The sequence below is a fragment of the Leptodactylus fuscus genome, chromosome 11 (assembly GCF_031893055.1).
Source record: "Leptodactylus fuscus isolate aLepFus1 chromosome 11, aLepFus1.hap2, whole genome shotgun sequence".
Classification (NCBI taxonomy): domain Eukaryota; kingdom Metazoa; phylum Chordata; class Amphibia; order Anura; family Leptodactylidae; genus Leptodactylus; species Leptodactylus fuscus.
The window spans coordinates 46,889,234-46,961,322 of record NC_134275.1 but is presented as its reverse complement, the minus strand read 5'-3'; the positions used below and the strand labels follow the sequence as shown (position 1 = coordinate 46,961,322).

Sequence of the window (72,089 nt, the reverse complement as noted above, 5' to 3'; positions counted from 1 at the left end):
TGCATGTGCCCAAAAGTGGTGAAAGGTCCTCTTTAACTACCTGTATAATACCTGGTACTATTACTTTAAGTTGTTACCGTGGAGACCAAAGTCACTAAATATATCAATATCTACATTCCACCTGGTGGTTACGTGTGAGTAGTGATGTATACAATGTTTTGGATCCACATAAAGTAGTTATGGCAACATAAAAACATAAATCAGAAGGGACATGTCAGCAGAGTCTTTAAGTCGTGCAGCCTCAGTCTTCCAGGCCATGTAATAATCTCTAAGCGTAGTCTAAAGGAGGAAGTAGCTAACTTCTGCTCCTACTTGGGATTCAATAAAAATCTCTATGACTACAGGCAGTGCCAGAAGTAGAACAGGTATCAGGACAACAATCCAAAGGGCAAGGCAGGAGTGTTATCCAGAAACACGGCCAAGGGTAGGATCAGGGTCAGAACCAGGGTCAAGGGTATAAGGAGAACCAGTAGATCCAAATCTATCTAAATCCCTATAGTTGCAGCCTGGGACATAACTGTATGAGAATAAGACAAGATTGTAGCATTCTACTATTCAGCCTGAAGTATTTTTGTAACATCTTTGGAAATGCATATGTATATCAAGCTAGAGTAATAAGGAAGGTAGTTAGGAGGCATGGCCCTCTACATGTAACCTGCCTCCATACAGCCTTCAGCTTCGCTCATCTGCTGAAGAAGCTGGAATGGTTAATATTGAGTCTTGAGAGGTGGAGATGTATATTGGGTTTCTGGAGCTTTTGTCAGGCCGAGCCCTCTGTAAGGCAGAATTTCTCTGTAGAGTCCATGGTGTGATACACTAGCTGACTGACACCCGTAACCTGAGCCTGACATAATTACACGAGTGATACAGACAGCAGAAGCCCGGCCGCCACCTTACATAACATGGACCTTATGGGAAGCACAGCGTCTTCATACTCTTGGAACCCATCAGGACCTTCCACAGTTCACAGATAAATACGTAGACAAATAGTGGCCGTGACCAGATGAAGTTCTCGTGGTTTCTTTACTTGCAGACTCCTTCGTGTCAAGTTTCTCTCCTCTGTCACTTTTTTGATGTTCATCCTGCTTAGTGGGACCAACTAGACCCATCCAGTCCACTTCTCGGGGGTCATGTGCTTCTTAAGACAGTTTCTGCAGTCCAAGGTAAGAGGACAATGCCATTGTCTGATGTGTATCTATAGAATAGTGGTGGTCTCTGCAGTACTTAACTGTATGATATATTGGTATAACAGGACAGTAATGACATCACCAGCTATATTCACCATACTCAAGGGCCAGGTTCACGACCACAGTAGAGGATAGAAGTTATTTTCATAAGGGCACTTTATTACAACATACAATGACTCCCTCTGGTAGAGTAAATTTTACAAGCACCTCCTTCCCCCATGTCTAGGACCACTAGAACCAGAAGCCCCCAGTTGGTAATTACTGTATGGGATATCAGCAAGGTTTTCCAGAGGCGTAACTTGAAGCTCCTGGGCCCCAGTGCCAATGGGCCTCCTACTTACCATGTGCGATCTATAATACAGTTATCATCTTATGTTGTGGAGATGCCTTTGGGTCCCCTCAGGCTCCAGGGCGCAGTAGTGATCGGTTCCTCTGCACCTGCCTATAGTTATGTCCCTGTTTGGAGCTCATCTGGTGACGGCCATATTATTCTACTCTTCCTATATAATTATCTCCCAGTCCTGCCATTACTGTAGAAGTGGCCTAATCTACGGGGGTTGTATAGTGGGCACTCACAGTACTCATTGATTTAAAGAGGTTCTTAACTTTTGTAGATGATATAGACCTCACATCAGTGAGTTGTGTGTGTGTGTAATACAGGACAGGTCATCCAGTATGAGAGACGCCCAGGGGTACTGAATAGGAGACCCCTCTAGTAACCCACAAATCACTAATAAATTGTATGAAAATGAAAGGGGTATTCCCACAACAACAATATAAAAGTAAGTTACGGAGTATCACTATCACCTACTGAAAGCAGTTAGCAATATGTACAAGCCACTAGAGAAAGCCCAGTGAGCTCCCCCCATCTCTGCCACTGTTTGAGCACTGTTGTCAATGGATACGACCTGTAGTCCATCCTGGGATGAGCGTGTCCAGTTTGTTCCTATAGCAGCTTATTAACTCTACAGGTGCCATCCTAACAGACAGAGCATGTGCAGTGCAGGAATGATTTTTAGTAAGTGCACAGAGCAAGGTATACCTGGGAAATGTAGTTTTTAATAGCAAGTCGGCAGTCACATGCTCCAAAGTAAGGACTCTGCCCATTGCAAGCTGAAATTGTTAGGGAGCTTTTGGGGTGCAGATGTTGAAATAGAGGGCACTTAGGGGGTAGGTGAGGTCACAGGTATAGGGCAGGTGGGCTATCTGTATGGTGGTTCAGGATTAAACATTGTATGTTGGGAAACCCCTTTAACTGTTTCAGGTACCATGTAAATATGTACAGCGATGGCAAAAAGTGTTCACAGACACAAATTTTAGTTTTCATACAGTATAATGCTTTAGTGATTTTGGATCTGTTAGTCAGATGTTTCTATGGTTACTGATGTACAATTTTCTGCATTTCATACGTTTTTACACTTTTAGTGATAAATCCATGAAGTTTCTGCTTAGACTCAATATTTCCAGTGTTGAGTCTTATTTTCTAGACTTCTTCCATTCCCCTTCCATGCTGGATATCGGCCTCTGGGCCAAATCCTGACAACCCATTCTTTTCTATCCAGTGTTTGGAGTTTATCACAATTTCTGGTTGGTCTACACACTTATTGAGGATTGACCACAGGTTCTCCTGTCTGTGCACCTAAAAAGTCAATGTTTTGTTCACCGAGCCCCTTAGTTAACACTTTTGCCCTTTGACATTGAGTCCATTATATTGGATAAAGCATTATCCATCACATTGGACGGTGGAGAGAAGTTGCTTTCAGAGGATGTTTAGTTACCATTCCATATCAGACCAGGGTTCTTAAGTAAAATTGTGAGTGATCCCACTCCATGGATGTAGAGCGCCTCCACATATGTATAGTCCTAGGGTACGTAACACAGGACTCATAGGAGCGTGACCTTTTCTTCTCCAGACAATCATTCTTGCAGATATCCCAAACAGTCTGAAAGGGGCGTCATCTGAGAAAATAACTTTTCTCCAGTCCTCTGAAGTCCGGTCCTTGTACTTTCTGCATAATGTCCGTCTATCCTTGATGTTTTTGTTGGAGAATGACTGTCCAGAGAAAACACCCAAACACATCCAGTAAAAAAAAAACAACTCTGTATATATCTAGGTGTTTTTCTAGCTAAGAAAAAGTGGAGAAAATTCCAGAAACATGAACAAGAATGAAGTTGTGTGATGCTCATGAGGTATCACAGCAGACTGTAAAGCAAAATGGTTCTCTTCACCAGTATAATCTGATGTGCTGACATCTGGTGGCCAGTTTGAGAATTGCTACACTGTAACATGGAGATTCTAATCTACATTATCATGTCTTTCTGTTTTGTATTGCCATATTTGTCATTTTCTTTCATGTTTTGTATTATTTTAACCAGTTATTTCCCCTTCTCTTTCACTAGGTGGAGCATGTATCACAGTAACAACAACCCTGAATGTGTTGACAAAACAGATTTGAGCGTCATTGGAAATGAGGCAACTGAAGAGGAAGAGAAAAGAAACAGCCGTAAAATTGACTGCATCATCTGCTTTTCCAGCTACAATCTGTCCAACCGGCTGCCCCGGCGGCTGTACTGTGGCCACACGTTCTGCCAGGCTTGTATCAGGAAACTGGACTCTGTGACCAATGAACAAAGATGGATCCCGTGTCCACAGTGTCGCCAGAGCACTCCAACTCCACGGGGAGGGGTGGCCATGCTGGATCTAGACCTTGCTGCTTTTCTAGCGGTCAAGTCAGAGAAGGATAGCCCTCGATCAGCCAGCAAAGCTTTAGATACAGACTCAGAACTCAAAGTTTTTGCAAAGAACGTGCCTGTCAGCCGACAACCAACAGGCAACTGCCAAGAGTCAGTCTCCGAACCGCGGTTTCCCAGAAGGATTTGCTGTAAAAACTGGTTTTGCTGCTCTTGCTGCGCTTGTATTTGATAAAATAGAATTTATTAATCCTGTTCTGATGGGAAAATGGCGGTTGATCAGTTGATGTTAGAGACAATCACCATATTTATCAATGCCCCACCATTTCCAGATAAACAGCTCCAAAATATTCCTTCCCACAAAATAGTGTACAGCGTCCTTTTATCACTTTTTATTTGTATTGTACTAAAATCTGTATCATAAGCCAATAAACCATGAGATGATTGACCTTAGCCATGGCTCATGACCTGTCGGCTTTCTCAAATCTTAAAGGATACTCTGATGCAGGGGGTAGTACATCAGGTGAAGACTGCACATCTTAGCTGTACTGTTTCTCCTTGCAGAGACCACCGGAAAATCTTACAGGCCCGGCAATGCTTCCTAGGAAAAAGTTGTGCAAACATTCTCTCTAGTTCCCCTATTGGAGGTTAAGATGGCAATGTCTGACCCCTTTATGGCTAAGCAATGGTTCGATTAATATTCATATTACAAAGGCCTGGTAAAGGGTTGGACACGGACTTGCTATCTGAAAAAAGGTGCCTGCGGCTGACAAGGTGCTCTAACCACAGGTTTCTTAGTTGTGGTTAGAGTACCTTGTAGGCCACAGGCCTGAAGTGTATTGCCGCCTATAGGTTACAGAATGAAACAGTTGAAGGCGTTGGCTTCTCACTTTATCAATGTCCTGCAGTGCGTGCCACAAAATCAGTGCGACTGGGGCTGCCATTGACCTCCTCCACCTTCTCCTACTAGCTATGCCTCTGACTATTATCCTCAGTCATGTTGCAAAGCCTGTTAACAGCTTGGACTTTGATTTACAGGATAGCCATCTTCAATAGGTGGCAGTAGTGAGACAAAGTTATTCCTAACCTGTATATGTTTTTCTGCATTGCCTCACTAGTCCATCTGGCAGCCTCTCCATCGGATACAGTTCCTCCTAAGACACTGATGAAAGATTACCAAACTAACCAGAGCCTTCCTCTGTTCTGACAAGGTGTAAGAACCCTAAAACATCCATGTACAGATGGGTCTCCTTTGACTAATATCCATTCTGCAAGGCTCCAATTAAATGCAGATAGTATTCTATATAATGACCACTAGAGGGCAGTGAAGTCCAAATCATACATAATTGTGTAAATAGTGCACATACTACCTAGGTGAGAAAATATGAAAGGTATATAAGGCCTGTAGAGCAGCCAATGACGTGCATATCGCAGTGCCCACATAACAAAGACAACCATAGCCCTCCCCATAATATTGCTGGCCACAGTGCCCCTGTAACAGAAACAATCACAGCCCTCCCATAATACTGCTGGCCACAGTGCCCTGTAAGAGAGACGACTACAGCCCTCCCATAATACTGCTGGCCACAGTGCCCCTGTAGGAGAGACGACTACAGCCCTCCCATAATAACATTGGCCAAAGCGCCCCCATAACTGACAACTAAAGTGCCGCCATAACGGACAACCACAGCTCTCCCATAATACTGCTGGCCACAATGCAATGATGTGGGGTAATTTTTTTTGAGTTTTGCCTAGAATATGTTCTCTAGTTTTACCCCCAGGATTTAAAGATTGGAATTTATGTTTCCTTTTCTCTGTCTTTGCACTATTATCACCAGGATAGAGGTTTACAATGCAATGTATCTAATCCTATCATTTTTGATACTGCCTGCTAAGCTCAGAGGGGTAAGGCCTCATGCCCATGGCCCAGTGTACGACCTGGCAGCCTGAGGGTCTTACCTGGGGGTGGTGTGTTTGTGTGTATGTGAGGGATATGGGGGAGGAGGTGTCTGATGTTCTGTTTTGATAATTATAGCGCAGGTCAAATTACTGCTCTGTGAAACAGAACAGAAACCCCCTATTGAAGTTATGAATCGCGGATAGCACTTGCATGTCATCAGAACTTACTCGGCCTGCACACTCAGTCGTGTATATGAGGTCTTACCAGTTTCGCAGGCCACCTTTCAGTGGGCAGAGTCTTATACTCTATACATGCTGTACTATGGATTCTGGAAGCCACACCAGTCTCTTGTGTCACACTGATGAGGGTAATAACCCCAAATCAGCAGTTACAGACTGATGGGTCTCTCTTCTGTTTGGAGAACATAATCAGATTTGGCTTTAATTCTAGGCATTCTCACTCCTGAAAACCATGCATTGACCTATAGGAAACTACCTTCCAAAAGGTGGCTCTAGAACAAGTTATACTTTTTCCATCAAGTAGAAATTATTTGCCTGATAAGCTGGTATATCTAAGTGTATCATGTGAAAAACTATCTGCTGAGTCCATGTGGGAGATTTCTGAAGACCGCTGTATTTAACAGCAGTTTTCATATCGTCTGCACTGGTGGAGCACGTGATCTTCTGCACGGCTGAGCGCCTGCACTTAAGGATCATTTACAACATTAATAATGTGCACCAAATGTTCCACTGAAAATCTGTATGTTGGAGAGACCGGACAGCAGCTTAGAATGCGTATGAATTCACATCGCCATACAATTAGAGAACGAAGACTGGACCTTCCCGTATCAAAACATTTCTGTAATGAGGATCATAATATCACCGATCACATGAAAATTTTGGTTTTAAAAGAGAATTCCAAATCAAAGAAAGAACGACGGATTTATGAGTGTAAATTTATGACCCTGCTTCAAACATTGGAGGAGGGGCTAAATTTGTCACATGGTTTTATGTCATTTTACAGAAATCACTGACCTGAGACCCTGAGAACTGATAAGAACCTAGAATGTTTACATTGATTGTACCAATTACTAACAACCCTCTACCACCCTTCCTCCTGGAATTCTATCCCTATGTGCCCTTTTATACATAAATATGCATCCTTCAGAAATGGTTTTACATTTACTTGAGAAAGGAGCCTAGAGTTCCGAAACGTTGTAATCTGTCATCATTATTACCGTATATACTCAAATATAAGACGAATTTTTCAGCCCAGTTTTTGTGAAGATTTAAAAAAAAAAAAAAAAAAGTTCTAAAACACTCCTTTTCCTAGAATACATACAAAAGTAGAAAATTACTGTGAAACACATACACATTAGGTATCCCTGTGTCTGACAGTGCCCGGTCTACTGAATATAGGGGATCTGCAGTGCTCCTGTTCTGTCGGAAAGGAGTTAATAGGAGCACTGCAGATACCCTGTATTCAGCCAGGCTGAATTCCAAGTGGGGGAAGAAAAAAACAGTCCTCAAGCTCAGGGAAGGGGCAGAAAGACAACCAAAACACCCCCTCCCCTTCCCCAGCGTCTACTGCACCCAAAAACTCCGGCCATTTTAATTTTTGAAATTTTCCAGTAGCTGCTGCTTTTCTCCCCCTAGGCTTATACTCGAGTCAATAAGTTTTCCCAGTTTCTTGTGGTAAAATTAGAGGGGTCGGCTTATATTCGGGTTGGCTTATACTCAAGTATATACGGTAGTTAGCCATTATAAAGGTATCAACTAATGAAGACTATCAAGTTTTTTGTTTTTTGATATTTCCTACCCACTGGCTAACACGGTACGAGAACAAACATTTTCCTTATACTGGTGTAAATGATAATAAATATAGTGAGCCATTCATGCCATGCCCCCATCCATGAAAAAATTGCAACTTTCCATGCCCTTTACCCAGATATCTGGTGTAGTAGGCATAATAAACCTTCCCCATTGCTCCATAGCCTGTCATGTGTGGTTCACATTATCTAAAACCTATACTGTGTGATACAGTCTGCTGTATCTCATCCTATCGTGTGATACTGTATACGGAGTTGTGTATCTAATCCTATCTTGTGTGATACTGTCTGCTGAGCTGTGTATCTAATACCAACATGCGTGATACTGTCTCCTTATCTGTGTATCAAATCCTATCCTGTATGATACTGTCTGCTGAGCTGTGTATCTAATCCTACCTTGTGTGATACTGTCTACTGAACTGCCATATTTTTGCCTATTCACTGATCAAATCAAATCAAATAATATAATAAGATTTTTACCAACTTTACAGACAGATATTGACTTTGTATTAGGTATATTTGATACTTGGCCACAAGGTGGTGCTACAGACCTTTAAATATTAACCATCTAGTATCCTACCAACTATTGTTAGACATCATTATTTAGTATTTGAGGACATGGCTGTAACTGGAATGAGTCCTTTTATGATAACTAGAGATAGTATACAAAGAACTAAAGAGCAAAGACTGGACCATTAAAGCACTCGGCATCAATGTTTATGTCAGCAAATCATCCAAAAGCAGGTCCCAGATCATTAAACTTTAGGGTTAGGACTACCAACTAACTTAACATATAGGGCTCGGTTGCCAAATGACCCAAAAATCAGGGCTAATTCACCAAACCACTCAATATAAGGGACTGGGTCAACAAACCATCCAACGCCAGCGATTGCATCACCAAACCACCCAACATTAGGGACTGCATAACTAAGCCAAGATTGCAGACTGGGCCACCATACCACTCACCTTCAGAGATTGGGTCACCAAAGCACCCAACACCAGTGGCCGTGTTACCAAACCAACCAATGCCATAGGCTAAATCACAAACCACTCAAGAGTGCGGTCAGCCAGAACAAGAAGAGCCATTCCTATCAAAAAGACCCACACTGTGACAGAACCTGATGGACCATGTAATAGGTCAATGGGGTCTACTGGGCCTGGTGGAGCAACAGATCCAGCACTACATTATGGCTTCTGTTATAGAGGCAGAAGATGTGGACAAAGTCTCAGCCACTCAGCACTTGCATAGTACGGGGTGCACATACTATCTTTATATGGGGCTCTTAGCCATTTCATCGCATCTCTATGAATGAATTGCTCTTTGCTGGTCCTAGAGATCAGAAACAATGAATTTCCCATCATCCTATGTGGCAATAGGTGACCTCTAAGCTGTGCTGCTGTGGTGCAAGAGAGACCCTGACTCAGGCGCTGACTCTCTCACTAATCTTGGAGTAGTGGAATGTCAGACACTGAATATACCTGTGCGTCTACTTTCTTATCTCAAGTCCGTGGATAAAAATAATATGTTCTTTTCTTACTGTTGTGTGATCATCCGTGCCAAGTGATGACCTGGTTGTAGTAAATGCAGTTACTTTCTATAAAGGGAAATGTGAACTATAGACTCATCATGGGGTACAAAAACACCACATCACAGGTGATGACAGACCCTGGCACTCTGCAGTAAGGTTTCTGTTTCTAGGAGTCCCCTGGGCAGAACTCAGTTATACAAACCACACAACCATATGGGCATTTCCAGCGAACTGACCTGACAGGGTCAGGCCTTACCCTCATTGTATACTCCGGATAACACAAGCTCAGGCTAGCATGTTTGGTGGCAGGTATTGTTTAGTTTTCCTAAGAGACCTCTGTAACCTCAGAGCCTTGTTGAGAAGTGTATATTTAGCTGTGGCTTTGTAGGATCATTGGTTCTAACGTGAACTCTATTGTTAATACTCTTTTTATACACTTAAGTGGCGGGTGTGGTGCTGCCGACGGGCACTGAAAGTCAACAAGGTGGAAAGTCTTCCCATGGAAAGGACTCGATTAAAGAAAATGTCCAGTTGTGGTTACACAAAGGATAGACGGCTCACTACCTAGTAGTCATACACTACACCTACTTCTTCAGCAGTGGCTACTGTTTTAGCGGCTCCAGCTCAACTGTACCGTTCATTGAATTCGTAGATAGTCTGAAGGATATGGGATCGGAATGGGATGGCGGGCCCAATAGTTTAATGTATCATATCATGGAATGGCTCACTTCTCCGCCAGAGTTCATTCGAGGTAGATCGGATGCACGGTATGGGACTTGAACGACCCCGTTATAAGTCAAGAGCTCTGTTCACAATTGATGGATCTGGCACTGGATCGTAGTTGTCATAGTTGGGCTCCTTTGGCAGCTTCTAAGTAGCTCTTAGCTGCTTGGGCTGAAACAGACTTGTGAGTCCTCTGAAATCCTGACCCTCAGACTTTGCCCTGACCATTCAGTCCTTCTTTGGTTTCACTCCTTCACTCACAGGTTCTTCAATATCTTCAAGTTACCTTCTAATGTTTTGAGTCAAGCAAGCGAAAGAAAGTCCTGCCAAATATCTGTGGCTCACATTTGCTCTTTTGCAAAGAATTCTTTACTCGCCGCCTCGATATTGTTTTTGAAAAGTCAAAGTGTATTTTTAGCCTTGAGTCCATGAGTGCAGACTGACTGTCTCTCATCATATAGGACATGAGTAATCCCCAACCCTCCATGCGCAAAGCATCTCAATTAGGGATCTACCGGAATCCCCTTGTTTGGGGAACCCTCTGACTCTTCTAAACATTCAGTGAGAGGATTGTGCGTAAATAGTTCTACAGACACGAAACACATGGGTGAATGTGGTCACAGGTCACCAACGTGTCTCTGCCAAGGTATTTTTCCTCTCAAAGGGTTTCCCAAATTTTTGTTTTCACTACAAGAATCCTTTATTGTGTCATTTATAAGGTCAGAGCTTACTATACAGTGACTGCAAATGGTGAATGTAGAATAATCCACCAGTCGTGTCACATCAGACTGGGAACGGTTCATCCCATTCACATACCGTAGCAATAATTTAGCAAAATATTCCTGGTGTCCTTTGGTGTATTGCCCCACTGACTGTTATCTTGTGCTTTTGTGGCCAAACCCTTGATGTCTAGTGGTTAGAGCGCCAGTCCCTGGTTTGCAGTGGTATGCTGTCCTTTATAGAATAGTACAATGGACTACACTATTCCATGAAGTTGATGAAAGGTATTATCATGTATACTAGACATAAAAAAACACACTGGTGTGAATGGAGCCGTATGGATACATCTGACATGTGCCATTCTCACTGCATACGCCAAACAGACACAGCAAATAAGTTACATTGTAAATTAAGTCTGTTCACATCAAGCAGTACTGTGCTGTATATATATATATATATATATATATATATATTATTTATTTAACATGGCAGGCTATGTGTAATATACAGGGGCATACATCAGAGCCTTCTGTCAGAGGTATACATTGGGAAATGTCTAGTGGTTTCCCCAGATGCATGCAGTGATTTTGTATCTCCATTCTGAATAGCTTAAAATTTGGTGCTTGGTACTCTTTTATCTGGTGCCCAGTTTCCTGATATCCACCAATTTGATTCCCTAATGCCTGGTGTCCAATGGCCATTGATCAGCCTGGTCTAGCCAACACTGGTACATGCAACTGACCCATAATATTACACTTCATGGTACAGCTCCCTCATCCCATAATCGTGTCTCCCGCACTACCACAAGATGTTGGACTATATTGATTTTGCTGTGTCTTCTATTAAATTATATACAAATCTGGGGAAATATTATATTTAGCCCAAGAGGCCCTTTCTGATGTTCAGTTCCATAAGTAGAATGATATATAAACCATATTCTGCATTGTGCAGGCTTCATACTGTATATACATAAAACACCTCTACGCTATATCCCAGTGCACGTGGAGGTGGAGTACATAGGTGGAGCACGTTTTCAGTGGATATCTTTTGAGGCTTCCTGGGTGTGGTGTGATGGGAACAACACAAAGACATCTCTGTCAGCAGAAATGAAGAAAACTCCATGCAAATAAGTTTTCAATAGAGCAGAGTAAGTGACACCTGTATGATCCCAGCATACAATACCTAGAGCACGTTTCTGAATGTCAAATATATCATGTGGTTACTTACTCAGTAACAATGGGGGCCACAAGTGCCCTATGTGATTGGATAAGTAGCTACCACTCCATTCACTTCTAGGGGATGCTATCTTTGGCAAGCCTATAGAAGTGAATGGAGCGCTGGCCAGGCATGCACAGCACTGCTGTATTCATGTTGGGTTTTTGTAGACCGCAGTTCTTGTGATTGTTCTGGGGATTAAGCAATAGGAGCAGCAGTACTTATTAGGACCACTATTCCAAATTTCTCGTTATTGAAGGCGTGTACTGTGAGACCCCCAGTGATCCTGTATTTCTTACCTATCCTATGGATGGATAACACACGTATTGCAGCACTGTAGCCCCTTTACATGTGCCAAATGGATCCCATGAGGGCCCCTTACCAACCATAGCCTTTGAGTTAATACAATGCATCGGAGTGGCACTTATACCTATATTTAGAAATATACACTTTTATTTCTAAATATAGGTATTTTTTTTATACTTTCCTGAATCTTTTTGCCCCAATGACTGATGTGTCTACATAATTTCCTTTTACACATTATAGAATCACAGCAATAAATCGACCACAAAATCTCGCTTTTTCCAGAATTTTCCAGCTACGCTGACCCCAGTCACCTCGGGTTCTGGCTTAGTACAGAGGTAGCGCTTGTCTGGGAATTGTGAGCTGGAACTGCCAGTAAAGACAGACTCACGAGAAGAGGAATAATATTACACGTTCTCATGACACGGCTCCATTGTGAATCCAGAAGGAATAAATTCACCAATCAAATAACAGGAAACCATCTCCGTGATGGCAGCCACACAATGACCACAGCTGTGTTTTGCAGGAAACGCCGTCGGAAGTGAATTTGTGTGTTTTCGCTTTTTTTTTTGCAGTCACATGATGATTACTATAGTTTTTGGAAAGCGAGGAAGTTTTCATCTTGCAAGAGGAATTGCATAAAATGAGAATAATTAATAACACGCAGAGATTATCTCATCTTACTCATGATGTCAGGGTCATGAAAATAATAACTTCTATGCTAAAAGAATATTGTAGCCAAAAATTGCACCCTATATTATCTATATATCTATATATTATCTATGTTACAGTATGGTTTCTACAATGTAGCAGCTTCAGGCTCTCATGCCTAGGACAGACAGACCAACCAAAAGATGTCAGACTCTTCCCTATTACCCTACACAAGTGTCAGTCAGCAGGTGCACAAAGTCATATGACCATTTTTGGACTTAAATACCCTTAGGACAGGGGGTCCAATACCTAGGACTCCTGATAATCAGCTGCAGCCTTTTTCTTGTTTCAAAGATGACACAATCTTCAGTCACATAACGTAGCAGTGACTCCGTCCCATTCAAGAGAACTAGGCTGAGGTGCAGTACCAATCGCAGCCACTATACAATGTGTGGCGCTGTGCATGGTATTCAGTGAAGAGGCTGCAGAGCTTACTCGAAAGCTGCAGCCTACTCAACTAACTGATCTTAGGGGGTCCCAGATGTCTTACCCCCCTTAACCCCCCCTTAACTGATCACATATTGTCACATAAGTCCTAGGTATAATCTTTTTTAAGCTCCAACCATATGTTTAGGATATGGTGAGTGACGATGCATCTTGGGTAAAAACCACACTAATAAACAAAGGACATGTACATTTCCACTCTACAATTTTCTGGGTTGATGATCATTGTAGATCCCATTAAGAATGGGGCTCAGAATTGGAAGGGCGATAGGGAAATGGTCAGACTTTCTTGTTAGCCAAATCAAACAGGATCTCGAGTCGTCGCTGATGTCAAGAAAGAGAAAGATTGGGTCAGAATAGAGGTCTACACCAGTAAGGAACTGGCGTAGTTTTCCAGTATAATTCACTTCAGAAAATTGGCGCACCAACCACAATCATGTAATGTGTGAGGACGAGTAGCAGAACCAGGGTTGAGGTGTGTGTTTTGTGCAAAGACAGGCGTTGTGCCAAATGCGTTACTAAAGGGCTGAAAACTGGTGAGGAGGGGTTGAGATATCTATCTATCTATCTATCTATCTATCTATCTATCTATCTATCTAGTATATACACACCATATATGTTCAGTCTGTATACTGTGACCTCAAAGAATATGAAAAAAAAACCTGGGTTACAAGTAGGAATAATGCAGGTGTGATATCACCGCCAATGAATCATTCAGTGAGGTTACAGTACAGCAGCAAGGTAAAAAGTAATGCTGCAAAAATGGATGTTGCACACAGCAGGGGTATCCATGAAACTTCATAGTAAACTTGTGGGCCTCATAGTAGCTACAATTCCTGCTACCTTGGTTATTATGACCATGCTTCTCTTCTTATATTGAACACGTGTCAGTCCTCACTGCAATTTTCTCATTCAATTTACAAGGCTGAAAATTCACAATAGTTACAACATCTTAAAATGTACAATTAAACAAGCCAACCGCTTTGCCCACCATGGTGCTGTAGGGTTCTCGGCTGCTACCTTACTGGTTTGCTCTTAATCTTAACATTGATGGGATGTTTTTCATTCCTTTATGACTCTACAACATGCTGAATATTTTGCAATTTAAAATAATATCTAGGAGTGAGGATATGAAACACGTATAAAGAGCAAGAAAAACATGAATGAGGTAATGGGCCATGTGAATGGCGGCTTCCTCTGACTGACCGCTTGTGAAAATATAACACAGACATCTGTAGAGGATCAGGATGCAGTGAAAGGTCTGACCCAGTGCCAGCTGCTTGTACAATATCCAACAAATCCTATTTCTGTTCCCTGGTGACGCAGGGTGAAGCTGCTCCTCGGGACGTCAGCCCCAGAGAGGCCCAGAGAATACACAGGAGTTACGTGTCAGACATGGGGAGGACTCCATACACACACAATGCACTGACATCAGGGAAAGGGGTCTGCTTCTACTCATAACTAGGTGACAAGCCTGTGATTATAGCCCCCCACCCACTCAGCTTTCCTGGATGAGCAAGATATAGCTCAAAGGTCAAAAAGTAAAAACAAAAAGAATATGACAAAGCAGGCGGGAGCTGTATAAGGAGTCTCACATCAGTAGAATTCGTGAGAGCTGGAGATCTGAGGCCAGACACATCACTGCAGATCATTACTAATTTTACGTGTTACGGGCGGCGTACAGTAGTTGTTATTTTTAACACTTGTATGTCGTCATACACCTACTACAAAGAAGAGGAGGCCTCAGCACCAGGCAAAATAATTTAAGGGCTATTTCACATTGCATGTCAGAGGTTTACACCAGGTAAATTTACCGACATATACTTCTGTACAATAACCTACAACAGTCATACTAGTATAGGGTTTTTTTTTTTGTTTTTTTTTTGCAGGATAATAATATAATGCTAATAATAATATTATAAAACAGTAATGAAATCATAATACTACCTCATATGTACAAGAATATAACTATTATAATACTACCTCCTGTGTACACGAATATAACTACTATAATATTGCTCCTATGTACAAAAACATAACTATTAGGGTCCATACACCCATAGGTTTTTGGTGAGGATTTCGGTGCTGAAAATCCATGCTAGCGGAAAAAGAAACCCATTGAAGCCAATGGGAGTTTTTTTTTTTCCACATGATTTTTCAGCGCCAAAATCCTCGCCAAAAAACTCTGTGTGAGTGGACCCTTATAATACTACTTCCTGTGTACAAGAATATAACTACTAGAAAAAAATGCAGAAGCAGCACAGCATACAAACCGGTGCAAAGCCAAACCACTTCTTTTTTGCTATAATATTGCTCCCTATGTACAAGAATATAACTACTATAATACTGCTTCTATGTACAAGAATATAACTACTATAATACTGCTCCTATGTACAAGGATATAACTACTATAATACTGCTGCTATGTACAAGGATATAACTACTATAATACTGACCCCTATGTACAAGGATATAACTACCATAATACTGCTCCTATGTACAAGAATATAACTACTATAATACTACCTTCTATGTACAAGAATATAACTACTATAATACTGCTCCTATGTACAAGAATATAACTACTATAATACTGCCTATGTACAAGAATATAACTACTATAATATTACCTCCTATGTACAAGAATATAACTACTATAATACTGCCCTTATATTCAAGAATATAACTACTATAATACTGCCTATGTACAAGAATATAACTACTATAATACTACCTCCTATGTACAAGAATATAACTACTATAATACTACCTCCTATGTACAAGAATATAACTACTATAATACTGCTCCTATGTACAAGAATATAACTACTATAATACTGCTCCTATGTACAAGAATATAACTACTATAATACTGCTCCTATGTACAAGAATATAACTACTATAATACTGCCACCTATGTACAAGAATATAACCACTATAATACTACCTCCAATGTACAAAAATATAACTACTATTTAATCAAATTGTTCTCTATGTATAGTGTGAAACCTTTTATTAGTTCAGTTACATAACTTCACAGTTCTGCAGTAAAGCAGGGCAGTAAACTATGGCTTCATTGTGCATTTGCTGGATGTCCAGCACATGTGCAGTGAAGTGGAGATGAACTGCCCTGGCCTCATTGTAGAACTGTGCATAAGCTGGAAGAAGAAGAGATGAGTCTGATGAGATTCACAAGGTATACTATTCACTAGTATTTTTTTCATCCTGGCACAGACAGAACTTCTCTAAGGATAGACCTTGTAACAATAATAAATCCACTGTGGAAGGACAATCCTGGCGCTATTAGAGAAGCTAGTGGAGTCCAAGACAGGGAGAGCATGCAATGGTGCTTTGCAAACCAGTGATGGGATGGTGGATCCCAGTTAGTATATACTTACAGTGCATGATCTTGTCCAAGGAGAGGAAGACCTGTTGCATTGGTCAAGTGTCTTAAGACCAGCAGTGTGTGCTAAGTGCTTTAGCAGTTTACAGCTCTATCGGCATGTTGTTGGTCCTTTTCCAAGATTGGAAAAGAATCTTTCCAAGCCCTATTTAGTTGTCATTCTTGTGTCCATCACCTGCACACTACAAGTCACCTAGAATAAGGCACATTTGTGCTCGAGGGGACCAACTGTAAACCCTTTGATATCAGAGTTAACTCTAGTATACCTCTGACATGCATTTTAGAGAGGGGTTGTATGGCTAGAACAAAACAGGGAGGGCATTGTGTTTTCTTTTAGATAGCAAGCAGAATTTATAGAATTTTTGAAGATATATTTTTTTTTTGTCCGTCCCCTTGTGTCCAGACCATCTGAGGCTTTTCTATGGCAAACTTGTCAAGTATTACCATATATACTCGAGTATAAGCACAATTTTTAAGCCCCCTTTGGCTTATACTCAAGTCAAGTAAAAAAAAAAAATTTAATTTTTTTTTATTTTTATTTTGGGGCGGGGGTGGTCTATGACCAGCCGCAATAGTAATGTATAGAATCTCCCATAATATAGTAAAAAACAAAACAAAAAACCTAAAAAAATGTAATAAAAAAAAATAAAAGAAAGTTCTAAATTACTCCTTTCCCTAGAATACATATAAAAGTAGAAAATTACTGTGAAACACATACACAATAGGTATCCCTGTGTATGAAAGTGCCCGGTCTACTGAATATAGGGGATCTGCAGTGCTCCTGTTCCATTGGGAAGGGATTAATAGGAGCACTGCAGATAGCCTGTATTCAGCCAGGCAGAATTCCAAGTGGGGGGGGGGGACAGTCCTCAAGCTCAGGGAAGGGGCAGACAGACAACCAAAACACCCCCTCCCCTTTGCCAGCACCTACTGCACCCAAAAACTCCGGCCATTTTAATTTTTGAAAAATTACCAGTAGCTGTTGCATTTCCCCCCTAGGCTTATACTCGAGTCAATAAGTTTTCCCAGTTTTTTGTGGTAAAATTAGGGGGGTTGGCTTATACTCGAGTATATACGGTAGATGACTTCCTTTCTAGCCGTTTCCAGGTTGTGTTTTGCGCCTTCTGATGGGGTGGAGGGGTCCTGAACTTGGTTGCTAGATCTTGGAACACAAGTTCCTTATCTACTAGGAGTTAGGTGGAGCATTGCATTTGAAGGGTAGCCATTTGTACAATCTTCCCTTGTATACTTGCTTTATAGGCTTCATAATTTGTCAAGGGTGAAATGTCTTGTGGTGAATTGATTCTAAAATAACAGGTTCTCAGTAGTTTGGGGCCCATGAAATGGAGGGCTGCAGTTCATGCACCTACACATGGCTCCCCTGTTTTCACAGTCCCCACAATTTTAGTAAAACCGTTATATGGCAATGTAAGAAATGGTCAGACAAGAGCAAGGTCCTCCAGATAGTCCCCATTATGACAGTGACTTTGGGGCTCCCTCTGTATATGCTCCAGTATGTCCACACGGGGTAAGGTCCGGTTACCGCCATCTTTCAGGGAAATCCCCATCATCATGTGTCATTTGTATGGATAAACTACAAAAATAGTCATTATGGGGATGATTTACATGTGAGATTCCCACTCAGACCAGTCATGTAGAGTGCAAGGTGGAGGAGGAGGAAGAGGAGGAAGATATTGGCAGCGGCTGAGTCACTCTGTTATTATCAAACAAGGAGCCATGCCAAGAATACTGGGTGAAAGAAAAAGGGAGGAGCAGAAGAGGAACCTCACAAATATACAAATATTACTTCTCTGGGACTGTATCGCGCATGATATATGTTAGAGTCTCAAAGACTTTATCACACCTAATAGGCTCAACAGATAATATAAAGCATGATAGGCTTAGATACACAGGCTACAAAGCAGTTATGATGCATGACAGGCCTAGATACAGCAGCTTTGATAAAGCATCACACACAATAGGCCTAAATAAAATAACTCAGCAGTCAGTATCACAAAGACATGCTTAGATATAGCCTACAGACTACATTACTTTTAACCCCTACAACCTCGATACGGTCACTCAGATTGACCCTTATGATATATTTAACATGACACTCCCACCTCCTCCTATGAGATCCCTCATCTCATCAGTCTCGATCCTCACCCATTAGAGGAGATATTTATGTCTGTGGTAAACTTCCTGTGTCAGTGATTTATGTGGTTTGATGTATTTAGTAAATATGTCAGTGAGTATACAGGGCATATATGGCTGTGAGTCAGTGCTGTATATACAGGAAGCCTGCACGCTATAGAGAATGAACCCCTAATATCAAAACATTCACCCCAAGATACAAGTACCTGAATAATAACCTCTAAAATGTATCCAGAATTAAAAAATGCTTTAACCCCCCCCCCCACACACACACACACACAGACATTTATGGAAAAGCTAGTTAACAGCAAACATGTCCACCATAAAGAATGTCACCTAGCTTTCCAGGGGTTCTGAATGCCTTCCTATGCAGCTTTTCTGATACAGGCTGAGATAACTTTCTGTCATTCTGAAGGTTGTCACATGCTGGCTGCCATGTTTCAGTACCACAAAATCAGAGCTAGAGGGCCTTGACCTTTCATTTCTACAGATACCTCGCTGGGGAATGAGTCTGCTCAGGGATCCAAGATTCCCTTTCTAAAGTGTGACTGACAGGTGGCTATTAGTTTGCTCCAGGGGCCATCAGACAATTGTATCCATGGCATGTATATGGTGTCTTATAACAAGTCAATGATCCCCCAGAGGGTCAGAAGAAGAGACACAGGACATCCATTCATAGCCATTCCTGATACATTGGGAATCTGCAGGATATACTAATGTAAAAGGGCCTGTTTTTCTGGTTTTAACTAGATGATGACATTTGATACGTTACCCATGTGAGCGGTCTTATAATGTAGATGATAGCGTACCATGCAATTGCTTCAGGTTTCTTATAGTTTCTCCTGTCAAGTGCAACTAAGAGAGCCATAGAAAAGTGCACAAGGCTTCATGCCATCTGCAAAAGAAGATGGGCTTACCAATGACCTTCCTTAAGTCTCAGAATCAGGGTCAGGAATCAATGGCCTCCAGTAACCACAGCTCGAGGGAGAGAATGTCAAATTTCTGTCTCCCAATCCCTACAAAAAAAAAACAAACAAACAAAACAAAAAACACAAACTTGCAGAATTTGTCCCTGCCCGAGAAAGGCAAAATACAGTGGCCATCTTCTCCAAATTCTGTGTTAGTTTTTGTCAAGCAGACAACTCTGCTTCAAATTCCTGAAGCAGAAATGTTCTGCTTGGTAAATTCAGAGTCAAAATCCAACGTGCGTGACCCGTGCTTCATTTACTGCAACCTCTAGCAGCCCCATGGCAATGAATGGAGTGCTTAACATGCAAGAGCACTGGTGCTTCACTTACAGGGAGGAGGCAGGGAGACCATCGGTCGGACCCCCATCAATCTGACATTTATTCCTTATCCTGTGGATAGGAGATAAAAGTCTGTAATGGCACAACCCTTTTAGTTCAGATAGGCCCCTGAGTGACATGTTTGAGGCTACATAGTTGGGTGCAGCCATATCCTAAAATTCAGCTTTAATCATTCCAGTTTCAAGGAATTCTTGATTTTTTTTTTTTGCAAGGAATAAGAATTAGGGAGAAGCTTCGGCTCCCTCTTCTCTAGCACTTCCCTGTCCCCTGGCTCACGTTTGGCGCATTCACTCGTTCCACAAACAAAGCGTCCGCCCCGGGATGAGCTCTGGAATTCCCTCTGATAAATAAACGATTTGTTCCTTTGTTGTTGCATCAGCAAACAGGTAAATATTTAGGATGACAAACCATGGGTTACCAGGAGACACAGCGCAGGTGAGTCAGGTGATGTCGTGACCTTCGTGACTTCCGCTTGTTTTCAGAAAGGATTGCCATGATATTAATGGGTTTTTGTTCCTTAGATTGTAGCCGCAGACGTCAGTAAGGAAAGAGATTCAGTTACTGCCCTGGTGGCTAATGCAGTGTTTGCAGCATTGATGTTTGATTAACATACGGGTCAATATAGAAGAAACGTCTCTGCCAATAGAGGGCGCCAAATCATATAAATCACAAGGGAGAACTATCTGGTGCTGACTTGTGCAAACTTCAGCAGGCATCTTCAGTCTTCAGGCTCTGTTTATAGGCTCCTTGACCAGCAATTTAAGTAGCCTCTATCTTATTTACATTTGGAGAAATTGTTCCTGTGAGGGACCGTAATGGGGTCTGACACACACGCACCAAGCAGTATGTACTTTATTTATAGAGTGCTTGCTCACTCCTTGCTCTTAGTATAGATACTGGATACCTGTACAGGGGCGTAACTAAAGCTCATGGGCCCTGGTGCAAAAGCTCAGCTTGGGCCCCCTGTATTACTGTCAGCAGTATCCCATCTGTACATTTTAGCAAAATTTACATTTCCCTTTCCTTCTGTATCTGGACTTGTTCACACCATGTCTGTGCACACAAGCTTCCCATCATACTGACCTCTTGTCAGTGACCCCCACATAGTACAAATAAGCCCTTTTTGTGCTCTTCTTAACTATTTGATGTTGAACAACTGTATTTTCCTTTTTGGGCATTAAAAGTTTAACAATTCTCCTTTCTGACAGTGGAAGGTCGTGTATCATATCTTCTCCCTTCAGGGCACCAAAGGGAAGGGATAATACATTTATGAAGCCCAGATTTCAGCTATGAAATGAAATCAGAAAGGAGTATATAGAAGTTTATGCAGCCCTAGAACAGTGAGGATGACCAGTGGACCCCACTGGCTTATGGCCCAATAGTGTTAGCAGTGATTTCTGGATCTCTCTCTGGGTGCTTCTGGCATCTTCTGCATTTACATGTGTAGTTTACTGTTCTTTTATCTTACAACTGGCATGTGTGCATTGCACTTCACTCAGGGCTGACTCACACTACCTCCCCTCTCACTCCCCCCCCCCCCTTTCTCTCTCACACCCCCTCCCTGTCTCCCTAGCTATCCTGCCCACTACTAACCCTTCCCAACTAATTAACTCAGCCCACCCTTCCACCCCATCATACTCACCTGTCTTCCTGTCCGGATCTTCTGGGAATGGGAGATCACTTCTTTCTGTGGGCGATTTCCCATGCCCAGAAGATCCAGACAGGAAGAGAATCAAGTATGATGGAGTGGTAAGGTTAGTATTGGTGATATTCCGTTTCCAAAACGTCACTGGAAAAATCAGTAAATGTGCCTGGGGCGGTAACAATGACCCCCCCCCCCCCCTTCCCCCGGCAATCTAGATAAATACTGATTTTCTGTAAAGTAAATAAGTCAGAAGTTAGGCAGGGAGTATTTATCTTAGTTTAGAAAGATCATCTTCTTTGTGAGGCGGGACTGTAGAGATGAAGTGACAACTCTACTGTGTACGTGTTGCAGGCACCTCCAGACATTCCGTTTTGGAAACAGGGAAACAGAATGTCACCGGATTATCTAAAGTGTACCTGGGGCGGTAAGATGACTGCCCCATGGATATGGGTAATTATAGATTTTTATTTTTTTTTTAATCTAAGTAAATTAGAAGTTAGGCAGGGGAAAGGGATTTAGTTATATAAGCACATCCTCTTTTCCAGAAAAGCCACACCCACATATTGAAAATCCACTCCTTTCTGGGTAAATTTGCATTAAATTCTGAAATATCGCTCACTGAAATAATAAAAAAGGCATAAAACATATGATAAAAATAAATGTTTCCCCATATCTGGTATGACACTAAATGTATCAGTACATGGGATATATGCAAAGCAAACATTTCTGGTTTTCCTGGTCTTTCAGGCTTTTCTTACTTCCTTTTTCTGAAGAAGTTTTCACAACTTTTGACTCCATCCATTCACTCTATTTTTATAGCTCATTACAGTTTAAGGTGAAGGGTGTCTTTGCCATCTGTACCACACAACACAAGGATGCCAATTTACTAAATCTAACTACTTTGGGTGTAATCTTGCTGGACGATAAACTTAGCACATCTGTAAAGTGTCAGTGAAGTTCCTTGACTCCACCTAATGAAATGATTCTTGATATCCTCCCTCAACAACCTCTAGGAAATAAAAGACCACAATACCCTTCAAATTTGGGGTCTTCTACAGAACCATTATTGTACAATGTTAGAGCTGGAACTGACTGGAGGATCCACTGCCAATCCAATACCATCTTTGAAGGGTTTTCCCATGGTTAACAATTGAACCTTAGAATAGATGATCAATTGATGCAACATTCAGGACCTCGGCCGATCAGCTGTTTGAAGAATCTTCAGCATTCACATGAGTGTTAAAGCATCTTCACTACTTCAGGGTGCCGTACATTGTATTGTGGCTTTACTTGGTATTGCAGCTCAGCCTATTCTCTTGAATGGGACTGAGCAGTGAACAGAAGTGGTGTTCAGGGAGTGCCAGTGCTGCTCGAAACAGCTGATCCCAAGTGTTGGATCCATACTGATGACTTGTCCTAAGAAAACCCCTTAAGGCCGGGGTCCCACACAGCGTAAACGGCACGGAAGAAAGACACAGCATTTTACAGTATCTGCAAAGTGGACGGGATTCTGGCTAATCCCACCCACACACTGCAGAAACACATCCACAGTGGATATGCCGTGATTAAAAAAAACAACTTTGTTTTTGTAAATTGCAGCATGTCAATTATACCTAAGGAAATGCCTGTGTTTTCCATAAAGGCATAATTGAAACAAAAAAATCCACAGCAGAAAACTCAGCAGGCTTTTTGTGAAAAAAAAAAAACTATGCATTTCAGCTGCAGTTTCTTATGCAGCACGTTTTGGCTGTGGCCCGCTACATGGGGCCTTAGCCTTAAAGGGGCTCCATCATTGGAAAAAGTAATTTTTAACTAAACATGCACTTGCATAGCCTTTAGAAAGGCTATTCCACTCCTACCTTTGGTATGTAAATCGCCTTAGTAGTTTTGTATGAGACCGTTTTTTTTCATATCCTAAGTAGGCTTCAGTGAGCTCGAGCACTGTCTGCTATGTGTACAGCACAGGCTGATGCTGCTGCTGACTCATCACTCTGCTGAGACTTCCGGAGTGCTCGCTGAAGCCTAATTAGAATACGAATAAAAATTGGCTTATTCAAAATCTACTGAGGTGATGTACAAACAAAAGGTAGGTGTGGAATAGCCTTTCTAAAGGCTATGCCAGTATGTGCCCAATGATAGAGCTCTTTAAGACATTGCTGAATTATTAATACACTGGGGTACGTCTTGTACCACATTTATTATCTGTTTTAGACAATTTATTTGCCTCATCTGAAAGAAGGCTTATTTTGTTTTTTTCCATGAACATAAAAAAAAAAAAAAATTAAAAAATAACTACATTTTGCAAAATTTTATAGATTTCGTCTAACCATCTTAGTGGTGACCCCTTTTGTCTTGATCAGCTACCAATGGATAGGACCATTGATGCAGGAACTTTCTATGGTCTGCAATGATGTCCTTCTTGTGGTCAGGTTATCTTCTCATATATGTAGTGTCCCTGCCTGACAACCTGTACACAATAAGGACATCATGGTTCCATAGATGTACAGTATTTTACCAGTTTGTCCTCCAAGGAACCAGAACACCGGACGCAAATGTGACCCTATTGCCACGATCTATGGCGTTCCCCTGGTAATCATCTATTTTATAGGAGGAAGCTCTCTCCCCTCTCTTAACAGGAAGCTCAGCTAACTCTCAAGCAGCAATCAGTGTGTGAACTGTGTCACATTTTTGAGTTCATCTCAACCTGGAGATTGAATAGACTGCAAATTTAACTATACCTATGAGGACCGTGTGCTCAACCACCATAAGTGAAAACAGCCGTGTTTAAGAATGACCGGGCTTTACCAACATATACTTTATTTTTATAGCCTGTATGAACCTAGAGCAGATATTTTGCTTCATTTACATTTGTACTGATCTTGAATAACAGTCTTGCTTATACTCCAGTCGCACCTAAGCTGCATTCTAGCTTTCTGGTTTCCTGTTGGCACCCAAGATAAGTCAACTCACAAAGAATGACATATTATAACGCATATAGGAGACCAGCATAGCTATATAGAAGGTGTCCATCAAAAAACGGAGTTGCAATGGATTCTATGTGGCATCCAGCAGAATTTTAAATGCAGCTCTGAAGTATATATTATTTTATACAAGCAAATTGCCTCAACTGAAAATTTCAAACATATTATACTTTGAATTCAGACAGTAGGGATCAGTGGTCCCTCTGCTGTATTTCACTATGGCTTATGAAGCAGCCTTTGCAATGACATGACTATTTCCAGGCTACCTCACAGTTAACAAAGAAAGAGTGAATGCATTCTGGTTATTTATAGAAAGAGGAAGTATATTATTCACTGCGAACATTCAAATATCGACAAGTGACATGGTGACTGTTTATAAAAATTGTTCTCCTGGCAGGGTGAATTTGCTTCCTCAGGTCCCCGATGCAGCATGTGATCTGTCATATCACATAGAGTGCATATTGGCTTATATTGAGTCAAAACCAAGCAGCATTAAGAGCAATAAACCCTGAAATACACATCCCCTGCTTAGTCTCTAACATATAATACATGTCTGGTGATAACCCCTGATGGCAGGCAGTACCACTCTGTAGGGTAGTCACTCATACACCAAGAGAAATATACCATACAATATAATGGCTATAAAGAATATACCACTGGATTGTGGACGGACACTTGTACAAAGCGCATTACTCAGCAGGAGGCGATACTGAGCCCCTGACAAAGCTCCACCCAAAATTAGACAAATATAAAATCTACTTCCTATCTTAAGGCATGATGGCAGCAACTTTTGGAACAGAAACCATGGGACTTAGACAAACTTATGTAAAATGTCTTTGCCATGTAACTTATAATGGATTACCACACCAGTGACGTAAATATCAATTGTAAGTGTGCTGCGGAATATGTTGGCGTTATATAAATAAAATTTATTATTATTATTATTATAAGTGGAGCTGCCCTTTAAACTGGACTACAATTTAAAAGAGTCGTCCACCTTGTACAATCCCTTTTTGTAAAGTAAGGCCTCCTACGGGTAAGCTAACCACAAGGTGTCCCACTAGTATCCCTAGTTACTAATGAGTTGTCTCACAGATAGTAGCTAAGTGTTCAATTGCCCTCCAGGGCCACCACAGGGCCAACAGAGTATTACACATTTACCATTTATATCACTGGACATGGGTTCTTCCGAGAGAATGATAAGGCCTTATTCACATGGCTGTACTTACAGTCCATGTACTAGTCACGAGTATTGTGAATGGCATTTGTACAGCACAAGGTCCTGTAGTAATATGTGCTGCACTACTATGGGTCAGGGTGAGAAAGGTGTAGAAACTTTCCAGGATGCAACTTGAATGATTTTTCATACATCCTTGGGAATCAGGCCTAAAAGATGAAGACCCCCAGCTCCACACCAGACAATCCATTTAAAGAACCATCCAATGTATTATGCCTGGTGCGGGGCCTAAGGAAGCAGGGCATGACATGGATTCTCATTCTGGTGATCACTGTCAGGCTCTGCCCCCTCAGGCCCTGTACTAGGCATAAAACAGTGTATCGGTTTTCCTTTAACTGAACATATTTATATACAGATATCTTGCTACCAATGACTCCACATTCTTCTTACCACATGTTCTGCTGATGTGAAATGTCTGGAATTTGCAAGAGGCGATTGAACATGGAAAATGATGTCAGAAAAGCTGAGTAGTAGAGCAATGCACCAGAGACCCTGAAATCCATCAGCTCCCCACCCCCACCCCCTTTGGGTGGTTATGCAGTTTGATGACTCACAAAGATGCTGAAGAGGATGTTTACATACAGTTATTTATCACACAGCCAGCATAACCACAGATTACTACACGATAAACAATGGAGAGGACACTGCAGAAGAGCAGCACATCTACACTCACATCCAGCACTATATATATATATATATATATATATATATATATATATATATATTATACACACGCACAGAATATACAGCTGGGAGCCTGGATTTGTCAGCAGAGCTGGAGCGAGCCAGGACAGTGTTGGAGGGGGCAGATTTAAACATAGGGGAACAACATCTATCAGATACTTATGTTATATCCTGTGGTCTATCACCTTTAGGGATGATATTGTGCAGTGGGGCCCCTTCCTAGTTTTGCTCTGGAGCTCCCTGATGTGTCTTTGTGCATTGTCATACTTCACTCACACAACCATGTCGAGCACTCAGCCTCACTTTTTTCAGTGTACACAGAAGTGTTACTGGTTTTCACAGATCAGACAGGCAAATGGCATGTTCTATTCATTCATGAATCGGTAACACGGACCGATAAAACAATGGTCGTGTGAATAGATACTATATTTAAAATGGGGCTGTATGCCGGCTGTTAACACAATCAGTGTGAATAAGCTCTGTGTGCTAGAGGAGTTTTTCACTGCTGCCCCAGTGATCCTGTGGTAAAACTCAAAACAGATCTTACACTGATCCCTTTTGCAGCCCAGGATCACTGTATGAAGTGGACGGGTTCACGGAGGTATGAGCGGCCCATGGATGTCAGTCATGTACCGTCTGCACTGTTTTACCATGGATCGGACACATGCACACATTGTGGATTAAGCCTTACTCACAGCCTTCACATTTGCTTTAGAAAAAAGGGAGTCAGTTGCCACTTACCATATCAAAGAAGTTTCTTCGGGGTGTGCGATTCCAGCCTCGGGACTTATCGAAGTAAGTAGTAAATAATAGAAAGAAGGTGCGGATGCACAGCCCGGCTTCTTAAAATATAACCTTTAATCCATATTCAGTTTAAAATCAGCAGTGTACAAAGATAGGAAAAACATAGTGCAAACAAAAGATAAAATAAAACAACCGCAGACGCGTTTCGGGATTAATAATCCCTTAGTCTTAGCATCACTAATGAAAAAATGTTGTGGAGAGTTATAGACGATTTCCCCTTATATGTTCACCACAACATCTGAACTCTATAATACCTTAATTGTTATGATGTCATAGCTTTGCACATGCACAATAAAGTTTTTTCAAAAAGAACATTCACTGTGTTTTGGATGATAAAAGATCACATGTCTCAGCGTCACCCATAATACATATAGAAATATAGAAATGTATAAATATACATATAAATATAAACATAAATATAAATATATATAAACCTTGTGACAAAAACATTTCTAAACCACTTATGTTAATGTGGCCGCTATGCCACTAAATCCCATCAAATAGAAATCTCTGATTTGTCTCCAAACACGGGTACTGAGACACAATAAAATGTTAAAACACAATAAATAAGGAGACACAATGAACAAAGAAAGAAAGATCGAACTAACACAAGATACCGCTGAAAGCTATAGTGAGCATTACGTACAAAAATGGAAAATACTCAAAAAATATCTATATTTCTATATGTATTATGGGTGACTCTGAGACATGTGATCTTTTATCATCCAAAACACAGTGAATGTTCTTTTTGAAAAAACTTTATTGTGCATGTGCAAAGCTATGACATCATAACAATTAAGGTAATTATAGAGTTCAGATGTTGTGGTGAACATATAAGGGGAAATCGTCTATAACTCTCCACAACATTTTTTCATTAGTGATGCTAAGACTAAGGGATTATTAATCCCGAAACGCGTCTGTGGTTGTTTTATTTTATCTTTTGTTTGCACTATGTTTTTCCTATCTTTGTACACTGCTGATTTTAAACTGAATATGGATTAAAGGTTATATTTTAAGAAGCCGGGCTGTGCATCTGCACCTTCTTTCTACTATTTACAGCCTTCACATCCCTGAGGCTCATTTATTTTCCCGTCCTGACACTATCCAAATGTCTTTATGACAAAACCATCCCTAGTGTGGAGTCCCAGCACAGCAGAGGTAAGTACATCGCTATTGCTAAGCACTATAGTGGCCTGACCTCATGTTACACAAGTCCTAAGTGAGCATCAACTATAGGAAACACAATCGGTCAAAAAGTTATACAGCTGGGAGAGCGAGAGAGGAAATATGCTAAATATCTCTGCTGGGAACACTTTTAGCATAAAAACACGTGAAATCATTAATAACCTTTCTAATTTTACACCCCACCCAGCGGCTCAGTAGTCTAGGGCTCTTAAAGGACCAGTAACTCCAGTGTCCTGAGCTTATAATAGTACAGCAGCGTTATAACAGTTGTGGGGATTATAAGTCATATATTATATATATATATATATATATATATATATATATATATATATATATATATATATATATATTATAAAGTCTCTCAGCTCTGAATATATACAGTAGTGACCAGGGTGGGCAGGTTTTCTGTATTCCCAGTCACTCCTCCCATCTGAGGACACTACAATCAGCCTCAAGTGGCTGATAACAGGGAACAAGAGACATATTCAACCTCAAGGAAAAGGCAGATATCATAAAGTGATTAGAGTCCCTTTAGTGTAAAGCCAGCAGGCTGAGTAAATATCCTTGTAAAACAACATTCCTTTCTTTCAGTGGATTTACTGCAGATTATCAGATGGCTTCCAGTCTCAGCCAAATTCCAAGGACAAATTATAGTTTAGCAGAGTTAGGTCTCATGCACAAATGAACAGGTATAGGACCAGGCTTTCAGCTCCAAATATAGGCCCCTTTGATAACACACAGCTACTGTAGCACACTGGCAATGCCCTCGTTAGTTAGTGTGTTAATTCTTTGGAATGTAATAGAGGGGCATTTCAGCTCCATTCCTGGCCATGTTAGGGTTGCTACTTCATTTTTGCATCTATTTTCCACTCAAAGGTTAGAGTCCCATGTTACATGGATATTTCACCTGTAAAATTAAAGTTTTTTCCCCAACACTTCTATATTGATAGGTCATCAATATGTGATCAATGGGCGGGACCAACACCAGTGACCCCTGCCGAACTGCTGGTTAAAGAGGCTGCAGCCTGTCACATTCATTATTCACATGGTACAGTAGCAGCTCAGTACTATTCATGTGAATGGAGCTGAGCTGCAATACCAAGCTCAGCCACTATACAATGCACAGTAGTGTCAGGGAACAGACTACAGACAGGATACTGCGGCATCTTCATCCAACTGATCGGTGATGGCCTAGGGATCCATCACATACTGATGACCTTTGCTAAGTGCACCATGTGAATGCACCCTTTACAGACAGAAGGGCCAAGGCATATTATTAGTGCAGCGTTCACATTTGCGCCTTGACCTGTCTGCTGCCTAAATCCCCAGAAAAACTGCATAGGGACGGCTTGCTGGCGGTCAGTTTAAAAACCTATTCATTTCAAAGGGTTTTTAAAGCAAATCGCCAGTGTCTGTGCGCAGCCCCTCCGCCGTGAAACAGTTTTTCATTTTTTGCACGGACACAGTCGGACATGCAGGACTTTGTGTCCGTGAGGTTTCATGACGAAGAGGCTGCACATGGACACCAGCGGTTTGCTTTAAAAACCCATTGAAATGAATGGGTTTTTTAAACTGACTGCCGGCAAGCCATCCCTATGCAGTTTTTCTGGGGATTTAGGTGGAATCACGGCGGACAGGTCAAGGCGCAAGTGTGAATATGGCATAACTGCAACTCTAGATGCTGGTGTAGGTCATTACTTGTCATACTTATTCTTTCCTGCTCGCTGCCATTGCACATCACACAACCATATTTATATATTTTAAAGAGGAATTCCATCTTAACAGGCCCTATAGTAGTCATAAGTGCAGCCTACATGGAACCCATACCCTTGGTTGCCCAGTCCACAAATTGCTGCTCTAACTCTAGCATTATTTTAGTCCAATCCCAAGATTGGATTTTGATGGTGTATGCAAAGTTCACAGTGAATAATAAGTTCACGTCGGCGCTGTTTATTGGCCCCATAAAGCATGTTTATACAGATGTAGAGCGAGGTTTTATCCGCCGCAGACAGATGTTTATATAACATGAGGCTCAGTAAGGATGCTGCAGAATTTGGTTGCCTGCAGGAGGGGTGCAAAAGTCTTGATTTAATGAGTCTGCTGCAAACATCCAATCCATAGAAGTTCATAGCCTTGTACCACACAAGTGAGTGTCACCTCATAGGTTACCTGCCTTCCTCTGGTGTCCGTCACAGTGGTGGTCACACAACTTTCCTACACTCGAACTGCAGCCCTGCCTAATTTTGCATTGAAGCTATCCTAGCTCCTGCAGGTATAAGCAGGTTTGCCATCCAGGTATGACTGACCACCTGTAGTGATTGTCAGGTTCCTGTTATGCTGATAGTAATTGAGCTGTAACTCTGCAGAATATGTGAAACTCTTGAACTTTCCCCCCACACTGCTCTGCTGGTTACACAATGCAGGAAATCTGCAGACGTCCTGGCTGGTGTTTCTACTCTAGCATGGCGGTATCAGGGCCGGAGGTTTGTATGAGTTCTGGTACACCTAGATAACAGTGTGCTGGTTTTCTATAATGCAGAGATGCACTTGAAGGGACATTCCACCCTAAATACACAAATACATGAAATATACGGGTAGGTGTGGGTACAGTTGACACTAAGTTGTTTTTTTTTCAGATTTATATAAATAAAGCATGCCCAGGGATAGGGGCTAGTGTTTTGTTGCTGGGGGTCCAGTCACTGGGATCCTCCCAAACATAACAATGGGGGGTCCCCGTGTGTATGTAGCCATATAGAACATATGTACCACTGTAAGCTTACATGGTAACTTTGGCCCCAACTCCCATAATGTTGCCAAAGATCGCAACGTCACCCTACAACCCCTTCATTAATTTAAATGAATGGAGTCGCACTGATCTTGAGAGGGTTGCAACTTCTACTCACAAGGATAAAACACTGGTGGACTCTTTTGAGAAAAGAAGTTGCACTTGCAGCACCCTCAAGGTCGGAATCTTACTTCTTTCATTCACATTAGTAAAGGAGATGCAGGGTGACATTTCAATCGTTGGTTGCCTGATAGGAGTTGGGGATAAAGTTACCATATAACCTTAGTAGAAAAGCCAGTGGCACAGCTCTACTGCAGCATTCACACAGCGGGCCCCTGTTCTAGTGCGGGCCCCAGTTACTTTGCTGGAAGTGTAAACTACAGCATTTTTTCCCGCTGCACTTCTGCAAAGTTCAAATAACTGCATTTCTGCAATGTGGGGTCTCAGCCATATGGTGATCACATTTTAGACTTATGGACTAGTCAAATCTGGATGTTGCAATATAGATGCTCATTATCATATCCTAACCCACTGACCTCTCTCTCTTGGTATTCAGCTTTGGCCCCATAGCCATATTTTTGGTCACATACGGGTTCCTCTGATCCATCAGATAATGTTGTTCTGTTTGCTTTAGTGCCTAAAATAAAACACACAGATCTGACAATAAGATTCAGGCTCATCCTATAAATAACCTACTTACACAACTATTCAGGAAGTGGGCCATGCTCCACTGAAAATGTATATAGAGGGAATACACCAGCAGGAAAGGCGGACAAAAGTCATGACTCCACACTAACAGGATTGGGGGCCCCCCACTGAACCCCAATCTTATCTCCTAAAGCCAAGTTAGGAATACTGTCTGATCTATCCACTGGGACCCCCAACAATCATAACAACAGGGTTCACATATGCAACAAATTAGTGGCGGGGCAGGTCGCACATGTAAGTTGCAGTACCATCCAATTCGATGGGACTGACAGAGATAGAGAAAGCTATGTACAGCACTTGGCTGTCAGCCCCATATCTATGACTGGAGTAACAGTGCTCATGCTTGACCTGCCTTGCCATTAATTTGGGCACACAGCAACCCTATGCTAATGATCAGTGGTCAACCCTTGTCAATCAGAAATATATTAGGGGCTATCCTGTGGATAAGAATGACTTTTAGTAGTAACCAGAATATCCTTTTGTATGCAGCATAAATAAGTTGGGGATATATAACTGCATAATTAGGCATCTGTCTGTTCAGGAGTGTAGGAAAGCTGGGTTACTTTACTCTTGTATGTTGTAACCCAAAGCAGTGAACACAATAAGTCAGGATATACTGAGCCTCCCTCAGGGTATATTTATGAAGTTATAAATCAATCACTCAATTGCAAAATTTTCCATTTAGGACTCTAGAAAAGTTGGGTATCAAGTCCATATGTCATCGACACCCCAGTAGTGGTCACCAAACTTTTTCAGACCCCTGAACAGTGCACCTACCTAGGTACCCACAGATACAACCTGACTGTACGAAAGCACATCACAACCTGTAATAGCAGCCATATTACTCATCACCCAGCTTTCCCAAGGACAGATAATATTTAAAAGATGACTGAATGGAATTTGATGAGTCTATTGATTATAGTATTTTCCCCGTGGGCAGGCTTTACATGCGTACACCTGAGAATCGTACCCTTTCTATGCAAAGAATCCAGGTTTCTAGCCTCTGGAGAGGCGGACATTCCTACGGGGGCTGGAATCGCTTTCAGTAGTTTCTTCCCAGCCCAGTATTTGCAGAAGTTGAGTGTGAGCTGTGTCAGGGGGAGGTGAATTTGGCTTAGTTCTCACTGGTGTCAGTCTCCAGAGCTCACATCAGGATGAGACCCTGCAGAGAGCAGCAGCAGTGCCAGGCAGACTGGAAGGTGTAAAGCAGGCGCAGGTATGTAGTAGCTGGTATGTAATGCACTAGAAAGTTTTATAGGTAATCCCATGTTATGCAGCCACAGAAGGAAAGACCCCTCCCCCATTTGGTGTGTATTACGATAATTGCATGCTTGTCACATTGTTGCAGCTATTACAACTATTCTGATCATAATATGATGCAGCAGTGCTTAGAAAACTCACATATTTCTATCATCATTTTAACACTGCCAAATCTAAAAGTATAACCAGTTACACCTATCATATAGCTGTTTTCTCACTATTACTGTTGCATTGCTCTCATGGTACTTATGGTCGTTCATGAGTTAATGTATTAGTTACCTATGCCTGGCATATCAGATTCAGAGGTATTCTGGGCAAGAGTGACGAACAAGCAGAGATCAGGGGAAATATTTTGGCTCTGAAGGTCGCTGATGCAAAAATGTCCATAAAGCTCCAGGTCCGTAGAGATCTCTGTTATTTTATGCAAAGATATCCGCCTGCAAAATGGACATGGCTAACCATGAGTATTCTCAGAACCCAGCATATTATTTACATGATAGGCACTGTAGTGCAAAGAGCAATCTACCATATTACAAATAAGGAAGGCACAACACTGGGGGATCATGTAAAAAACAGAGATTTCATGAGCGTTTCAGTTAGACAATATGGCTGCCAACTATTCCCCCAAAGCCTCTGGATGATAGAGCACATCTATGGACTAGGTACGAGGTCCTGAGACAACTGCAGCCTCCTCTCTATTTAGTTATGAAGGGCTAAGAGGTCCAGTGGAGGCCCCAGTTAACGTCTTAGAACTATCTACAGTGTTGGCCAAAAGTATTGGCACCCCTGCAATTCTATCAGATAATACTCGTTCTCTTCCAGAAAATGATTGCAAGCACAAACTCTTTGGTAATAATATCTTCATTTATTTTGCTTGCAATGAAAAAACACAAAAGAGAATGAAAAAAAAGTCAAATCATTGATCATTTTACACAAAACTCCAAAAATGGACCGGACAAAAGTATTGGCACCCTCAGCCTAATACTTGGTAGCACAACCTTTAGACACAATAACTGCGCACAACCGCTTCCGGTAACCAGCAATGAGTTTCTTACAAGGCTCTGCTGGAATTTTAGACCATTCTTCTTTGGCAAACTGCTCCAGGTCCCTGAGATGTGAAGGGGGCCTTCTCCAAACTGCCATCAAGAGATCTCTCCCCCACAGGTGTTCTATGGGATTCAGGTCTGGACTCATTGCTGCCACTTTACAAGTCTCCAGTGCTTTCTCTCAAACCATTTTCTAGTGCTGACCTGAAGTGTGTTTTGGGTCATTGTCCTGCTGGAAGACCCATGACCTCTGAGGGAGACCCAGCTTTCTCACGCTGGGCCCTACATTATGCTGCACAATGTGTTGGTAGTCTTCAGACTTCATAATGCCATGCACACGGTCAAGCAGTCCAGTGCCAGAGGCTGCAAAGCAACCCCAAAACATCAGGGAACCTCCGCCATGTTTGACTGTAGGGACCGTGCTCTTTTCTTTGAAGGCCTCTTTTTTTCCTGTAAACTCTATGTTGATGCCTTTTCCTACTTTTGTCTCATCTGACCAGAAAACATTCTTCCAAAACGTTTTTTGGCTTTCTCAGGTAAGTTTTGGCAAACTCCAGCCTGGCTTTTTTATGTCTCTGGGTAAGAAGTGGGGTCTTCCTGGGTATCCTACCATACAGTCGTTTTTCATTCAGACGCCAACGGATAGTACGGGGTGACACTGTTGTACCCTCGGACTGCAGGGCAGCTTGAACTTGTTTGGATGTTAGTTGAGGTTCTTTATCCACCATCCGCACAATCTTGCGTTGAAATCTCTCGTCAATTTTTCTTTTGCGTCCACATCTAGGGAGGTTAGCCATAGTGCCATGGGCTTTAAACTTCTTGATGACACTGCGCACGGTAGACACAGGAACATTCAGGTCTTTGGAGATAGACTTGTAGTCTTGAGATTGCTCATGCTTCCTCACAATTTTGCTTCTCAAGTCCTCAGACAGTTCTTTGGTCTTCTTTCTTTTCTCCATGCTCAATGTGGTACACACAAGGACACAGGACAGAGGTTGAGTCAACTTTAATCCATTTCAAGTGGCTGCAAGTGTGATTTAGTTATTGCCACCACCTGTTAGGTGCCTCAGGTAAGTAACAGGTGCTGTTAACTACACAAATTAGAGAAGCATCACATGATTTTTCAAACAGTGCCAATACTATTGTCTACCCCCTTTTTTATGTTTGCTGTGGAATTATATCCAATTTGGCTTTTTGACAATTCTTTTTGTGGTTTTCCATTGAAGAAAAATTAAATGAAGATAATAATACCAAAGAATTTGTGATTGCAATAATTTTCTGGAAGAAAATGAGTATTATCTGACAGAATTGCAGGGGTGCCAATACTTTTGGCCAACACTGTACTTCATATGCATGTAATGGATCTATTGGGGGGTACAGAGACCACCGTCTGGTGCCTGATAGCCCCTCAGTCAGAGCTACAAAATAGCACATGGTAGTTTGGGCACAGGTACAGATTTTGCTTTGGGATCCAGACTTTTTTTTTTTTTTTTTTTTAAGTTAACCTATCATTTGATCTGTAAGATTTACAGTGTTATGTAAAACTTCTAGGCATGTGTGGGAAATATATAGCAAAAGGGCTAATATTACAATCAAAATAACTTTTAACTGTGGAAAATGTAATTACACTAATACCAAGAAGCAATGTAATAGCACAAATCATACATACTTGCTGAAAAGCTCCACAATATAAATTTATACCACATAGCCCATAATGTGGATATCTATATAACCAACAGACTGCACAGTAATATGTTAGGTGGTGCAATATGAGCATTACCAACAAATAACTATTAGATCCAACAATGAATCCCAATACTCCTTTACCTCACAAGCACAGGGCCCCTGGGCCTGCAAAATAAGAATGCTTTGAGAAATAGAAGGGTTAATAATTCATTTTTGAATGAGGAAAAGAGAAATGTAAATCCCATCAATATTTGATGTGACCTTTGCCTTCCTTTAGTTCTTTCAGGCAGTTTTTGGCAAAAGTGGGCACGTAGGTTGTTCCCACAGATCTTCTCTGGATGTAGGCCTGCCCCAATCAGTCTTTCCATTCATGTCATCCCAGACAGACTGAACAATGCTGAGATCAGGGCTAGATCTGTGGGGGCCAAATAATCACTTCCAGGACCTTTCCGCCAAAGAGAAAAGGTCACACCAAATATTGATGGGATTTACAGTTCTATTTTCTTCATTGACAAAGATAAACTAGTAACCCTTCTATTTCTGAAAGCTTTGCAATATTGCCTGAAACTTTTGCACAGTATTGTATATGAGAGATATAGAAGCTAAGCTCTGCTCTCCCTCTCAATCTGATCCTGGTCTCAGATAGGACGCCACCTGACCTGTTCACTTTAAGTTTTGCCTCTTTGCTAAAACCTAATGTCAATAAATTCTTGAGTTTGTGCCCATTGGCTCCAATATTCCTGAATAATACCGCACAGTATTTGATACAATTCCGAAAAGCGTTTGACTCATGAAACAATGGAGTGTGAACGCGCCCCCCACCCTGCCTGACACTTTCCTGTATAACCTTTGGTTGGATTGGCTGTTATTGGATGGACAGAACTCACTGTGTATATCTAGATTTGTAAGGTGGGAGGTCAGAACCTACGTCTATTGGTAGAGGTTTTTACTTTACTGGCTACAATTTGTGTTTTGGTTGAAAAATTTATTATATAATATTGAGTCACTTTAATTTAAAGGGAGGCTCCATCCTTTATGAAAAAAAATAGATACCCTAAAAGACTGGCCCCTTCATCTCTGACATCTTTCCAAAGATGTAATAGAACTTCAATGGGATATAGCTATTCATAATGCAGCAGATGAACCATTCCGGAGTCTCTGAAAGCTGGGTGACAACTCCAATGGCATCTATAATGGAAGCCATACTGGTTGTCATCTACATTTCACAGTAGATAAAGTATCAAAAATTGGTCATTTTTGTCTGTTCTACAGACGGTAAACCAATGAAACCTGGGTGACAACCAAAATGGGTGTAATTTTAAACCAGTAGTGACCAACTTTTTCGGGCTTGAAGTGCACATCTAGGGCTGTGTTCACATCTTCATAAGGTCTCCCTTTGTAGCATCTGCCGAAAATCTCCAGATGATAAAGTCCAGTTGGACTTTTTCATCCCAGCGGTTTGAATTAAAAAGAATAGATACTAGATAGACCCCATTATAGTGAATGGGATTCATTGGGCTCCATTCATGTTGCAGGTCTAAGGCTAAGTTCACATCTGCGCCGGAGTCCGTCTGTAGAGTATGTCTCCAGTAGAGTCTCCACCACAGAAGCTGTCAGAAATGGGCCGAGAGAAAAATTCTGCATGGAGGACTTTCTCTCTGCCGCTTTCAGTGTAAAAACAGCGGACACCCAATGGACCCCATTATAGTCTATAGAGTTTGTTGATGTCCGCGGGTAGCGGTCAGGCTCTCTGTCGTTCGGGTCCCCTGGCAGACCTGAACGACAGAGGGCCCAGCGCAGATGTGAACCTAGCCTAAGGCACCGTACGTATCTGGAAAGGTTTACCTGAAAAGGGCTTTTCACATGATAAACATGTACTAGCTATACTATATCTATACAATATGTCATAGAGGTCTGATCATAAATAACAGGAGTCCCTGAATCCCCCACCACCAGCATGACCACCACCACTGTCAACCCCAGCAACTAGACATTGATCATTTTCCCTCAAGATCGCTGAAAAGTGTTTATTATAGGAAATACCCTTTAAGAACTATAGTAAGGATGAGTGACAACCCCTGAGGGAACTTTATTAAAGGCTATACTGGTAGTCACCCATCTTTCCCTGGAACAGAGTCAACCAAGAAGCTTGTTAAATAACAAGTTAACAGAAGAGAAAGGACTGAGATGTACTGAAGACTTTTTGGGAGGTTGCCCTTTAACTGGCCAGCCTGGTGTCTTGGCTTTAGTAATGTCTCGGTCATAGTGGGAGGTGGTAAGTGATAGGTACAGGATTTAGCCATGGCAGTGATCTAGGTGTGCTCAGATCTTTGGCCAGGCTGTGCCAGAACTAAGTGATTAAGGCAAGTAGGAGGAAGACAAGAGGCGGCCATCTATACTGCACAGATCACACAGGAAGGACCAATATCTTATCACAAGTCAGAAAGACATCTCTGCCTTACACATATCTACAGCTATGAGAGCTGCACCCAACAACCCCACACCATGACTGAGGACAGCGCTACAATGTCTGAAGCTACACTGCCGCACATATTTTATACACTATTTTAAGGAATTGAAAAAGTATTAGTTCCCTAATGTTGTTATCAGATAAGTTCCCCTTGAATACGGAAGTGACCAACAAAATCTGCAGAGTTGTAGAGAATATCACATCTCCCATAACTCTGCATATTATTACTGGTGGGAATGGAAGCAAATGTAATAATACCGATACTAATATTAATAATAATATTATACCCGGGACTGAGAGATGTGTATCAACTTTCTAAGAGACAATTTCATTTCTATCTATCTATGAAAAAAAGCTCAAGTGTCTTGAGCTGAAACGTTGCATTTTTGTATGGGGCAATAAACCCACAATTTTCAAAATTATCTACAGAGTGCCACCTATTTTTTGCTTTTTTCATATTAGGACTTGCTTGTACATTGGTGCTGGCACCGTTGTCTTGCTGGTACTGACTTTGTTTGGACATCTCTCTATCTACAGTATCTATATACAGTGTCTTGCAAGAGTATTCCTAGCCCTTTAAATTTTTCACATTTTGTCACCTTACAACCACAAACTTAAGAGCTAGTTCACACAGGGTGCGGATTTTGGTCCTGATTGTGACGCGGGAATGAATGGGCCTAGACCGGAGGGTGCTGCTGCGAGGCGGACGCTGGGGCTGAAAAAATCGCCGCAGAATCCGCCTGAAGAAAGGGCAGCTCGCTTCTTTTTTTCCGTGATCAGCAACATGCTGTTCAAGGAAAAAAGTAAGCTAGCGGTCTACATAGACCGCCATTGTGAGGGGGCGGATTCTGACATGGATTCATCGGCAAAATCCACCCCCTCTTGCCCCCCTGTGAACAATCTCTAAATGTATTTTCTTGAGATTTTCAATGATAACCAACACAAAGTAGCAGATAATTGTAACGTGGAAGAAAATGATGTATGGTTTAATGCAATAAAAATCTGAAAAGTATGACGTACAAAAGACTTCAGCCCCCCTATATCAATACTTTGTAGAGCCGCCTTCCACTGCTTTGCCACAGATACTCAATGGGATTTAGGTCTGGACTGTGACTGAGCCATTCTAACACATGGATATTCTTTGTTGTTACCCATTCCACTGTATCTCTGGCTGTATGTTTAGTGACATTGTCTTGCTGGAAGGTGAATCTCCTTCCCGGTTTCAAGTCTTTTGCAGCCTCCAACAAGTTTTCCTCTAGGATTGCCCTGTATTTAGCTCCATTCATCTTCCCATCAACCCTGACCAGCTTCCCTGTCCCAGATGAAGAAAAGGATCCCCCCCAGCATGATGCCGCCATGGTTTGTTTAGGGAATGAGCAGGGTTCTCCTTCTTCCTATTCATAGCTCTATCTATGCATTTTTCATCTTCACTTCCGTATTCACAATCCCATTTCAACTCCCCAGACCATTTTTATTGTAGGAGAGGGAGGGGAGACCAGGACTTTTCAAAAATAGAGAATGTGAAAGTTTTCACACCCACAGTCTTATTTTGTAACTTCAAAAGAGAAAATAGAAACAACCCCAAGGACTCAGGAACCATTGTCTGTGGATAAGTAAAAAGATAATGCCCTATTAATATTCCTAGTCCTGTCCCCCTCATTACCCCACTAACCTCACAATCCACACACCTGCATGAGGGACCATTCCAGAAACCTAGGCCAAGGAAGTATCCATAAAACTTGTACTTAACTATATTAACACCATCATGTTGGTAGGGTCGACAAGGTCTCAGATGTGCGCCATTGTTTGTCCTACCCTCAGAGGAAGCAAAAAAGACTAAATATATTTATCTGTCCATGTGAATCAAGATGGACGTAAATGAAATGGAAAAGAGGAAGTGGATTAAAACACATCCTTGATAGATTTATAACACACTGGGCCATTGTTTGGTAACAAAATAACCCCAAATTGTTTTCCCCTCTACTTTCACCATGTGGCCTGGATAAGGCTGACATCTCCTAATGATGGGTATAAATCTGTACAGCCCCCCCCCCCCCCTTTTATGTATATGGAAATGGAGCCTGGGTCACACCTCTTTATCTTCCAAGTTTTGGATAGGGGCAAATACCTCTAAGATAGGATGAAACTGAGTGTACCATATAGGAACAAGGGTGTGACGGTGAAGTAGGGAGAATGTCCACGTATCTCATAATGTCGATATCAATATTAAAATATAAAGAAGCTGTACAGTAACACAGGAAGCATGGGCCCAGCCACAATAGTGTACATACAGGGTCAGGACTGTCATATCACTCCCTCGTACCTCCTCCTATAACGTTCCAAAATAGACTCAGCCAAAAACTGATGTATCACAGGAAGGTGCTGAGATACCGCAGAACGTGTATCGTACATCATGTTCGTCTACCATCAGTGCAGTGCACATTTTACACAATTGTGTCCAATTTAGAGCCTGCAAACAACAGACGCTATATCAGTCATATCAATGTCTGCTTTGTGTTCATGTGCGTTTCACATATTGATTGTTAACATTGTATATCATCTGTTTTTTATGTTGTGGTGAAAGGCACTTCCTGGTTTTACTGGAGGAATTTTAAGCAGCACATAGCAGCGGACACATGAAGAACAGACAGCACATTAGATATTGTTTAAGCGAATAAGGCCTTACTGGTGTCCCCTTTAAGAGGGGTCAGCCGGGGCCTGGCCATTTTCACACTGGTGAACTATTCTCATCAACCAGACCCCACAATGATCAGCTGTGCCAGTTGCTTCAAGGTGCTAAAAACTCTACAGTGATGGAAGTACTATGCCATGTAGAGTAGCCAGCCATGCCTCAGGATTGCTGCTCCGCAGTACTCCAGCGTGTCTTCATTAGCTTCTGATCGATGGAAGCATGGGCAGTGAAGACAGCCCATCGGTGCGAGATCTGAATGTAGGGCCACCATCGGTCAGATACTAACGACCTTTCCATAGTATAAAAATTCCTATTCCATTTTAAGGGCACTGTAGATGGCACTGGTAAATGACTGCTGTAAATGACCCTATTGTAGGAGGACTGCGTTTGCCCTATTATAGGGGCAGTGGCCAGCACTATTATATGTGGAGTACACACTGTTATAGGGATAGTTGCTAGCACTACTATATGATGACTGCCTGCACTGTTATGGTTCAGAAGCTAGCATTTTTATATGTGTAGTGTTCATTGTTACAGGGGCAGTGGCTAGCATTATTATATGTGGAGTGTGCACCATTATAGGGACAGAGGCTAGCATTATTATATGTGTGCACTGTTATAGGGTAGCTAGCACTATTATTTGATAACTGTCTGCACTGTTATAGGGGCAGTGATTAGCACTAACATAGGAGGACTGTATTTGCAATGTATAGGTGCACTGGTATAGGAGCACTATAAATGACACTATTATAAGGTGCCTTATATTTGCACTGTGACTGCCACTATTATATGAGTGCTATGCCTGGCACTATTATATGGCTGGTGTCTGGGTGTTCACACTTATACTGAGAAAATTAGGAATCGAGCACTTTGTGTCATGAGAAACCTATATAGTTATTTTTCAGCAAAAGGAAGGGACGAGCTGTGTTCAGACATTTACAATGTTGCACAACACACGTATCTAATTTTACACACACTAGTGCAGATATAGAGCAGGATAGACCTGACATACAGGTTTCCTTCCAATTGAAGGTACGAAAAATTGCAACGTTATAAAAATATTCAGAAAAAGTGAAAAAGAGAACGTGTGCCAAGTCACGGTGCGGCATTCACATCATATCTATCATCATCATATCACGTCTATATGTGCGGTGTCTTACACTGATAGGCTGGTGTATATTATATAGCCAATGATCTGTACTGCAGTCTTCTATACAATAACTTATATTTATTTCCTGGGAGTCATACAATTTGTTTCCATCTCCTTTCCCCTTCACTGCTTAGTTTGGTGATTGAGATGGGTTACTATGTCTCTGGCTGGGAGGCAGCTTGCTGAAGCAGAGCTCCCCAGTAACTCTGCAATCGAGTGCAGGCAAGCTATACCTCCCTCTTTAAGCACTTAAAAGGGCTTTTCATTAGTTATTTACTAAGGACTCATCCATAGGTATCAGTATGTGATTGTTGGAGGTCTGACATCCTGAATCCCACTGATCAGGTTGCAGTGCTGGGGTGAGCATTGTGGCCACTTCATTATGAACAAAGCACTTTCTACATATAGATATCCCAGGGGCTGTGATTGGTATTGCAGCTCATACCCATTCATTTTACTGATGTGACTGATACGTGTGATGTCATCAGCACAGGGAACAGTCCACAGCGCAGATCAGCATGGGTCACGGGTGTTGGATCCCCATTGATCACATAATGATGAACGATCCTAAAAATAAGTCCTCACCAATTCAGCCCTGGAAGACCCCTTTAAAATGATCACATTGTCAGACTCTGTTCACACTGCTGTTTGCAGATTTGATGGGAAGAAGGAAGAAAACTATAGGGTTCACCTGGAGGTGGTATCTGTTGTACATGAACATTAATGTGAATAAAACCTAACACTAGCCTCACATGCATGACTTCTAAAGTCCAGACAGACATCTGATGGACACTAAGGTCCCTCAGGCTACGTTGGTGAACCTAGCAGAAGCTACCTTGTGTCTGGACTGTGAAGAACTCAGTTCTCATTGCCTCTCTCGCAGCGGGGACTCAAGCACAAGTCTGAAACATATTGCATCCTACAAAATCTGCTCCAGTAATCAAAGCATGCATATGGAGCTGCAAACACTGCTTGCCAGCACTAGTTCTAACCAGTTTAGTCACGTATGGCCAAATTGTCCAGACGGAAAGTTGAAGTTTCGAGTGACAAGGTGTGCGCCTTCAGATCATGTATTAAAAAACAGGCATTTCCTGTACGGTAATGTAAATGCACCCTGTATGTAGCATCTCCACCTAATCTACCGCATCAGTCTACAACAAATCTGGATTGCCAGAAGGTGGGTAGTGAGTTGTCAGACAGCATTTTGAGAAAGTGCACAACTGGTATAACAAATCACTTTTACTGTATCATTTCACAACATTTTAAGTCCAGTTATATTAAAAACTTGTCATGATTACTTAACCCCCATCATTCTGCAGTTACTGTGCCTCTGAGGACCCTTATTTATAAGGATTCCAACATCTGGAAAAGCTTGTTCTAAAAAAAACAAAAACAAAACAGGTACGACAAAGACAGGGGAGAGAGTATGTTTACAAATCTTCTAGATGTGATGGAGATTGTCAGCAATAAACTTATTAGTATTCTAACCAAAGACTATACTCACTACTATGTCACATGTTGCCGCATCAAATCACACGTTTGAGAAAGCAGATTCCATGTTTGTTGTCAAGTGATCTCAACCTGGAAGTGTGTATAGCTTGCAGAGTGTACATGGCAGATTTTACTTAATGTGGGTTTTGGTTGTCACGGTCTGTAAGTTGTCTGCTGGATATCTTCTGTTTAATAGCCCATGCCTTATCACCCACCTTCACTACTGGGCTGGGATAGGCTTACATGTTAAAACGCGAATTACACAACTTTCCTCTCATAGCAGTAAATGTTGTATGATCATTGCATAAGAGTTCCCAGAAACAATTTAGCATGTGCCAGATTATGTATAGCATGTGGACTTGGTAAACAACTAGTAAAGGATCAGGTGGGTGCAATGTATACTGTATATGGTCCATATTGGTCAAGTTCAATGCTAATTGATCAAGTGGAAAATAATGCACCCAGGTCCCCGATGACAAGGGCCATGAACTTATAGTCGTAGTCAGGGTCAGTTTTGGAAGGAGTCAAAAAAATGCTACCAATTTCAACTTTAAAACAAAATGCTAAATCATTATATATTGATATTGCATAATTGATTAGGTGTATAGATTGTTACATATTTAGTTTCCTAGGAATCAATCACAGTTTTTTTTCCTTAATTAGGGGATTTTTACTGCTTCCGACTAACCATAGCTGTCAGCAGTGAGGTTGTGTATATACCTAGTGGTATATACAATCTATAGTGGTTCAGTGTAATCCTATGTATTATGTAATGCAGTAGTATATAGTGTTCCTTATCATCAATGCTCACTGATCCACTGCTGCCTACTGTATCCAATCTCTTGATATATTATCAAATCTGTAGAATTGATATCATATGTTTCATGTGGCACATAATGTACCCAGCGCCTAAAGGCCCAAAAGTACTATCATTGCTTATTGAGGCAGTAGTACTTACTGTACAGGATCTCTGGTAACCCAATTATATATACAATACAGAGGTGATAAATATTGACAGTAGTCCAAGTTATGAAAGTATATATATCCAGTGTGACTTACTGTACCCAATCCGTGGTGACCCAGTGGTGTATACTGTAGGTCAGGGATTCGCAACAAGGGAGATAACAGCACGTTTTCATGCAAAATTAACTGTGTTTTTTGTTTGTTTGTTTTTTGTTTTTTGTTTTTTTTTTTGGGGGGGGGGGTGCTTTTTTGTCTTTTGGTAAAAATTATTTGGTGTGTCACAAAGAATTGTTTTTTTTCTTGGTTTGCCCTGACTCTGAAAAGGTTTGGAAACACTACTGTAGGTGTTACTTAGAACCCAACTTATATGGAAAATCTCAAGTGACCACATTACATGTAAATATAGATAAGCACATAAAAGTACATACAGTATCCAGTCCGTGAAGACCCAACAATATTAACAATGCATAATATATACCCTGTTTCTCCAAAAATAAGCCATAATCTAAAAACCCTAGCATGATTTTGCAGGATTTTTGGAGAAGGCTTGAAATATAAGCCCTACTCCAAAAATAAGCCCTAGTGACATCTTGCTAGAGGATACACGTCACTCCACTGGGTTTGGTGCAAAAGTAGGGTTCCAACCCAAATAGATAATCGTATACAAACACTTGGCACTCAATGAAGTAATGGTGAAATCCAAAGTTTTTTTACTTTGATACACAAGCCAAAGTAAATGTGACGTTTCGACTAGCTCAATGTAGCCTTCATCAGACGAACTGTTGCTTTTCAGAGAAAAAAATAATTTAAGGCCCTGTCTTATATTTGGAAAAACACGGGTACTATAAATGTTACCCAATGACCAAGTGTCACTGTATATGCAATAGACTGGTCAACTGGTATAAACTGTGCATAGTATTAGGTGATCCAGCAGTTTATGCAATGCAGAAAGGTCTAGAGCAGTCTTTCTCAAAGTGGGCGATAACGCCCCCTTGTGGGCGCTGGAGGCCTATAGGGGGGCAGTAAAGGGCACAGAGAAGATTGGGGGGCGTTGAAGCGGTTTAGGGGGGCGATGGCTAATTTAAAGGGGTGGTATCATAAGAATGATTCTATCTATACTGCTTGTTAATGTGGATTTAAGACTTTTCCTAAATACATTGCTTCAGCAAAACTGCTTTGTTTGTCCACTATCTTACTTTATTCACTTCATTATGGACACTAGCACCTGGCCCCCTGCTCATTGCTGAGGGAGCCACATGACGTAGCTCCCTGCTGTGTGGGGGGAGAGAGGGGGGGCTGAGTGTACAGAGCCAGCCTGTGTCTGCACCACACATACACATCACATACACATCACCTAGCTCCCTGCTGTGAGATAGAGGGGTGTGTGTGGAATAAGTGCTGCTTTCTTATATAAAGCAGTCTAAATCATACTGGGCTAAAGGACCTGGTCTCTCTGTTCACTAGGATAAAGCTTTATTATATAGAGCAGGCTGCTAGTGGGCAGAGGAGCCAGGTCCTTTAGGAAACTCCGTACAAGGTAAATCCAAGTCTACAGGACCTTTTGATGACATCACAGGCCCTTCAGTCATCCCATAGGATCACGCTATGTAGTGGGCGGAGCTACACGCTAAATTGTGGGTGGGGCTAATTGACGCGAGCAAACAGGAAGAAAGAAGATTTTTAGGCAGCTTAGAAGGCAGATCAAGCTTCATGAGGCTACCCCTTTAAAATTGTTTTTTTGCTTTTAACACAAACTTTACCGCTCCTTACACACATAATTTAATTATTAACATAATGACTGCGATTGGGATTCTTAAGATGTAGTAAAGTAAAAAAATTTGGGGGGGGCGCTAGAAAATAATTAATTCTCGAAGTGGGCGGTAGACAAAATAAGTTTGAGAACCTCTGGTCTAGAGGTATATACTATGGACATATGTCATGCATGTTGATCCACTAGTGCATATTGTACCCAATCCATTGTAGCCAGTCCCTGGTCACCAAGTGTCACATTCTGTATATAGTCCCTGGTAATCTAGTGATAATACATAAAATGGTAGATAAACCTGGGACTGAATCAACAGGCAGATTATCCATGAGTCAGTGCTATTGCTGCAAGCTAATAATCCTGACACCACCTAGATCACATAGACAACATGGCTGCTGTCACTGTGTAGGTGGCAACATTACAGACACAAAGAAGAAAGCTTGTGGCTAGCTGCATCCAGCTGGAATTATCCCTAGGAGTAGATCTTTTACTAACCAGAACACGAGAACAAGCCTTTCATTCATTTCCAGACTGGCTGCAGAATTCATCTGCTTCACATTTCCAGTAATACAAGCGGAGTCAGCTGTCGATGAACTAATCATTTCCAGAATACACATTTATATCTATTAAATTCCCACTTGGTTGTTATGTAAAATATTTCCTTATAGCAGGGATTGTAATAAAACCCCCTTCACTCACAGAGGCCATGATCTTAGATTAGAGGTTCTCAAACTTATTTTGTCTACCGCCCACTTCGAGAATTAATTATTTTCTAGCGCCCCCCCAAATTTTTTTACTTTACTACATCTTAAGAATCACAATCGCAGTCATTATGTTAATAATGAAATTATGTGTGTAAGGAGCGGTAAAGTTTGTGTTAAAAGCAAAAAAACAATTTTAAAGGGGTAGCCTCATGAAGCTTGATCTGCCTTCTAAGCTGCCTAAAAATCTTCTTTCTTCCTGTTTGCTCGCATCAATTAGCCCCACCCACAATTTAGCGTGTAGCTCCGCCCACTACATAGCGTGATCCTATGGGATGACTGAAGGGCCTGTGATGTCATCAAAAGGTCCTGTAGACTTGGATTTACCTTGTACGGAGTTTCCTAAAGGACCTGGCTCCTCTGCCCACTAGCAGCCTGCTCTATATAATAAAGCTTTATCCTAGTGAACAGAGAGACCAGGTCCTTTAGCCCAGTATGATTTAGACTGCTTTATATAAGAAAGCAGCACTTATTCCACACACACCCCTCTATCTCACAGCAGGGAGCTAGGTGATGTGTATGTGTGGTGCAGACACAGGCTGGCTCTGTACACTCAGCCCCCCCCCTCTCTCCCCCCACACAGCAGGGAGCTACATCATGTGGCTCCCTCAGCAATGAGCAGGGGGCCAGGTGCTAGTGTCCATAATGAAGTGAATAAAGTAAGATAGTGGACAAACAAAGCAGTTTTGCTGAAGCAATGTATTTAGGAAAAGTCTTAAATCCACATTAACAAGCAGTATAGATAGAATCATTCTTATGATACCACCCCTTTAAATTAGCCATCGCCCCCCTAAACCGCTTCAACGCCCCCCAATCTTCTCTGTGCCCTTTACTGCCCCCCTATAGGCCTCCAGCGCCCACAAGGGGGCGTTATCGCCCACTTTGAGAAAGACTGTCTTAGATCAAGAAAGAGAATGCACTGCTGTAGACTGTGTGCTATTTCGATGTCAACACCATCACTTCTATAGCGCTTGTAGATTTACCAGGCTACTAACTAGTTTTTTTACTTGACATCGTAGAGTTGTTTATATATATATATATATATATATATATATATATATATATATATATATATATATATAAAATCAGGTGATCCGCATTATATCAAGCTTCTGCAACTTGCTAGCTGCAAGTGCACAATGCTACATCGAGAATTTGACTTATTTGCTTTATATTACTATAGAAATAAGATGACAGAAGGGGCCTGAAGACACTGGGACTCTGCTCTAAGGGTGCCTTCACACGGAGTTTACGCTCAAAAAGACGTGCGTTATACGAAAAAGCCATTGAACTCAATGGCTAACTACATTTTACACGTGTACATGTGTAAAATGGAAAGAATATACAGGGCGTAGACAGAATACACGGATAAACTCCGTGTGAAGGCACTCTAACAGATCATACATGCATTTGGATGATGAGAGGTGCTAAATGATGCCTGGGTTTTTGCTACAGCTGGTTATGTATCTGTCTGGATAATGGAAGGTGGTAAATGACACCTGGATCCCTGGTAGATCAGATCATAGATCTACTTTGATGACAGAAGGTGCCAAATAACATCTATTTGCATGGCAGAAAATGTCAAATGACATCCCAACCCTGTCATATCAGATTATATAAGTACTTAAATGATGGAAAGTGCCAAAAGATTTCTGGGTCCCTGTTATATTAGATCATAGATCTATTTGGAAAACAGAAAGTGCCAGATTAGGCCTGGCCCCCTGCAATATCTGATTTCACCAGATATCTTGACCCCCGTTATATCAGATCATACATCTATTTAGATGACAGGAAATGTCTAATAACACCTGGACCCCTTCTATATCACATCATACATCTATTTAGATAGTGAAATATTCCAAATGACATCTTGATTCCTGAAATATCGGATGACAAATCAATTTTGGATGACAGGAGGTGCCAAGTAACATCTTCATCCCTGCTTTACCAGACCATACATCTGCCAAATATAACCAAGCTATCTGTTACACCTGTACTTTTCAAGGGATAAAAGTCTGTAAACCTCTGATACACTACATTTATTAACAATGGCTTGAGGAATAATATATCTACTGCACAAGGTGAGTCATTCAGAAACAAAACATGAGAATCTGTCTTGACAACCCGCCTCCGTCCTGACAATGAGGATTGTAACACGGCTGTATCTATTCAAATGATGCATGCGGACTGATGGATATTTGCCTATCACGTGTGTTCAAATTATAATATGGTTGAATTGTAATATGGTTCCTAATCCTGTCTAAGCATCCTCTTCTCTGACAGCTCTGCCTTATCTATAGTAGCTGCTACTATCAGGGGCCATAGAGATCCTAGGTGAATAGTGTGCCCCTGCCGGCAGATATACAGACATCATCACCGAACATCCTAGTGCTGGTCAATCAAAATTGGGGGTTGGTGACAGACGGGTTAATATATGCAGGCAATGGTAACATGTGCATGGTGTTTATATGTCCTCCATGTGTTCACGAGAGTTTCCTCTGGTACTTCTGCTCATCTCACACAACCCAAAAACATACTTAAAGGTTAACTGGCGTCCAATGAAACTGGCCCCATGTATGTCTGGAGCTCTCTGCACACTGTGTCGGAGATTATAACATACTGTAGTCTACCTATAATAGAAGGTACCACTGCCTAAACAGGCAGTGGCATATCAGACCATAGAGTCCATTGTAGGTTTTTTTTTTTGTAGTGGCCCTCTGTATAGGAAAGCATAGTCTGCTATACTTTCCCCCTACTCATTGTGCACGGAGAAAGTAGATTGTAACGCAATGAAAAAGATTGTGACACTGCTGAATATGTTGGCACTACATTAGGAATAGGAAATAAATTGTCAAAGGAATAGATAAAATGAGGGAAGATAACCTGATGGACAATATAGTTCTATGAGGTTGTTGAGACTGTATCACACATTATAGGTGGAGATACAGCAACTCAGCCTGACTGTATCACATAGGAAAGGCTTATATACACAGTTTGGTACACACAATAAGAATACATGACATGACAGGCTTAGATACAGCAGCTTAACAAACAGTATTGTACATGACAGGCTTAGATACAGCAGCTCAGCAGACAGTATTGTACATGACAGGCTTAGATACAGCAGCTCAGCAGACAGTATTGTACATGACAGGCTTAGATACAGTGGCTCAGCAGACAGTATTGTACATGACAGGCTTAGATACAGCAGCTCAGCAGACAGTATTGTACATGACAGGCTTAGATACGGTGGCTCAGCAGACAGTATCACATAGTAGTAGTTATTTATCCATAGCGTCACACTTCACAATAGAATAAGAAGCTATATATGTTAATGCAAAATGTATCTGCAGTAAGTATTGCAGAATAGAAACGGTGCGTGTCTTTCATGCATGTAATACATGTCATTTTCACCATTTTTCTGTCTTTACGACACGTGGCCCCATGTCCCTGGAAAGTATTTGATAAAGCTGATAGTATTGAGTAAGTGGAAGGACGCGGCTCAGAGATAATAAGGAAGTTTCAAGCGTCTCCGCCTATCGTTCATTTCCCTTGCAGTATGCTGGGTACGAGGTTGTAGTTGGGCTGCTGGGATCCATCACTGAGTCTATGGAGATGTTTCCTGCACTGAGAGGTAATGCTCTATTATACTGTATGTCATTATTATATAGGATATCACTGAGTCTATGTAGATGCTTCCAGCACAGAGAGGCAATCCTCTATTATATGTCATTATTATACAGGATATCACTGAGTCTATGTAGATGCTTCCAGCACAGAGAGGCAATCCTATATTATGTGTCATTATTATACAGGATATCACTGAGTCTATGTAGATGCTTCCAGCACAGAGAGGCAATCCTCTATTATACAATATTATTATATAGGATATCCCTTTGCTGATATATAACTATATGCAGCTATTCTATATGAATCCATCACGTGTCCAGCAGACGGCTTCTTATGTGTACCATTGATTCATCAGCATATTTATTACTTGGTTTATTTTTTGCTTGTGGTATGGAGCTCTAAATCTGGTGAGAATAAGTATTTAAAACTGCTTACATACATACATAGTGCAGCAGTACATTGGGGAGTTCACACGGAGTAACGTGTCGCGTGATGTGGCACGTATACGGCGTGTGAGACTTTGAGCGCCGTAAATGCTCCCATTGATTTCAATGGGAGAGAGGATCGTATACGCCGCGTTATTTTGCGGCATATACGATCCAGGCTCCCATTGAAATCAATGGGAGCGTATACGGTGCTCAAAGTCTCACACGCCGTATACGTGCCACATCACGCGGAACGTTACTCTGTGTGAACTGCCCTTAGAGGAAGAAAGTACTGTATGTGGAGGACATGGTGCACAGTGGCAGAAATAAGTCTATATCTCTCCTCAGTGTGTGACACCACACAAAATAGCCTTTCAGTACCTGGCTTAGTTGTCCTCAGTATCTTCTCCTGATGCTACCTCTGTGCCTTCTCTAGGTGCCCCATTTGTGCCTACCCTAACAGCTCCTAACATCCCCTTTACAGTCTCTACTTTAGCTTTACCCTTTGCAGACTCGTTCATAGGTACTCATCTAGTTTTTGTCTTCAGTATCGGCATCAGGTGCGTTGTACATGCGCCTCACTCACTCCTTTTGCCGCCTGGATTGTCCTGTCTAACATATAGATTCCTGTATACTTTTGGTTTTCTAGTTTGTGGTCCATAGGGCTTTCACTGTTTTTTGGTACTTTACTGCTAAGTCTGCATGTAGGACTGGAGTTATCTCAGGTGATGAGACAGGTCCATGGAGCATCCTAGGGATGTAAAACTATCCCAAAAGTGTAAAGAATTGACCATTAACAGTTATAACACACAAAAAAACCATGGAGGGCACAAGCAAGCAGGGGCTGATCCCCAAAGACAATGCTCATGGACTCTGGTTACCTTTACAGACTCTTGCCAAGACAAGAAAATTTCTCCAGCATCCTCTTTATATTGAAATTCTTGTAATTCTTTCACTTACAAAAGCAAAAGTATTCCAATGAAAAGAGCTGCAGAACTGCCCGGACCCTACTCACTTATAACAATGAAGCGTTTGTTAGCCAAACTCAAGTGTAAGCTTAGCCTGGTGGTAGTGAAGGGGCCCCGACTATATCTACGTACCTCAAGGGATACAGAAAAGCACATAGCTGTAAAGCTGTGTCATAGGGGGTGTTCCACTCTACCATTGGTGACCATCAGTAGTGTCCATAGCTATTGTTTGTTAAAATATTTTTGTAACGGACACTAGCTGAACCATCAGTAAACCGTTAAAATTTCCATTCATTTCAATGGGATTTTATCTTGTGTCCGTTTACACCCAGTCTGTCAGAAGTACGTTTTTTTTCCAGGGGACAAAAAAAATCCTACATGCAGTACTTTCGTTTCTGTTTGAAAAAAACAGATTTTTTGACAGAAGGCAAGTGTATGTTATTTATTTATTTAACATTGAAGTCTATGAGCAACAGACTTATAACGGGTAGTAACTGACAGCCATCAGTTACTGTCCGTTATTGTGTGTACGTTTTTTCTGCACATGCTCAGAAAGCAGAAACAAAACAAACAAAAAAAAACGGACAGTATAAAAAAAATGGACACTACTTGACAGTAACTGATGCTAGTGTGTCCAAATGATTCATTATATGGATAAGTAAAAAAAAACCTGACATATGTACATCAGTTAGTGTCCGTTAATGTTTGTTTTTGGGGGGTTTTTTAACGGACACCTTCATACCGGAATTCAATGGTAGTGTGAACCCTGCCATACAGTCTGCTGACATACACTAAATTGGTTAAACTTCTGCAGCATGCTATCTTATCACAGAAGACAACAAAAAGCAATGAACAGTCATTGAAAAAAGTTTTTCCAATGATTTTTCATTGGCTATCATGCTGCAGAAGTTTAACCAATTTTAAAAATTCAGGTTAATTCTGCTAAATCTGTATCTAACAATCTCATGTGTGATACTTGCTGCTGACACAAGCCTCTCATGTGTGATACTGTCTGCTGAACCCTGGTCTGCTGAACCCTACCATGTGTGATACGTCTACTGAGCCAGTGTATCTTAGCTGATCAAGTATGATATGACCTGCTTCACTCTGAATCTAATCCTACAATGTATGATAAATCTTCTAAGGATCTATATCTAATCCCATCATGTGTAATTACATCTGCTAAAGGAACTGTAGGTAAGACTACGGATATCACAAGCAATATTGTCCAGTGATCTGGTATAGCTAAACCTAAACCTATCATATGTGAGACTGTCTGTTGAGACATTGTATCAGAGCTTCTCGTGATAATATATTCTTGCATATATCTTGGATCATGCTAGTGAGCGGCTATCATGTTTGCTGAGCCAGTATATCTAAGCTAAATCTAACATGTTTAATATAATCATCTAAAGCCACTGTAGCTAAGACGGTCATGTTTGATATTGTCTAGTAAATTGGTGTAGCTAAGACTATGTACCCATTCACCCGACAGGGTTCTCTGGCTGTGTGCTAGCTGTTGTATTAATGGCCTGGACCCGGCCCCTTTATGGATCTATTCACAAAACTGCTGCGTGACAGAACATGCCATTTCCCGGGCTGTTTTCATGTATCCTTGACAGACTTGAGTCTATTATAGAGCTTTTTACACGGTTGAGTGCATGGCACGTTCATATATACACTATGTGTGATACTGTGCTCCTAAACTGGTGTATCTAAACCTATCATATGTGATACTGTGTTCTGAGCCATTGTATCTGAGCCTCTCATGTGTCATACAGTCTGCAGACACATATATTTAATGCCATCATGGCTGAAACTGTTTACTGAGCTACTAAATCTAAGCCGATCATGTGCAATACTGTCAGCTGAGCTGTTGTATCTAAGCCTACCATGTGTGATACTGTCAGGGAGCCACACAGTACTACACTCCCCATCATGTAAAAGTACTACATTCTGCTTTTCAGAATCATTACAGCTTATCAGCTCGTGAAACTGAAATCAATCTAGACACATGAACATTTCTTTGCTTCCTTTTGCAGATATGAGATACTTTATCAGCAGAAATAATCAGGGCTCGTGATACCTCCGATACACTGGCATCGACAGGAAGATTGCCACAAGTAAGTGATACATCCTGCAAATGTATAGGGGATGGACCCTCATTAGTGCTTATTGTCAGGAGTGTGCAGGGTGGCTCAAAGTTGGAAGATACATATATATGAGGTCTATGCCAAGGAAGTGATGACTGGGAAGGGGGAGGGGGGAGCTTTGGCATTAATTGTTGCAGCAAGTCAGGGGTGGTGCCTAATACTAACAGTCACAGGAAGTCACATTGACACAGGAGGTGGGGCTTAATGCTAATAGTCACAAGAGACCATGTGAACACAGAGGGTGGTGCCTCATACTGACAGTAGATGGGCACAGGGGGTGGTGCCTCATACCAACAGTCAGGGAAGCTGAAAAATTCAGCTTAAGGAATTGAAGATGAATATTTCTGCTTGACCAATTTCAGCAGCAGAATAAGCCATGAAATTTGAAAATTTTTGCAGCAGCCAGGCAGAAATTTTTCTGCCTACCATTCACTTCAATGGAGTTATCAGGCAGAATTCACTTGCAGATCGAACCTGATGCTAGCTGAAAAAGATCAGCTACAGGAAACATTCAGCATCAGAAATTCATGGAAGATGGTTTAAGGCGGAATTTGCAGCTGATTTTAAGTCAGGAATTTGCCATAAGAACATTCCCTAACAGTCAATGCCTAATACTAACAGGAACCAGAGGCAGTACCTAATATTAACAGTCATGGGAGGTCACATGGACACTGTGGGTGGTGCCTAATACTAACAGGAACCAGAGGCAGTACCTAATATTAACAGTCATGGGAGGTCACATGGACACTGTGGGTGGTGCCTAATACTAACAGGAACCAGAGGCAGTACCTAATATTAACAGTCATGGGAGGTCACATGGACACTGTGGGTGGTGCCTAATACTAACAGTCACAATAAAACTAGTGAACACAGGGGGTGCTGCCTAATAGTAACAGTCACAAATGGTCACATGGACCCAGGGAGTGGTGCCGAATACTACCAGTCACAGGAGACAATGTGGACACAGGGGGAGTTGCTTAAACCTTTTTGTATTCCATACATTTTAGGAAGCACCACCCCAGCACAGACATACCCCGTGATCAGCTTATTTTTGTGATACCCTTCTAATAAATAATTATTGCCTAATCCCTAATTACGTAATACTAGCCTCTGCCCGTCACTTCGTCTGCGGGTTGTTGGAACGGATGATACGCTTATATTCAGCAAATTGCTGCCGTCGATGGTTTGCCTGCTCCGGCGTTTTGGCAGCTGTTAAGCTGTCCTGATGCTGAACTTGTTCCTCGCGCTGTGCCTGTGGTTGTTCCGGCATCTTAGGAGCTCTCTGGGACGCCATATATTGAGCGTGTTGTTGGCATTAATGATCCGCATGCTCTGGCATTTCGGCAGCTCTTAAGTTGGCCTGGCACTGAAGTTGTTCTTTGCACTGTGTCGGTAATTGTTCCAGCATCTCAGCAGGGACAGCATATAATACATGTGTTGTTGGCGTCGATGATCCTCCTCAGCTCTGCTTGAGGAGAACTGTGAGACTTCTGGCTCCTTCATAGCTCTCGTTGTTTGCGACAAATTAGATTCTCTTTTTCCAGGCATGTATAAAATAGACAAACTGCCAGTTTGAAAATATAACAAAAGATCCGCTCAAACCCCTTTAAATAGAAAGGAATGGAAACATACTTGATTGAAGGCTGCTGCGGATAAATCCCCGACTGGAGAGGATGCAAATGCACGATGATGGAACCGAAGAAAATAAGATATCCAGCGCCAGAAAGATTTTTTAAAAATTAAAACTTCACTTTTACTTCATGAAAAATAAAATGATTACAAAAATGGATCCACTGAGTAATACAAAGATAGTAGCTTACGCGTTTCGGGGCTTCATAGTATGCCCCTTACTCATAGCTTACTAGTTACCAACTGAACCCACATTATATAGCTAGTTAGATCCTCCCACATTTGATTTCAATTTAACCCTAGACATGCTATACATATAAGGACATGTAAAGTTCACACAATACAAGGAACAATGATCAAGGAGCATAAGAGATGCAATTGTCACATTTGTATAATACAAATTGTATTAGGAAACATTGAGGAAACATAATATAAACTCACCAAGACCTGTCTCAAGTTGTGAGTTTTTTATCTTTTCCCCTGACTGATAGTCAGTTGAGTCTATTGTCTAAAGGACTTAAATTTGTCCCCACAGCTAACTTCGATGTTTTTCGTACATTAATGGATGTCAATAAGTTTATTCGTCTGTTAACTATAAAAAAAAACATTTTTTTCAGGTGGATGAAAATGATTTAAAACCTGACTCCAATTCTGATAACATCTCTGATATGGAGTCAAACGAGTTTACAGGTTTAAAATTTAATGAGCAAGTTGCTCTTATTCAATTAATGGATTTGACTTATCATAATGAGGTTAACCCCGTTAAGGATACACATACAACCCATGTTACAACTCACAATCCCTCCTATTACCCCTTGAAGTCACGTAGTCCTGCTTTCAATTTGTTTCAGAACAATGTAGAAAGAGATCTAAATTCTCTTAAAGATTCCTTGATCTCTAAGAAAGTACATCGCAATTTAACCAAGGAGGAATCTTTGTCATTAAAACAACTTAAGGACAATAAAAATATAATAATTAAAATGTCGGACAAAGGGGGGAAAGTGGTGGTATTGAACTCAGGAGACTATAGGAAGTCTTGTTTATCCCTATTGAATGACAACAAAACGTATAGGAAGTTGGAAGGAGACCCTACAGTTGCTTTCATGTCAGCGTTGGAGGCTTTGATTTCTGAGGGTGTAAATATTGGAGTCATTCCGGAGTCAAAAAGTCAATACCTTATAAACAAATCCCCCACAATACCAATCTTTCACGGGTTGCCCAAAACACATAAACAGATTTTCCCACTTCCTCTGCGTCCAATTATTGCAGGCATTAACTCCTTCAGTGAAAAACTAGGAGGGTGGCTTGATGCGTTGCTCCAACCATTGGTCATCAAAATCCCAGGTTTTATAAAGGACTCGAAACAACTCCTTAAAACATTTTCTGATTTCTCCTGGGACTCATCCCACTCGTGGGTGACATGTGATGTCACTTCACTTTATTCCAGTATTCCCCATGACCAAGCGGTGGCGGCGTTGGCATATCATTTATATCGTTTCAGCACTTACACACCTGAACTTTGTGAATTTATTTTACAGGTCACAGATTTTTTATTAAAACACAATTATTTCATGTTTGATTCACATTTTTATTTACAGGTTTGTGGGGCCCCTATGGGGTCCCCTTTTTCCCCCTCACTCGCCAATATCTATATGGCGCGGTGGGAGGAGCTTTTCATTTTTTCATCCTCTAATCCATTTTTTCTTATTTGCATTGGTATGGGCGCTACATCGACGATGTCCTCATTGTTTGGAGGGGCGATGTAGCGCCCATACCAATGTTTTTGGATTATATCAATTCTAATAATTTTAATTTATTTTTTACCCACGGTTCTCATTCCAACAGGATTTGTTTTTTGGATTTAGAGCTTGTGGGCGACGCTGCCACCGCTTTGGTGCAAACATCTTTGTACCGCAAGTCCACTTCAGGCAATACCACATTACTGGCTTCTAGTTGTCATCCATTCCACACTATTAAATCGGTGCCGGTAGGGGAATTGATCCGCACCAAAAGAGCTTGTTCAGATGATGCGTCTTTTCAAAAACAATCACACATAACATTAAATAGATTAAGGGATCGACAGTATCCTGCATGGACTCTCAAAAGAGCAGAACGGATGGTTTCTAATAGAGATCGTAATCTATTGTTAGAGGACAGAACCATTCCAAATAGGAATGGCAAATCTCTATTATATTTTTCAACACCATATAGTCCCCAGTATAACCAAGTAGTTCAGGTTATCAAAAGAAACTTACCGATTCTAGAGACTGATCCGGTTGTTAAAAACATCTTACAGACGGGTGTCAGATTTGTTCCGAGTAGAGGTAGATCACTGGCGGATCACCTCTCCCCGAGTTTATACAGTTCGCATGATGAGCAGGAATCTACATGGTTGAAAACCGCAGGTTTTTACAAATGTGCATCCAGTAGATGTACTGCATGCAAATATAGTAAAAAAACTAAAACTTTTGGTCCATCTACTAACAAAACTCTGTTTGATATTAGGGATTTCTTAAATTGTAACAGCATGTATGTTGTTTATGTCATCGAATGCACTTTATGTGACCTGCTCTATGTGGGTTGTACAATCCGCCAGGTCAAAATTAGAATATCTGAACACCTGTCGGATTGTTCAAAAGACACATCGGACAACATCTCTAATGCATCTAGACATTTTGCAACCTGTCACAATGGTGATAAATCATCTTTTCAGTTCTATGCGATACAACACGTCCCCATGCCCAAGAGAGGAGGTGATCGCAGAAAGCTCCTTCTAAAAAGGGAAGCTTTCTGGATCTGGAAACTAAACACTAGGACACCGGTGGGATTGAATATTAGGCAGAATTTGGCTTTAATTTATTGATGGGTTCATAGTCTATTCATCGGCCTTTTTTCTTTTTGTGTTTGTTTTCTGTCTATGTCAATTATACTACACTGGTGTTTGAATTTAGCCCGCTGCACGTCATGTGATGTTCCATGTGATCCGGTATCGCGAGACTGTTTCGCTAGACGTGCGGCAGGCCTTGAGCGATATACGCCGACTTGGTTAGACTTTCACAACTTGAGACAGGTCTTGGTGAGTTTATATTATGTTTCCTCAGTGTTTCCTAATACAATTTGTATTATACAAATGTGACAATTGCATCTCTTATGCTCCTTGATCATTGTTCCTTGTATTGTGTGAACTTTACATGTCCTTATATGTATAGCATGTCTAGGGTTAAATTGAAATCAAATGTGGGAGGATCTAACTAGCTATATAATGTGGGTTCAGTTGGTAACTAGTAAGCTATGAGTAAGGGGCATACTATGAAGCCCCGAAACGCGTAAGCTACTATCTTTGTATTACTCAGTGGATCCATTTTTGTAATCATTTTATTTTTCATGAAGTAAAAGTGAAGTTTTAATTTTTAAAAAATCTTTCTGGCGCTGGATATCTTATTTTCTTCGGTTCCATCAAACTGCCAGTTTGTCTGCACTGCCTGTAGCAGATCAGATAATATGCAAATGTTGTACACAATCTACTGAGGGTTAACGTGTGGTTACACAAAGAGATAACAGCCCTGGCTAAGATAAGCTGCTGCAGTAGCAGTGTAATATAGTATGTGAACATAAATTCATAACAGTTGTGAAGCCAGCGCCGCACCTCCCATGAGGCGACCTGAAGCGAGCGCTTCAGGCGGCGCTATGTCAGGACCCCAGGGAGGGCGGCATTTTTGATTATCTAAGCCAGTCCAGGACAAGATGTCCTGGACTGGCTTAGCACCGAGCGGTGGTTTGGGGAGGCCACTGAAGCAGCGCTGCTCCAGCAGCCTCCCCTCACGCTCAGGCAGAGAGCAGGTCTTCTCCGTGCCTGCTCTCTGCCTGCGAACAGCGCTAAGCCCTGCCCCCTTCGCTCCGCCACGCCCCTACGCTCCACCCCCTCCTCCCAGGGGGTGGGGGGGCTTTCTGTAGTTCGCCTCGGGCGGCGAAAGGGGTAGGTTCACCCCTGTGTGAAGCCATTTCATTTACCGGGATAAAAAAAAGTAGCCTATGTTTTAATTGAGGTTACAAACTATCTATGTGTCAAAATTAATTCAAATCCGTTCAGCCGTTTTTGCATGATTGAGAAACAAACATCCAAACTGTCATATTTACAATATTAGTAGGATAGTTTATTTTTTGTGCTCAATTCTTCCATCTGAATGAGGAAGATAAATTAAGCACCATTGGGGCTTAAGTAAAAAGACGGAGTAGGACATGTCTTCACTTCTCTTTCTCATGCTGCTGTTGCAAGATAGGGAAGAGTTGGGTTATTATCTACACTTCACATAAATGTAATTCTGTGACCAGCGACCTACTTCCCGTTTCTGCAAAACTGAGATGCCATAGGCTAACCACGATGTAGATAGATGGAAATGAGACATATGTCAGACATAGGTTTTTCAAGGTTTTTTGCACACTGATGTAAATTTTTCTATTTTTATAGATCAGTCTTCTCCAGAAAATCTGCAAAACTGGAAATCATTGCTAACCAAGGAATGGATGGGGTGGACCCGACCCCAGAGGCCTCAGCCTCAGAGCGGAAGATATCACTGATGCCTCCTCTACGGGCTGCCATACGAATACGCAGAAAGATCCGTAACTTGAAGAAAAGTCGCCTACAGCTTGACCTATCGGGTAGAAAATCTGCAGATAGTACCAAACCCTCCTTGATTCAACGACACTCCTCCAACCTCACAAGCTTTGAAAGCCCTAAATTTTTTAATTTTGATACTCCAACGTTGGAGCAGGTCGCGCTGAGCAATTTAAGACGCAAGAAGAAGCGCAAGAAATCCAGGCCAGTACTCTACCCGGGAAATGGTAAAAAATATCTACCCATAGAACATAAGAGCAAGGCGAAACGTTGCCTCATCCTCTTCATCGGGATTGTTTGTTTCCAAATCCTGAATGCTATTGAGAATTTGGACGATAATGTCATAAAATACGAACTGGATGGACTGGAGAAAACTATGCAAAGGGAAGTATTTGGGCAAAAAATTGCCATTGATAAAATAATGGCCCTTTTGAAGGACTATCTAGCCACTCATTGGCATAATAAGCCATTGGTGGTCTCCATGAATGGACCTAGTGGAGTTGGTAAGAGCCACATGGGTCGGATACTAGCCAAGCATTTCCGATCGGTTGTGGAAAACGATTTTGTTCTCCAATATTATGTGATGCACAACTGTCCCAGTGACAGCAATATTACAACTTGTGAGACTGAGCTCACCGATATGATATCAGACATGGTCACTCTTGCTGAGATAGAGGAGAAAATACCCATTTTCATATTCGATGAAATGGAGCTCATGCCACCATCACTTCTGGATACTTTGCAGAGTTACTTCAAGTTAAACCAAAGCAATGAGTACCTTAATGCCATCTACATCCTCATAAGTAACATCGGGGGCAACGAGGTGACCAAATATTTTTTGCAGAACGTCTCTAGCGACGTCCTAAACGTCCCTAAGGAACTTCATACCATCATACATTCTTCCTTGAGGCAGCATCATAGCATCTGGGATGTTGCCGAAATTGTACCATTCACTCTTCTGGAGAAGAGTCATATTGCAAATTGCTTCTTGGACGAATTGTTAAGGGAAGGATTCTACCCGGATAATGGCAATATCGAGAAGCTGGCGGGACAGCTAAAATATTACACTATACAAGACAAGCAATATTCCATCACTGGCTGTAAACAGGTGGTAGCTAAGGTGAATCTTCTCCATCCATACACATGATCACCGAGACTGGGGACAACAGACTCATAAGTCTAATACTCCCCTACAGATAGATCTTGAAGAACCAACATGGACTGTGACTCCAAAAACTGTCAATAGAACTCCATGAAAGGATGGTCCATGAGTAGAACAAAGGGGTAGTTCTAAAATAAAAATAATAATAAAGGATGAGCCTGCTGAAAGGTAATGACGTCTTTTAGGACACCACAGTGTGGCTGTAATAAATTTTGGATAAATGTATTCCATTAAAAAAAAACAAAAAACACTTTCAATTTGTTAAAGAACATTATTTTGGTTGTTTATTTATTTATAAGTACAGCCTGGTTTGCCTTAAATGGGTTTGACCATAAGAAACAAGTATCAACTATGCACAGAATAGGTCTTAAATGTATGACTGCTAGGGGCCCAGACTACTGAGAGAACATGGTCATGCAGATATACTACCTTTACATTTAAAGTCTATGAGTTTTGTGGAAATAGCAGAGCACTATACTCAGTTATGTCCATCTGAAAGGAGCAGTAGTGCACGTGCATGACCACAACTGCATTCAAATGGAGGGGAGGGGGGTGCCCTGTTCTTATGATTAGTTGGACCCCCACTTATGGTACAAATGTCTCCTGTCTTTTATACATGATGGCAAATACTGATGTTTCACCAACCCAGAATATTTAGTGGTTATTAGAGCTACACAGTCACACTCAAACAAGGAGGCATTTAAGAAAGCCATACCCATTAGTAAATCCCATGCCCACTTTGCAGTAAACACTGTGGTGCTGACATGCCACAATTTCCAAAATCATTGTGGTTTTGGAAATCATGTCAATTATATCTATGGAAACGCCGGCAGTTTCCCTATAGGTATAATTGAAACAGAAAGGAAACCTCTGCAAACTTTCTGTTTAAAGATTTGCAGGAAGAACTCTGATGCATTGCTGCCAGGGTTTTTCTCAGCGCATTTTTGCTGCGGGACGTCCCAAGGGGCCTTAGCCTAATACCACAGCCACAAATTGTGGAAATTCAGCGTTATTGGCTGCAGTAGAAATGCAGTAAAGTTAATAAGATTTAATTGAAATGAAACACTTTAGAAAAAAACGCTGCAAAAATATAGGTTTTCATCATAAACACATACATTTTTCAAAAATGCAGTGTGTGAATTTTATCTTTGGAAAAAGTTGTGTTTTACCCATTGACTTATAGTGGTGGTGGTGGGGAGGCAAGACTGAAACTGCAGCAGAAAAGAAGGAAAATACTATTGGTTTCACTGTTATGCTGTAATTTGTCACTTGTGGTATGGCAGCTATTGATAGACATGATGATGTGCTATATCTCTATTTTTTACAATTATTATCCTAGCACTTTGAGTTTACAGTGCCACAATGTTGTCAGGAGCCTGTTGATCCAGATGGTCCCTTAGACTGGAGATATATGGCAGGTTTGGCCGTATCTGCTATTACACAACCAAAGAGAGTTGTTTCTTCCTGAAATAGCTGAAGTAATACAAGAGAATGAGATTGTACTGAAACTGCAAACTTGTCTTTGAGTTGCAAAAAGATTAGGCAAAGCGATCCCAATCAATAGCCTTACTGTATGTACTGCTGGGTGACACAACAATCTTTAGTCGAATGGCAGCAGTCATAGTGAAAAACTTAAGATGATTAGGGGTTGTCCAAGTTATCAGATTTTTTGATTCATCTTTAGGATAAGCCATACATATCTGATCGGTGATGGGGACAGCCAGCTCTTGCCAGAAGCATTTGTCTCCATGTATAGAGGCAAATAACAGATTCTGGCCACTATACAGGGACCAGAGATTTCAGCTTCCACCCCTGTGTTGTGTATTGTATGAGCAGCAGAAGAGGCCCCATGCAGCTGCCCCTACAGGGAGGGGAAGGGAAGGGTGGAGTGGGCGGACTGGTGTCTGTTTGTTGCCCCACAGTGATTAGATATTTATGGACTATCCTTAGGATAGGCCATAAAATCCATTATCCTATACAGCCCCTTTAACACCTTTATGCCCCTGCAGGATGTCACAAGGATGTCCAAGGCAACTAAGTATTTACAAAATTCTTCCTACTTGATGATGGTTTCCACATAGAGAAACATTTCTCTACACTGAAAAAGTTACAAATTACATGACAAATGAAGCCACTCATACAGAAGATACAGTTGTACATGATATTACAAATGCCACATCATCCAGGACAAAGCTCTGCACAGCCCCCTACTGGTACAGTGTAAGTTAAATAATAGCAGATGCTCTGTGCTATGATCTGACTATGATATATTACAGAGACATAGCCCAAGGTATTAACTATGAATACCACCTGAACTCATCCTTTTCATCATGACACACAAACAAATAGTTAACCCTGCCCCACCTGTCCATGGTATGTAAATTAATTTGCCAGGAATGTGCCTGGCACGCTGGACCCTTACCAGGCTGCAGGGGAGGAGTGCCCAGTGTCAGCTCTAATCGGGAAACAAACAACATCTGGCTCCAAACATGCAGCGAGCGGCAAAACCAAAGAGAGATAAACAGAGAATATTCTACTTAATACGGCTATTCATTGCAGATCTGGGAAATATTCACTGAGATCAAAGACAAACAACGAACGATGGGGAAGAAATGTCTACACAGCACATTCCTAACATACTACAATATATAAAATGGAATGGAAAATGAGGCCAAGATATATGTATATAAATACAGAAGATTCTTATGTACAACAACATAACTACTGTAATTCTGACCCATATATACTCCTCCTATACATGAAATTATAACTACTATAATACTGCCTCCTATGTACAAGATTATAACTAATATAATACTGCCCCTATGTACAAGGATAAGACTACTATAATACTGCTCCTATGTACAAGAATATAACTACTATAATACTGCCTCCTATGTACAAGAATATACACGCGTGGACAAAATAGTTTGAACCCTTTGTTTAATTTAAAAAAAAACAATGGTCACAGAAATAACTTGAATCTGACAAAAGTAATAAATAAATATTATATGAAAATGAACAAATGAAAGTCAGACTTTGCTTTTCAACCATGTTTCAACAGAATAAAAAAAAAAAAAATAGTACTCATGAAACAGGGCTGGACAGAAATGAAGGTTCCCTTAAGGGCTCGTTCACATCTGCGCCCAGTCTCCGTTCTGCAGGTTTCCGTTTCCTGCACAAAACAGAGGCAGGAGACGGAAACCTGCAGGACTCTTGCAAACCCATTCATTTGAATGGGTTTGAAAGATGTCCAGCCGTGAGCGGTGGTGAGGGTTTTATGCTCTCCGCCGCGAAACCAGTTTTTTTAAACCGGACCAGAGTCGGACATGCAGTACTCTGTGTCTGATTTTAAAAAAAACAGTTTCGCGGCGGAGAGCATAAAACGCTCACCACTGCTCACGGCCAGACCCAATCTGACAGGAGACCCGAACACTAGTGTGAACATAGCGTAACTAATATTTTGTTGCACAACCTTTTGAGGCAATCCCTGCAATCACACGATTCCTGTAACTGTCAATGAGACTTCTGCACCTCTCAGCAGGTATTTTGGCCACGCCTCATGAGCAAACTGCTCCAGTTGTCTCCGTTTAAAGGCTGCCTTTCCCAGATGGCCTTTTTTAGTTCCTTCCAAAGATATTCAATAGGATTTAGGTCAGGGCTCATAGAAGGCCACTTCAGAATAGTCCAATGTTTTCCTCTTAGCCATTCTTGGATGGACCCATGACCTGTGACTGAGACCAAGCTTTCTGACACTGGGCCGCACATTTCTCTCTAGAATCCCTTGATAGTCTTGAGATTTCATTGTACCCTGCACAGATTCAAAACACCCTGTGCCAGATACAGCAAAGCAGAACCAGAACATAACAGAGCCTCCTCTATGTTTCATAGTAGGCTTGTCAACATGTAGTTTGGCAAATTTCAGTCTGGCTTTTTGGCGTTTTCAACAATGGTGTCCTCCTTGGTCGTCTCTCATGAAGTCCACTTTGGCTCAAACAACGACGGATGGTGCAATTCGACATTGATGTTCCTTGAGCTTGAAGTTCACCTTTAATCTCTGTAGAAGTTTTTCTGTGCTCTTTTGTTAATATTCGTATGATCCGTTTCTTTGATTTATCATCAATTTTCCTCTTGCAGCCACGTCCAGGGAGGTTGGCTACAGTCCCAAGGAACTTAAATTTCTGAATAATATGTGCAACTGTAGTCACAGGAACATCAAGCCGCTTGGAGATTGTCTTATAACCTTTACCTTTAACATGCTTGTCTATAATTTTCTTTCTAAGCTCCTGAGACAACTCTTTCCTTCGCTTCCTCTGGTCCATGTTGAGTGTGGTACACACCATGTCACCAAACAGCACTTGGAGTATCTGTAGCCCTATACACAGACCCACTGACTGATTACAAGATTGTAGACACCTGTAATGCTAATTATTTTTGTTTAAACTGTTTATTTAAAGGATTTTTTCAATAATGGGAAACAACAAAGAGGTGAGTGGTCCAGAACGCATCCAGCATGAAATTTCTCCTCCTCATTGTTAAGCACAGCTGTCTGATACTCCAGTGACCTCACGTTCCTAATCCTAGCATACAACTCTTCAAGAGCCAGAGTGGCCGGCTGCCGCCAATGCTTGGCAATCAAGCACCTAGCAGAGGTGAGGAGCAATAATAAGAGGCGTAAGGCATGCTTGCGCAATTGAATGGGGGGGAGATGAAGGAGATAGGTCCTAGAAAACGGGCAGAGTAACCAAGAGGCCCTGAACCTGGCATCAATAAGGCTGGAGAGAAGGACAAGCTGTGTGCTGGACCGTTACCACGGCGGCAGCAATAATCTAGGATAAATCTATCAAAAGAATGGAAAAGAGCCGGTGAATGATACCAGTGCATCAACAAATAAGGGACCAGCCAGAGTTCGAGATAGGCTGCCCCAAGTATGACTCCCATCATGACATGTAGGGATGCTTAGGGAATACATCAGGGGTGGAATCAGAAAGGAGGCAATAAATATCCAAAATCAACCCCTGCGTCCCAGTACCTGCCTTACTGTACTTAGAGAGCCTCTCAAAAAGCGTGGGGATAGGTGCAACTGGCCCCCAAAAAGAGAGGAGGCGAAATGAGAAATCTGGATGTATGTAAACTCACTGGACCCGGGGAGGCCAAACAGAGTCTGAAAATCAATATCAGCTAGCCAAAAAAGACCCGCCTTCAGCCACAGGCCGGCCATAGGCCCAGTGAGTCCAGGCGGGTAGTTCGAGTGCAAGAGAAAGGCGGTCATAGTAGTGGGAATGGGAAATTGGGCCAGACAAGCGGGCTTAGGAGGTGCTGCTGATGAAAAGCACCTGCTGCAGTGCAGGCCTGAGAGTGTGGGGGGGTGGAAGGGGCTATAGGAGATGTGTCTGGCACTGACCTGCAGAAAGATGCTGCTATGAAGGCTGCCAGAGGCAGGTGGATAAGGCCCGTCCAGGAAACTGCTCCAGGCTGCAGATCGAGTAGGCCGCAAGATGAAGGCAGCCTGGCAGTCCACAAGCCCAAGCCAGGTGTTAGCGGGCTCCCTCCTGCCTGACCGCTGGTCATGACGCACTGTATGGGGAGGGCCAGTGATAAAGATGGTGCCATTTCCACTTGCACCCCCCCCCCCCCCCCCCAAGTGGTCGGCAGCCTCCGGGGATACAAAGAGGTGAAGAAACCGGGTAGGGCGCAAATCCAAGATGGCGGCCATGCCCGGAGGACAGAAAAGGCCACGCCGCTTGTTACCCAGGGACTGCAGGAGCACGAAACAGAGCCACTGGTAAGTAGTACTGGGGGTGGGGGAAGGCCCTTGAAGGCTCCGCAGGCAGGGAGAGCGGATGATGCCACTGAGAAGTGCCGGCTTAGGTATGTGTCAACCAGAGCTCCGGCACCATGCGTCCGCTTATTCCGCCGGTCACGCCCCCTCCTGTGATGCCAATTAATGGACATACCTTAATTTAATATGTCCCTTTAGTCACCTTATTTTCAGGAGTACCGTCATTTCTTTTTAAAGAAATTCTGTTGCATATTTGAAAAGCAATGTCTGACTTTAATTTGTTCATTTTCATACAACAGAAGCGCTTCTCACTTTAATCACTGTTGTTCTCCCAATCCTTGAAAAAACCACTCTACCACCCCAAACCAGCCTTGTCAGTAACGAAATCCTCATCTCTCCCTCTCTCCTACCCCACCCTATATCTTTCTCTGCACAGCTCCTCACAAACCTGCAGACTTTCCGCCCCAGACACATACAACCCCCCCGCACCCTCTCCTACCTTCACCTGCTGTCACTCTCCCTGCTCCTCCTTACTTCTGGTGACATATCTCCTAATCCTGGACCTCCCCAGCAATTCCCCACTGTTGGCCTTTCCCCCGCACCCGGCGTTAAAGCACGGAACCCCCTGAAATCTCAAGCCAATCTCACCCGCTCCTACCCCTTCCCGTCCTCTCTGGTGCACTTTGGAATGCCCGCTCTGTACGTAATAAACTAGACTACATCCACGACCTTTTCATTCTTAATGAACTCACTTTTCTTGGTCTCACAGAAACATGGCTGACACCCCCAGATACCGCCTCCCCCGCCGCCCTCTCCTATAGAGGTCTGAAATTCTCACATACATACTCCCCGGCCCAACAATAAACCTAGTGGAGGTGTAGGCGTCCTCCTGTCAGACAAGTGCTCATTCGCCCCTATCCAAGCAATACCTGCCCTCACACCCACACCCACACCCCCCCTTGAAGTGCACTCTGTTCGTATCTACTCACCCTCCAACCTACAACTGGCCGTCATATATTGACTGCCGGAACCTACCGCTGCCTTCATTGACCACTTCACCACCTGGCTCACACACTTCCTATCCACAGACACCCCCACCATCATCATGGGGGATTTCAATATCCCCATTAACGCAGACTCACTGCTCCCATTCGCCTCAAAACTGCTTGAGCAACACATCCACTCAGAACTCTCCTCCTGTCTCTCGTCCAACCTGCTTTTTGACAGACTTCAGTCAGGCTTCAGACCCCGGCGCTCCACTGAAACTGCACTAACAAAAGTCACCAATGACCTTCTAATTGCCAAAGCCAAGCGCCATTACTCTGTCCTCCTCCTCCTTGACCTCTCCTCTGCCTTTGACGCAGATGACCACTCCCTCCTGTTAGAAATTAACTCATCCCTTGGTATCTCAGACCTGGCCCTTTCCTGGATCTCCTCATACCTCACCGACCGCACATTCAGCGTCTCCCACTCGCACACCACCTCCTCACCTCGCCCTCTCTCTATAGGTGTCCCCCAAGGCTCCGTCCTAGGACCCCTCCTGTTCTCCATCTACACCCTTGGTCTGGGCCAACTCATAGAATCTCATGGTTTTCAGTACCATTGCTATGCCGATGACACCCAAATATACATCTCTGGACCAGACATTACCTCCCTGCTGGCCAGAGTTCCAGACTGTTTAGCAGCTGTAGCCTCCTTCCTCTCCTCCCGCTTTCTCAAACTCAACATGGAGAAAACAAAGTTCATCATCTTCACCCCACCCCGTATGGCCCCTCCACCTGACCCATCAATCAAAGTTAACGGGACCACAATTACCCCTGTCTCACAGGCCTAATGCCTTGGGGTAACCCTGGACTCCGACCTATCCTTCAAGTCACACATTCAAACCCTCAACACTTCCTGCTGCCTCCAACTCAAAAACATCCACCGAATCCGCTCCTTCCTCACCCCTGAAACTACTAAGATGCTCATCCAGCACCAGTGCTGCTTGTTTAATTCACCTCACCCCTCGATCTTCATCAGCGGCTCCCCTCTACCAGTCCCTCCACTGGCTACCTATAGCCCAGCGAATTGAATTCAAGTTACTAACGCTAACATACAAAGCCATCCACATCCTGTCCCCTCCATATATCTCTGAACTAATCTCCTGCTACCTGCCCACACGTAACCTCAGATCCTCCAATGACCTCATACTCTGCTCTGCTCTCATCCGCTCCTCACACAACCGTCTCCAAGATTTCTCCCGTACATCCCCCATACTCTGGAACTCCCTACCAAGACTGACCCCCACAATCACAGGCTTCAAGAAGGCCCTGAAGACTCACCTATTCAGGAAGGCCTACAACCTCCAATAACACTATCACCACACCACCATCTGTACTGTCTCCCCCCTCACCTTCTGTCTCTACCCCCTTCCCTCATAGATTGTAAGCCCTCGCGGGCAGGGCCCTCTACCCCACTGTGCCAGTTGGTCATTGTTAGTATTATATCTACCTGTATATTTTGTGTACTGTATGTAACCCCCAAATGTAAAGCAACATGGAATTAATGGTACTATATAAATAAACAATAATAATAATAATAGAATTTTTATTTATTATTACTTTTGTCTGACTCAAGTTATTTCTGTGACCATTGTGGGTTTTTCTTTCATTAAATGAGGAGTACCAACAATTTTGTCCATGTGTGTAACTACTATAATACTACCTACTATGTACAAGAATATGACTACTATAATACTGCCTCCTATGTACAAGAATATAACTACTATAATACTACCTACTATGTACAAAAATATAACTACTATAATACTACCTCCGATGTACAAGAATATAACCACTATAATACTGCTCCTATGTACAAGAATATAACTACTATAATACTGCTCCTATGTACAAGAATATAACTGCTATAATACTGCTGCTATGTACAAGAATATAACCACTATAATACTGCCTCCTATGTACAAGAATATACTTACTATAATAGAGCCTTTAGTTTTCTCTTAGTTCTCATGCTATATATAGCAATAAATGGGTGCAGTATTTTCTCAGGTGACATATTGTAGATACTGTTGCTCTGATGCTGCATTGAATATATATAGCGTGTTACTATGTATTTTAGATCATCTTGAGCTATATTTAGCTGTAAGGTGATTCCAGTGATGTCATTCCTGTTAGGATATAATTTCCCATTAAAAAAAAGTTCACTGCTGCCCTCTAGCAAATATTCCACACTGTTCTCATTAAATACTCTGTACTGCTAGAGATTCTATACTTCCCATGTGTCTCCACTGCCACTGTCACATACAGCCCTGACCTCTCTGGCATCATAATTAAAGGGGTTGGCCACTTTCACATCAATATTGAAACACAAATGTTATTGTTTGTATAAAAAACATTGTACAATTTACCAATCTACTTTCTGTATCAATTCCTCACAGTTAACTCTCTGCTTGCTTCTATTCACTCTGCTTATTCCCAGTTGATAACAATCAGTCCATGGTCATATGAAGGACACACAGATGCACAGCAACAGCTCATTACCAGGAAGAGGTCTGATTACTGTGCTATGACAGTAACAAGCCATGCCCCTGTGTGTCCATCACATGACCATGAACTGATTTTTATCCACTGGTAGTAAACAGAATGAATGACAGCAAGCAGAGATCTAGAAAACTGAGATATTGGCACAGACTGTAAAATAAAAAGTTGTACAATTTTCCAAAATACTAACAATACATTGGTCTGAAAGTGGCCAACCCCTTTAAGGTGGATAGGTCTCTACCTCCCACAGGACCTACACAATCCTCAACCAGAAATACTCTGTGCAGCCAGTAGACCACTTTTCCTTCACTATTGGGGTCCATTCACATAGAGGAAAATGGTGAGGAATTTGGTGTGGAATTTCAGCGCATACCTATATGGAAAACACCAAAATTTCCATAGGTTTAGCTAACATGGTGAAATTTACAAAAACTTCTGCATTTCTGCTGCAGATTGTTTTCTGCAAAGTGTGGATGGGAATAGCCAGAAATTCATCTATTTTGCAGGTATTGTAACATGCAACGTTTTTTGCTGTGGTGTATTCGCAGTATGGGGCCTCATCACTTCATAACCAGGTTCCTGTTCTCTCCTACAGACTTATTATCATATCTACACTCTCTCGCAACCCCAAACAGCTATTCACCACCATCAACTCCCTCCTCCGTCCTCCTGCAATCCCCCCCCCTCCATCATCACTTATCTCAGCTGAGGACCTTGCGTCTTACTTCAAAAATAAAATAGACACCATCAGA

General features: G+C 41.9%; 2 protein-coding genes across 3 annotated transcripts; both read left to right on the top strand.

The window, feature by feature from the left end:
- The first annotated feature begins 3,594 nt into the window (after window positions 1–3,594).
- Window positions 3,595–4,110, top strand: RNF224 (ring finger protein 224). The gene has a single exon (XM_075259910.1). The coding sequence runs from the start codon at window positions 3,595–3,597 to the stop codon at window positions 4,108–4,110; it is 516 nt and encodes a 171-aa protein (XP_075116011.1).
- Window positions 4,111–33,250: 29,140 nt separating this feature from the next.
- Window positions 33,251–62,226, top strand: TOR4A (torsin family 4 member A). Of its 2 annotated transcripts, none has more exons than XM_075259010.1 (3): window positions 33,251–33,360; window positions 54,494–54,574; window positions 60,702–62,226. In XM_075259010.1, exon 3 carries the CDS (start codon window positions 60,754–60,756, stop codon window positions 61,993–61,995), a length of 1,242 nt encoding a protein of 413 aa, XP_075115111.1. In that variant the 5' UTR covers window positions 33,251–33,360; window positions 54,494–54,574; window positions 60,702–60,753; the 3' UTR covers window positions 61,996–62,226. The 2 variants fall into 2 exon arrangements, with proteins under 2 accessions (XP_075115111.1, XP_075115110.1); XM_075259009.1 differs by lacking the exon at window positions 33,251–33,360 and adding an exon at window positions 50,967–51,062.
- Window positions 62,227–72,089: the final 9,863 nt, after the last annotated feature.

Coding starts and splice junctions, on each gene's coding strand:
- RNF224 (XM_075259910.1), top strand. CDS start 3,595: ATGTATCACAGTAACAACAACCCTGAATGTGTTGACAAAACAGATTTG.
- TOR4A (XM_075259010.1), top strand. CDS start 60,754: ATGGATGGGGTGGACCCGACCCCAGAGGCCTCAGCCTCAGAGCGGAAG.